Source organism: Hypanus sabinus, chromosome 4 (assembly GCF_030144855.1).
Source record: "Hypanus sabinus isolate sHypSab1 chromosome 4, sHypSab1.hap1, whole genome shotgun sequence".
Lineage (NCBI taxonomy): Eukaryota > Metazoa > Chordata > Chondrichthyes > Myliobatiformes > Dasyatidae > Hypanus > Hypanus sabinus.
Window position 1 is genome coordinate 80,504,493 of NC_082709.1, and position 69,891 is coordinate 80,574,383.

Consider the following 69,891-nt stretch of genomic DNA (forward strand, 5'->3'; position numbering starts at 1 on the left):
TTCCTTCCACATCACTTGCCAAATGAAAATGTGTGATTCATATAGTTATATAATAAATAGTAAAAACAGAAAATACTGCAAACATGCACAGCTCAGACATCTGCTGAGAGGAGTGAACAACAGTTAGCGTTTCAAGTTTATGAGCATTGACTCGAGGAATTAACTCAGGTTTCTTCTGCACATGCACTGATTATTTGCACCAGTTGGCGTTTCCATTAACATTTCTAGCATTTAGTTTAATTTATTTTTGAATGTAATATCAGTCTGTTCAGATATACTTTTCCTTGAAATTTATTTTAAATAAATAGTCATAAATCTTGATCCCTCATGAAATTGACTCTGGAAAATCTTCAGTGATCTCTGCTGATTTTTGCCATAATGAGAAGGAGCTGTTTCAAATGCGTCATGGTCTCAGTGTGGGTTATCTCCCAGGCACAGTTGCTGAATCCCTAAAAGGGAGGAAAAAAAGGCAAATGTACTCAATAGTGAAAAATTAGATAATGAACAAGTATCAAGTAGATAAATCAGTGTATTGGCAGGCACATGTTTAAATATCAATGTACCTTCTGTTTCAGAAACTCTCTCAATTTCTGAAAGTATTTAAGAATTGCGGCATTCTTCCTTGGTCTGGTCTCTGAGCCTGGTTTCCGGACACACACATCCAGCTCTCTGAGCTGCCGATCCAACAGAAGCCGGAGGAGTTCCACTGAGCTCTGGACCCAGCTGACTGAGCTCAGGTTCATACTGTAGATCCTGCAGAGGTGATGCAGGGTCTGATGGACAATCTGGATCCTTTCCTGGGCCTGTGCAAAACACACATGGGGACATTAGTAGGGCCGTGGTCTCACAAACGTTTAGAATTAGAACAGAGTGTTTATGAGTCTTAGTACAAGACAAAATCAAACATCAACTTAAAATATACAGACCGCAAATGGAGGGCTACTAACAACTGTGAATTGAAGGCCACATCATTGGCAGTTTCCGTCTACAGCTAGAGATTTCAACAGGGAATGAGCAATGAACCACACGGATGAAGAACAAGACGCTTGACTGAATGAGGGAATGGCATCGATGCCACAGGATGCTACTTACACAGAGACTAGAGTCTGCTCTCCTTTCACCAGAAATAGCGAGGGGGAGATTTTATAGAAATCGACAATCTCACAAAGAGGGGAATCAAGGAGGCGAAACAGACAGTCGTCTGAATGGGTTGTTAAAAAGATTAAACAGTAACTTATAAAGACAGTGGCATAAACAGTTGCATGTTAACTTTGCAAACACGAGGAAAGCTGCAGATGCTGGAAATTCAAGCAACACACAAAAAATGCTGGTGGAACGTAAAATGCCCAGGCAGCATCTATAGGGAGAAGCACCGGCGACGTTTTGGGCCGAGACCCTCGTCAGGACTAACTGAAAGAAGGGATAGTAAGAGATTTGAAAGTGAGAGTGGGAGGGGGAGATCCAAATTGATAGGAGAAGTCCAGAGGGGGTGAGGTGAAGCTAAGAGCTGGAAAGGTGATTGGCAAAAGGGATACAGGGCTGGAGAAGGGAAAGGATCATGGGTCGGGAGGCCTAGGGAGAAAGAAAGGGGGAGGGGAACACCAGAGGGAGATGGAGAACAGGCAAAGAGTGATGGGCAGAGACAGAAACAAAGAGGGGGGAATAAATAAATCAAGGATGGGATAAGAAAGGGAGGAGGGGCATTAACAGAAGTCAGAGAAATCAATGTTCATGCCATCAGGATGGAGGCTACCCAGCCGGTAAATAAGGTGTTGTCCCTCCAACCTGAGTGTGGCTTCATTTTGACAATAGACAAGGCCATGGGTAGACGTATCAGAATGGGAATGGGACATGGAATTAAAATGTGTAGCCCCACAGGGAGATGCTGCTTACTCTGCACCTACACACCTATGCTCTGTCCACCAGGTAGGCTATAACACATAGGAGCATAATTAGACCATTTGGCCCATCTAGTCTGCTAGTAGCCAGGCAGCAGCTAACGAATGGACTTAGGAGAGCTAGAACTGGACATGAAAAGGCCATCACACATTGAATTAAGGAAATCCTCAAGGCAGAACAGTGGATGTAGTCTTATGGATTTTAGTAAGGCATTTGACATGTTCCTCATGGTAAGCTCATTCAAAAAGTAAAGAGGCATTGAATTCAGGGAAACGTGTCTACGTGGATTCAGAGTTGGCTAGCCCACAGAAGGCAGAAGGTGGTAGCACACGGAACACATTCTGACTTGAAGTCTTCTCGCTCGTGGTGTTTGCAAAAATCTGTCCTGAAACTCTTCTCTTTGTAATATTTTTTAAATGACTTAGATCAGGAAGCGGAAGGGAGAGTTAGTAAGTTTGCAGATAACACAAAGATTGATGCTGTTATCCATAGAATAGAGGATTGATTTCGGTTAAAATGGGACATTCATGAAATGCAGAGCTGGGCTGGAAAATGGCAGATGGTGTTCAATTTAGAAAAGTATCAAGTTTTTCTCTTTGGAAGGTCAAAATTGAAGGCAGAATATACAGAGTTAATGGCAGGGATCTTAAGTGGAGGAAAAGAGGGATCTTGAAGTCCATGTCCATGGATCCCTTAAATTTGCTGAGGAAGTTGACAGGATGATTAAGAAGACATCTGGAGTTACTCATAGGATTGAGTGTAAGAGCTGTTAGGTAATGTTGCAGTTCTATGTTCTATGTTTCTATAACTCTTCTATAAAACTCAGGTTAGACCACACTTGGAGTATTGTGTTCAGTTTTGTTCACTTCAATATAGGAAGTACATGGCTTTACAGAGGGTGCAGAGGAGACTTACCATGATGCTGATCAGATTAGAGGACATGTGTCATGAGGATAAATTGGGTTTTTCTCTTTGGAGAGAAGGAAAATGAGAGGTGACTTGATTGAGGTGTACAAGATGATAACAGGCAAAGGTAGAGTGGGCAACAGAGACTTTTTCCCAGGATGAAAATGGCTAATACAAGGAGCATAACTTTCAGGCGTTTGGAGGAATGTATGGGCAGGCAGTGTCAGAGGTAGGTCTTTTACACAGAGAACAGTGGATGCATAGAACGTCTTGCCAGGGTGGTGGTCGAGGCAAATACATTTGGGACATTATTGGGACTCTGAGATAGACATATGCAAGAAAGGAACACGGAGGACTATGAGGGAGGGATGGGTTAGAATGATATTAGAATAGACATTGTGCATGTACTGTGCTGCATTGTTCTCATGCTCATTCACCATTAGCTGCTCAGTATCTTTGGCAATTGAAGCAATCATATACTCCTTAAATGTTGTGAAAATTTTTGCCCTCAATATCTTCACAGACGCTGGGTTCCAAATTTCAAGCATACCCTGGAGGAAAATTTTTCTAATGTCCCATCCAAACCTTTTACTTTTTTGACTTAAATCAATGTAGACACCTCAGCTGTGGGGAAAAATAATGCAATACATTCTAATTCCACCACACATAATTTGATGCACCTCTAATCCCCCCCCCCCCCACACACACACACACACACACACACAGAACCTTCGTCTCCTTGATCCCAGTGGGCCAACTAAGCTGAACAATCATTTAACCAGGTTGGAGGGGGCACTTAATCTTGGGTGTCAGATTATTAGGATGGTGCAGTTGATTTCATCACCCGTGGTGGACACAGTTTGTCTGTTGATTCGAGGAGATTTTGAGGGGATAAGAAGATTTACAGCAGATGGTCAGAAGGGATAAATGCAGTGGGTAGTTGAAACGATCAGGCAGCCTGATCAGGGGGCGCAGGGAGAAGGAGTGAGAGTAACAAGCAGAAGGTCGCAGAGAGCGGCATGTTTAGTGTTAGAGCATGTGAGATGAGGAGAGGGTGTTAGATACACAGTGTGGGCCACCAGTGAGTGGGACACAGGAGGAGATCGACAGGGTGTGAAGGCTGCAGTCAGATATATTCCCTTTGAATGTTTTCCTTAGGATCCGAGCTGGAGTGACAGAAAATGCCAATGACATGGAGAGAAAGCATTGACATTCTGTAATAGTTTATTCACCTGTTCAATTTCAGGTCAGATTCTTAGCATCACACAAATGCCTCGAATAAATTACGTTAAAGTAAAATGCAGAGATTACTCACAGGAACCTCCGCCGAAAGTTTCACCAGCTCCAAGGGCTTGGTTTTCAACGACAGCCTCTCAGTCACACAGTGTCGAGGGAGGCGGCGACCCTGAGACAGAAGATATCAACGTTACTGACAATCCCCACACACAGAAACACCGGACAACAGACTCTTTGAAATCACCTGATTGGTAACAGCAAACAGCCGGGGACTGTCAGGACCGGTCTCTGGGAGCGGGTTCAACTCACCATTTCATTCAGCTCGCCCAGAGTCTCTCTGTTGAGAACTTGCAGTAACTGTAACCTCTCACAGCCCAGGGTCACGGTCACGGTCAACAACAGCCACACACTGCAAACTCTCCAAACACGGCCCAATGCCATCTTCACCCGACACTGAATACAGCACCGATCTGAGAGCAGAATCAGCTCCGAAAACGGGTCTTGTTCGCCGAATGGAACTCTCGATATGGAAATGCCACGGCTTGTGATCCGGGAGCGGACGCCGGTGCTGCCGAGACCCGTGTCTGGGGATCCTGTTCTGAGCTCTCTCTGCCATGCTGCCGGATTTTATATGTGAAAATCCGAAAATAGGTGTCATTCGAAAAGTGAAATGACCGGGATATTTGGGAGCCTGTCGGGAGAGAGCGGTCTCCGCTCTGAAGTAAGGAATCTGAAAGCTGGAGAGTCCAGCTGCAGCGACGGGAAAATCCGCCAGCGGGGAGAGCAACAGCGCTCAGGCTCTTGGTGCGTTCGTTCAGTTCGGGGGTCCAAGGTGTTGTGGAGGGTGGGTCGAGTTTGGCAAGGGACGTGCTTGGGTGAGGACGAGACTGTGTCGGTGCATCCGTCGGGGCTGCATGTTATCAGGGTTACCGTAACACTGCATCTGTCAGCGCTGATCTTCTCTGTTACATCCAACTGCAGTGGTGCCATATCGCAGGGTGGTCAGTGCAGAGCGCCCGGGCCACGTCCTTCTGCTGGCGACTGTGCTCGCTATGAAGATGGTATGGTGTCTGGGTTCTTTACAGAAGACACTTCGGCGTTTCTTTCGTCTCCGGATCGCAAGGCGATTCCGATGCCTGCTCTCTCTGCGGGATAGTCTCCAGCTCAGCTTGCCGCTGGGAAGTGGCTGCGCGGCAAATTCACCCGAAACGAAAGCGTCCCAGGGTAAAAGTGACGGTTCGTCCTTTCCGAAAGTGGGCGTGTTTATCAACAGGAGTGGAACGCCAATAAAACTGCAGAAGCCATGACATCTACTTCCTGATTAAGTGCTGGAGTCCTCGGAGCAGGGGGTTCTCTCTCATTCCTATGGTTTTCGTCACTATCTAGCGCGGGAGTTCTCTGATATTACACTGGTTGAAGTATACATTCCCACCCCAGGCAGATGTCAAATTAACACCGGAGGGATTGAGCTCCGTGATTAACTGGCCTCCCCAATGCCCTCCTCAGTATCGAAGGGCACTTCAACCAGTTTAGCGTGAAGGAGCCTCTACCGAACTACTGCCAGCATGCACCGGGAACATCCAAGGACTCAACACACTCGACCACTGCGGGATGCAACAGTAAAGACACGCAGCAGACCAGCATCCCTATTTTCTTAGTTGAAGGCGATTCAAAATGTCATCGAATACTCTGCCAAACTTCTGCAGATGTACAGTAGAAAGCGTTCTGGCGGGTTGCATCGTGGATTGGTGTGGAAACTCAATGCACAGGAATTCAAGAGGCTGCAGAGTGTAGTACACTCGTCCAGTTTCCTCACTCTCCACACCATAAATGACATCGGCAGGAGACAGTGCCCCAGGAAAGCAACATCCATTATAAACGTTCCCACGAGGCAGAAACTAGAGGAGCCAGAAGACTCACATCTCAAAGCTCTTCAGCAGCTTCTTCCCCACCGTCTCGGGGTCCTGTTCCGACCTGAAATACCCTAACACGACCCTGGATCAACTTGCACAACTTACTTGTGTAGTTATGTCTACTTTTCTTATTTCGTAACTTGTGTATAATTTATGTTCCTGTAAGTTTACAGAACATAGAACAGTACAGCACAGGAACAGGCCCTTCGGCCCACAATGTTGTATCGAGGCAGCTTAAAAATAATTTAAAAACGAATCCCTCCTACCTCCATCTTCCTCATATCCACGTCCATGTGCTTATCTGAACGTCTCTTTAAAAGCCTCTACTACCAAACATTCCACATTCCAGGCATTTACCACTTCCTAAGTAAAAAAACTTACCTCTCGATTCCCCTTTGAACCTGCCCCGACCCACCTTCAATGCATGCCCTCTGGTATTAGATATTTCTACCCTGGGAGAAAAAAGATACTCCCTGTCTACTCTACCTATGCATCTCATCATCATATAACCATATAACAATCACAGCACGGAAACAGGCCATCCTGGCCCTTCTAGTCTGTGCCGAACGCTTACTCTCACCCAGTCCCACTGGCCCGCACTCAGCCCATTACCCTCCATTCCTTTCCTGTCCATATACCTATCCAATTTTACTTTAAATGACAATACCGAACCTGCCTCTACCACTTCTACTGGAAGCTCATTCCACACAGCTACCACTCTCTGAGTAAAGAATATAAAACCCAATCAGCTCTCTCTCCCACCCTATGCTGCTCCAAAGCAAGCAATCCAAATCTGTTCAGCCTCTCGTGATAGCACATGCCCTCTAAACCAGGCAACATCCTGGTAAACCTCTTCTGCACCCTCTCGAAAGCTTCAACATCCTTCCTATAGTGGAGCGACAAGAACTATATGCAAACCACCAGAGGTGGCCTAGCAAGAGTCTATAAAGTTGCAACATAACCTCTTGACCTTTGAACTCAATGCCACGACTGATAAAAACAAGTACTGTATCCCATAAGCCTTCTTAACCACCTTATCGACCTGTGTCCCATTCTTGCCTGCACTACCTTGGAGGTCCTTCTCCTCAGCCTCTTTCCTAACTCTATATACTCACTGTACAGGACTTTGTTTTTGTAAATTACGTTTGCTAACTTCTGTTAGTAATGTTTATAATATGCTGTGCTGTTCTTGCAAACAAAAAGCTAATTTTCATGGCATTTATAACCTGGGCACTGATGCTTCTGACAATAAACTTAAATTTAGAATTTATGATCCTCGTTTCTAAAAGCACGTCAGTTCTCAATCCCAGTCCCATTCTGACCTAACTGCAGCCTCCTCCACTGCCACAGTGAGCCCGATATTAGCAAGAAGAGCCGTACGTTACCCTCCCTGACAGTGCTACTGCATGTGGCTTCTGCTTTTACAAAATGGGCCTGTGTTACACGTTAACTTCGGATTCAACACTTCCTCATTCGAAGGGAGAATATGAGGATGAAAACCAAGAACGTAAATCCAAGTATCATACAGGGAAGATAAAAATCAAGTCAAATCACTGTGAAGTGTACTCATATGCTGAGTGTGACATTGCAGGGGATAGAATAAAGCGGGGGAAGTACCTTTAATAAGATGTGAGAAGACGAAATGTTATATTCTGTGAGGAGGATCAGCGTACACAAAATTTGTATTCCAAAAATGTGAAATATTCAGAATAATTAACATGTAGAAACATCTTCAATGATTTTTTTTATTAAATGTAGAAATATATTATCCATTGCAATTCTCACAATAATAATAAATTAAAACTTTTGAGATACATGTACATACTTTTAAAAATGATCAGAATAAATACAGTATAAATAAATTAAGTTAAATATATCTTCTAACCATTGGAAGAACAATCACATTATGCTCACTGAAGGTCAGTGATGAAATCAAGAGGAATGGTTTTGCAAACCACAACCTGTGCACTAAGTGTAGGTCAGAACATTCCCAATGCATATTCCCATTGCAAAAATGACAATTAGAGGAATAATTTTTGGGAAAACGAACGGAACTTTAAACAATTTTCCTTTGAAAAGGGGCTGAAACCTACAACTCTCAGATTAAACTGATAACACTAGAGGATGCTGGACAGAAGAAATTGCAAAATTTCATGTGCATGAACTTATGAGAAACAAAATTCCACCCAGGATTAATTTTAGGTAGGGAACTAAAATGATGTAAACCATAACAGAGATAAGATGCAGAATGGCAGATAGAGTACGAAGCTGTCCACTGTGCACCTTTTCCAGGAATGGATCATTGCATTACAGTAGCTGCCTGTCTTGATATGAATGGACAAGAATAGGATCATTCAGCAAATTCACATGTCATCACTGAGTAATACTACAAAAATAAATTAATTAATTAATTAATAATACAATAAATTAATACAACATTGATATGGAGAAAGACCCGGACATTATTCCTTCCACATCACTTGCCAAATGAAAATATGTGATTCATATAGTTATATAATAAATAGTAAAAACAGAAAATACTGCAAACATGCACAGCTCCGACAACTGCTGAGAGGAGTGAACAACAGTTAGCGTTTCAAGTTTATGAGCATTGACTCGAGGAATTAACTCAGGTTTCTTCTGCACATGCACTGATTATTTGCACCAGTTGGTGTTTCCATTAACATTTCTAGCATTTAGTTTAATTTATTTTTGAATGTAATATCAGTCTGTTCAGATATACTTTTCCTTGAAATTTATTTTAAATAAATAGTCATAAATCTTGATCCCTCATGAAATTGACTCTGGAAAATCTTCAGTGATCTCTGCTGATTTTTGCCATAATGAGAAGGAGCTGTTTCAAATGCGTCATGGTCTCAGTGCGGGTTATCTCCCAGGCACAGTTGCTGAATCCCTAAAAGGGAGGAAAAAAAGGCAAATGTACTCAATAGTGAAAAATTAGATAATGAACAAGTATCAAGTAGATAAATCAGTGTATTGGCAGGCACATGTTTAAATATCAATGTACCTTCTGTTTCAGAAACTCTCTCAATTTCTGAAAGTATTTAAGAATTGCGGCATTCTTCCTTGGTCTGGTCTCTGAGCCTGGTTTCCGGACACACACATCCAGCTCTCTGAGCTGCCGATCCAACAGAAGCCGAAGGAGTTCCACTGAGCTCTGGACCCAGCTGACTGAGCTCAGGTTCATACTGTAGATCCTGCGGAGGTGATGCAGGGTCTGATGGACAATCTGGATCCTTTCCTGGGCCTGTGCAAAACACACATGGGGACATTAGTAGGGCCGTGGTCTCACAAACGTTTAGAATTAGAACAGAGTGTTTATGAGTCTTAGTACAAGACAAAATCAAACATCAACTTAAAATATACAGACCGCAAATGGAGGGCAACTAACAACTGTGAATTGAAGGCCACATCATTGGCAGTTTCCGTCTACAGCTAGAGATTTCAACAGGGAATGAGCAATGAACCACACGGATGAAGAACAAGATGCTTGACTGAATGAGGGAATGGCATCGATGCCACAGGATGCTACTTACACAGAGACAAGAGTCTGCTCTCCGTTCACCAGAAATAGCGAGGGGGAGATTTTATAGAAATCGACAATCTCACAAAGAGGGGAATCAAGGAGGCGAAACAGACAGTCGTCCGAATGGGTTGTTACAAAGATTAAACAGTAATTTATAAAGACAGTGGCATAAACAGTTGCATGTTAACTTTGCAAACACGAGGAAAGCTGCAGATGCTGGAAATTCAAGCAATACACAAAAAATGCTGGTAGAACACAGCAGGCCAGGCAGCATCTATAGGGAGGAGCACTGTCGACGTTTCGGGCCGAGACCCTTTGTCAGGACCAACTGAAAGGAAAGATAGTAAGAGATTTGAAAGTGGGAGGGGGAGGGGGAGATCCGAAATGAGTAGAAGTCCAGAGGGGGTGGGGTGAAGCTAAGAGCTGGAAAGGTGATTGGCAAAAGGGATACAGGGCTGGAGAAGGGAAAGGATCATGGGACGGGAGGCCCAGGCAGAAAGAAAGGGGGAGGGGGGGAGCACCAGAGGGAGATGGTGAACAGGCAAAGAGTGATGGGCAGAGCCAGAAAGAAAGAGGGGGGAATAAATAAATCAAGGATGGTGTAAGAAAGGGAGGAGGGGCATTAACGGAAGTTAGAGAAATCAATGTTCATGCCATCAGGTTGGAGGCTACCCAGCTGGTATATAATGTGTTGTTCCTCCAACCTGAGTTTGGCTTCATTTTGACAATAGACGAGGTCATGGGTAGATTTATCAGAATGGGAATGGGACATGGAATTAAAATGTGTGGCCACAGGGAGATGCTGCTTACTCTGCACCTACACACCTATGCTCTGTCCACCAGAGAAAGCAGGATCTCCCAGTAGCCACACATTTTAGGTGAACTGGTTAGGGGAATCGATGACAGGTGACTATGGGAATGGGAACTTTTTAGGGGTGTCTTGTAATGTGAGCTGAGGTGTCCTATGTCTGCACCCTGTGGTACCTGATGCCCAATGGCCATCACACATTTTTAAGATAAGCAGATCATAGGCATCTTCTACACTTCAAAACTTGAGTAGAGGCAAATAAAAGTCACAGAAAAAAAGGTGCTGGGGTCCTCTCAGTCCATACCACCCATCAAGCAGCCACCTAAAGAAATCTCTTTCAGAGTGATTGGGGCAGTGGTAGTAGAAGGGAGATGCAGCCTGGAGAGAAACTGTGAGGAAGGAGAGGCAGTGGAACAGCATAAAGGCAGTCAGTTATATGGTGTGAAATATGCCTATTTTAGTACAAGTAATGTCAGGAACAAGGGTGATGAAGTTAGAGCATAGGTCAGTACATGGAAGTTCAATGTTGTGGCCATTACAGAGACTTGCCTGTCAGAAGGGCAAGAATTTTCTGTTGCATTTTCTGGGGTTTAGATTTTTCAAAAGGGACAGGGAGAGAGGGGAAATGGTGGGGGAGTGGGATTGCTAATCTGGGATGGTATCGCAAGGCATCCTTGAGGGATCGTCTACTGAGTCAGTGTTGATGGAAGTCAGAAACAGCAAGGGAGCAGTCACTCTATTGAATGTTTTCTGTCCATCCCCCTACAGTATCCGAGACACTGAGCTGCAGATTGGGAGGCAGATTTTGGAAAGATACAGGGTTGTGGTCATGGGTGACTTCAAGTTCTCTAATATTGATTGTCAGCTCCTCAGTGCAAAAAGTTTAGATGGGACAGAACACGTTAGGTGTGTACTGGAAGGATTCCTGACACAGTGTGCAGACAGGCCAACTAGAGGAGAGGTCACATTAAGACTGGTTCTAGCCAATGAATGTGGTCAGGTGACATATCTTTTTTAGATGAGCATTTTGGAGACAGTGACTACAACTCCCACATCTTTACCATAGCCTTTTAGAAGGATAGGAGCAAACAGTATGATAAATTATTTAATTGGAGGCAGGTGAATTATGATGCTATTAGATAGGAACGAGAGCATAAATTGGGAACAGATGCACTCAGAGAAATGCACCATGGAAATGTGAAGGCTGTAGTACTTGCATGTGATTCTGGATAGGTTTACCCTATAAAGGCAAGGAAAGGATGGTAGGGTGAAGGAATCACGGTTGACAAGAGAAGTGGAACACCTAGTTTAGAGGAAGAAAGAAACATACCTAACATTTAGTAAGACAAGATCAGACTCTTGAGAGTTACAAGGTAGGCTATAACACATAGGAGCATAATTAGACCATTTGGCCCATCTAGTGTAGCAGACGGAACATATTCTGTCTTGAAGTCTTCTCGCTCGTGGTGTTTGCAAAATTCTGTCCTGAGACCCTTCTCTTTGTAATATTTTTTAAAATGACTTAGGTCAGGAAGCGGAAATGAGAGTTAGTAAATTTGCAGATAACACAAAGTTTGATGGTGTTTAGTAGAATAGAGAATTGATTTGGGTTACAATTGAACATTCATGGAATGCAGAGCTGGGCTGGAAAATGGCAGATGGTGTTCAATTTAGAAAAGTATCAAGTTTTTCTCTTTGGAAGGTCAAAATTGAAGGCAGAATATACAGAGTTAATGGCAGGGATCTTAAGTGGAGGAAAAGAGGGATCTTGAAGTCCATGTCCATGGATCCCTTAAAGTTGCTGTGGAAGTTGACAGGATGATTAAGAAGACATATGGAGTTACTCATAGGATTGAGTGTAAGAGCTGTTAGGTAATGTTGCAGTTCTATGTTCTATGTTTCTATAACTCTTCTATAAAACTCTGGTTAGACCACACTTGGAGTATTGTGCTCAGTTTTGTTCACTTCAATATAGGAAGTACATGGCTTTACAGAGGGTGCAGAGGAGACTTACCATGATGCTGATCAGATTAGAGGACATGTGTCATGAGGATAAATTGGGTTTTTCTCTTTGGAGAGAAGGAAAATGAGAGGTGACTTGATTGAGGTGTACAAGATGATAACAGGCAAAGGTAGAGTGGGCAACAGAGACTTTTTCCCAGGATGAAAATGGCTAATACAAGGAGCATAACTTTCAGGCGTTTGGAGGAATGTATGGGCAGGCAGTGTCAGAGGTAGGTCTTTTACACAGAGAACAGTGGATGCATAGAACGTCTTGCCAGGGTGGTGGTCGAGGCAAATACATTTGGGACATTATTGGGACTCTTAGATAGACATATGCAAGAAAGGAACACGGAGGACTATGAGGGAGGGATGGGTTAGAATGATATTAGAATAGACATTGTGCATGTACTGTGCTGCATTGTTCTCATGCTCATTCACCATTAGCTGCTCAGTATCTTTGGCAATTGAAGCAATCATATACTCCTTAAATGTTGTGAAAATTTTTGCCCTCAATATCTTCACAGACGCTGGGTTCCAAATTTCAAGCATACCCTGGAGGAACATTTTTCTAATGTCCCATCCAAACCTCTTACTTTTTTGACTTAAATCAATGTAGACACCTCAGCTGTGGGGAAAAATAATGCAATACATTCTAATTCCACCACACATAATTTGATGCACCTCTATTCCCCCCCCCCCCCACACACACACACACACAGAACCTTCGTCTCCTTGATCCCAGTGGGCCAACTAAGCTGAACAATCATTTAACCAGGTTGGAGGGGGCACTTAATCTTGGGTGTCAGATTATTAGGATGGTGCAGTTGATTTCATCACCCGTGGTGGACACCGTTTTTCTGTTGATTCGAGGAGATTTTGAGGGGATAAGAAGATTTACAGCAGATGGTCAGAAGGAATAAATGCAGTGGGTAGTTGAAACGATCAGACAGCCTGATCAGGGGGCGCAGGGAGAAGGAGTGAGAGTAACAAGCAGAAGGTCGCAGAGAGCGGCATGTTTAGTGTTAGAGCATGTGAGATGAGGAGAGGGTGTTAGATACACAGTGTGGGCCACCAGTGAGTGGGACACAGGAGGAGATCGACAGGGTGTGAAGGCTGCAGTCAGATATATTCCCTTTGAATGTTTTCCTTAGGATCCGAGCTGGAGTGACAGAAAATGCCAATGACATGGAGAGAAAGCATTGACATTCTGTAATAGTTTATTCACCTGTTCAATTTCAAGTCAGATTCTTAGCATCACACAAATATCTCGAATAATTTACGTTAAAGTAAAATGCAGAGATTACTCACAGGAACCTCCGCCGAAAGTTTCACCAGCTCCAAGGGCTTGGTTTTCAACGACAGCCTCTCAGTCACACAGTGTCGAGGGAGGCGGCCACCCTGAGACAGAAGATATCAACGTTACTGACAATCCCCACACACAGAAACACCGGACAACAGACTCTTTGAAATCACCTGATTGGTAACAGCAAACAGCCGGGGACTGTCAGGACCGGTCTCTGGGAGCGGGTTCAACTCACCATTTCATTCAGCTCGCCCAGAGTCTCTCTGTTGAGAACTTGCAGTAACTGTAACCTCTCACAGCCCAGGGTCAGGGTCACGGTCAACAACAGCCACACACTGCAAACTCTCCAAACACGGCCCAATGCCATCTTCACCCGACACTGAATACAGCACCGATCTGAGACCAGAATCAGCTCCGAAAACGGGTCTTGTTCGCCGAATGGAACTCTCGATATGGAAATGCCACGGCTTGTGATCCGGGAGCGAACGCTGGTGCTGCCGAGACCCGTGTCTGGGGATCCTGTTCTGAGCTCTCTCTGCCATGCTGCCGGATTTTATAGGTGAAAATCCGAAAATAGGTTTCATTCGAAAAGTGAAATGACCGGGATATTTGGGAGCCTGTCGGGAGAGAGCGGTCTCCGCTCTGAAGTAAGGAATCTGAAAGCTGGAGAGTCCAGCTGCAGCGACGGGAAAATCCGCCAGCGGGGAGAGCAACAGCGCTCAGGCTCTTGGTGCGTTCGTTCAGTTCGGGGGTCCAAGGTGTTGTGGAGGGTGGGTCGAGTTTGGCAAGGGACGTGCTGGGGTGAGGACGAGACTGTGTCGGTGCATCCGTCGGGGCTGCATGTTATCAGGGTTACCGTAACACTGCATCTTTCAGCGCTGATCTTCTCTGTTACATCCAACTGCAGTGGTGCCATATCGCAGGGTGGTCAGTGCAGAGCGCCCGGGCCACGTCCTTCTGCTGGCGACTGTGCTCGCTATGAAGATGGTATGGTGTCTGGGTTCTTTACAGAAGACACTTCGGCGTTTCTTTCGTCTCCGGATCGCAAGGCGATTCCGATGCCTGCTCTCTCTGCGGGATAGTCTCCAGCTCAGCTTGCCGCTGGGAAGTGGCTGCGCGGCAAATTCACCCGAAACGAAAGCGTCCCAGGGTAAAAGTGACGGTTCGTCCTTTCCGAAAGTGGGCGTGTTTATCAACAGGAGTGGAACGCCAATAAAACTGCAGAAGCCATGACATCTACTTCCTGATTAAGTGCTGGAGTCCTCGGAGCAGGGGGTTCTCTCTCATTCCTATGGTTTTCGTCACTATCTAGCGCGGGAGTTCTCTGATATTACACTGGTTGAAGTATACATTCCCACCCCAGGCAGATGTCAAATTAACACCGGAGGGATTCAGCTCCGTGATTAACTGGCCTCCCCAATGCCCTCCTCAGTATCGAAGGGCACTTCAACCAGTTTAGCGTGAAGGAGCCTCTACCGAACTACTGCCAGCATGCACCGGGAACATCCAAGGACTCAACACACTCGACCACTGCGGGATGCAACAGTAAAGACACGCGCCAGACCAGCATCCCTATTTTCTTAGTTGAAGGCGATTCAAAATGTCATCGAATACTCTGCCAAACTTCTGCAGATGTACAGTAGAAAGCGTTCTGGCGGGTTGCATCGTGGATTGGTGTGGAAACTCAATGCACAGGAATTCAAGAGGCTGCAGAGTGTAGTACACTCGTCCAGTTTCCTCACTCTCCACACCATAAATGACATCGGCAGGAGACAGTGCCCCAGGAAAGCAACATCCATTATAAACGTTCCCACGAGGCAGAAACTAGAGGGGCCAGAAGACTCACATCTCAAAGCTCTTCAGCAGCTTCTTCCCCACCGTCTCGGGGTCCTGTTCCGACCTGAAATACCCTAACACGACCCTGGATTAACTTGCACAACTTACTTGTGTAGTTATGTCTACTTTTCTTATTTCGTAACTTGTGTATAATTTATGTTCCTGTAAGTTTACAGAACATAGAACAGTACAGCACAGGAACAGGCCCTTCGGCCCACAATGTTGTATCGAGGCAGCTTAAAAATAATTTAAAAACGAATCCCTCCTACCTCCATCTTCCTCATATCCACGTCCATGTGCTTATCTAAACATCTCTTTAAAAGCCTCTTCTACCATACAGGCAGCACATTCCAGGCATCTACCACTTCCTAAGTAAAAAAACTTACCTCTCGATTCCCCTTTGAACCTGCCCCGACCCACCTTCAATGCATGCCCTCTGGTATTAGATATTTCTACCCTGGGAGAAAAAAGATACTCCCTGTCTACTCTACCTATGCATCTCATCATCATATAACCATATAACAATCACAGCACGGAAACAGGCCATCCTGGCCCTTCTAGTCTGTGCCGAACGCTTACTCTCACCCAGTCCCACTGGCCCGCACTCAGCCCATTACCCTCCATTCCTTTCCTGTCCATATACCTATCCAACTTTACTTTAAATGACAATACCGAACCTGCCTCTACCACTTCTACTGGAAGCTCATTCCACACAGTTACCACTCTCTGAGTAAAGAATATAAACCACTATCAGCTCTCCCTCCCAGCCTATGCTGCTCCAAAGCAAACAACCCAAGTTTGTTCAGCCTCTCGTGACAGCACATGCCCTCTAAACCAGGCAACATCCTGGTAAACCTCTTCTGCACCCTCTCGAAATCTTCAACATCCTTCCTATAGTGGAGCGACAAGAACTATATGCAAACCACCAGAGGTGGCCTAACAAGAGTCGATAAAGTTGCAACGTAACCTCTTGACCTTTGAACTCAATGCCACGACTGATAAAAACAAGTACTGTATCCCATAAGCCTTCTTAACCACCTTATCGACCTGTGTCCCATTCTTGCCTGCACTACCTTGGAGGTCCTTCTCCTCAGCCTCTTTCCTAACTCTATATACTCACTGTACAGGACTTTGTTTTTGTAAATTACGTTTGCTAACTTCTGTTAGTAATGTTTATAATATGCTGTGCTGTTCTTGCAAACAAAAAGCTAATTTTCATGGCATTTATAACGTGAGCACTGATGCTTCTGACAATAAACTTAAATTTAGAATTTATGATCCTGGATTCTAAAAGCACGTCTGTTCTCAATCCCAGTCCCATTCTGACCTAACTGCAGCCTCCTCCACTGCCACAGTGAGCCCGATATTAGCAAGAAGAGCCGTACGTTACCCTCCCTGACAGTGCTACTGCATGTGGCTTCTGCTTTTACAAAATGGGCCTGTGTTACACGTTCACTTCGGATTCAACACTTCCTCATTCGAAGGGAGAATATGAGGATGAAAACCAAGAACGTAAATCCAAGTATCATACAGGGAAGATAAAAATCAAGTCAAATCACTGTGAAGTGTACTCATATGCTGAGTGTGACATTGCAGGGGATAGAATAAAGCGGGGGAAGTACCTTTAACAAGATGTGAGAAGACGAAATGTTATATTCTGTGAGGAGGATCAGCGTGCACAAAATTTGTATTCCAAAAATGTGAAATATTCAGAATAATTAACATGTAGAAACATCTTCAATGATTTTTTTATTAAATGTAGAAATATATTATCCATTGCAATTCTCACAATAATAATAAATTAAAAGTTTTGAGATACATGTACATACTTTTAAAAATGATCAGAATAAATACAGTATAAATAAATTAAGTTAAATATATCTTCTAACCATTGGAAGAACAATCACATTATGCTCACTGAAGGTCAGTGATGAAATCAAGAGGAATGGTTTTGCAAACCACAACCTGTGCACTAAGTGTAGGTCAGAACATTCCCAATGCATATTCCCATTGCAAAAATGACAATTAGAGGAATAATTTTTGGGAAAACGAACGGAACTTTAAACAATTTTCCTTTGAAAAGGGGCTGAAACCTACAACTCTCAGATTAAACTGATAACACTAGAGGATGCTGGACAGAAGAAATTGCAAAATTTCATGTGCATGAACTTATGAGAAACAAAATTCCACCCAGGATTAATTTTAGGTAGGGAACTAAAATGATGTAAACCATAACAGAGATAAGATGCAGAATGGCAGATAGAGTACGAAGCTGTCCACTGTGCACCTTTTCCAGGAATGGATCATTGCATTACAGTAGCTGCCTGTCTTGATATGAATGGACAAGAATAGGATCATTCGGCAAATTCACATGTCATCACTGAGTAATACTACAAAAATAAATTAATAAATAAATAATACAATAAATTAATACAACACTGGATATGGAGAAAGACCCGGACATTATTCCTTCCACATCACTTGCCAAATGAAAATGTGTGATTCATATAGTTATATAATAAATAGTAAAAACAGAAAATACTGCAAACATGCACAGCTCAGACAACTGCTGAGAGGAGTGAACAACAGTTAGTGTTTCAAGTTTATGAGCATTGACTCGAGGAATTAACTCAGGTTTCTTCTGCACATGCACTGATTATTTGCACCAGTTGGCGTTTCCATTAACATTTCTAGCATTTAGTTTAATTTATTTTTGAATGTAATATCAGTCTGTTCAGATATACTTTTCCTTGAAATTTATTTTAAATAAATAGTCATAAATCTTGATCCCTCATGAAATTGACTCTGGAAAATCTTCAGTGATCTCTGTTGATTTTTGCCATAATGAGAAGGAGCTGTTTCAAATGCGTCATGGTCTCAGTGCGGGTTATCTCCCAGGCACAGTTGCTGAATCCCTAAAAGGGAGGAAAAAAAGGCAAATGTACTCAATAGTGAAAAATTAGATAATGAACAAGTATCAAGTAGATAAATCAGTGTATTGGCAGGCACATGTTTAAATATCAATGTACCTTCTGTTTCAGAAACTCTCTCAATTTCTGAAAGTATTTAAGAATTGCGGCATTCTTCCTTGGTCTGGTCTCTGAGCCTGGTTTCCGGACACACACATCCAGCTCTCTGAGCTGCCGATCCAACAGAAGCCGAAGGAGTTCCACTGAGCTCTGGACCCAGCTGACTGAGCTCAGGTTCATACTGTAGATCCTGCGGAGGTGATGCAGGGTCTGATGGACAATCTGGATCCTTTCCTGGGCCTGTGCAAAACACACATGGGGACATTAGTAGGGCCGTGGTCTCACAAACGTTTAGAATTAGAACAGAGTGTTTATGAGTCTTAGTACAAGACAAAATCAAACATCAACTTAAAATATACAGACCGCAAATGGAGGGCTACTAACAACTGTGAATTGAAGGCCACATCATTGGCAGTTTCCGTCTACAGCTAGAGATTTCAACAGGGAATGAGCAATGAACCACCCGGATGAAGAACAAGACGCTTGACTGAATGAGGGAATGGCATCGATGCCACAGGATGCTACTTACACAGAGACAAGAGTCTGCTCTCCTTTCACCAGAAATAGCGAGGGGGAGATTTTATAGACATCGACAATCTCACAAAGAGGGGAATCAAGGAGGCGAAACAGACAGTCTTCCGAATGGGTTGTTAAAAAGATTAAACAGTAATTTATAAAGACAGTGGCATAAACAGTTGCATGTTAACTTTGCAAACACGAGGAAAGCTGCAGATGCTGGAAATTCAAGCAACACACAAAAAATGCTGGTAGAACACAGCAGGCCAGGCAGCATCTATAGGGAGGAGCACTGTCGACGTTTCGGGCCGAGACCCTTTGTCAGGACTAACTGAAAGGAAAGATAGTAAGAGATTTGAAAGTGGGAGGGGGAGGGGGAGATCCGAAATGATAGTAGAAGTCCAGAGGGGGTGGGGTGAAGCTAAGAGCTGGAAAGGTGATTGGCAAAAGGGATACAGGGCTGGAGAAGGGAAAGGATCATGGGACGGGAGGCCTAGGCAGAAAGAAAGGGGGAGGGGGGGAGCACCAGAGGGAGATGGTGAACAGGCAAAGAGTGATGGGCAGAGCCAGAAAGAAAGAGGGGGGAATAAATAAATCAAGGATGGTGTAAGAAAGGGAGGAGGGGCATTAACGGAAGTTAGAGAAATCAATGTTCATGCCATCAGGTTGGAGGCTACCCAGCTGGTATATAATGTGTTGTTCCTCCAACCTGAGTTTGGCTTCATTTTGACAATAGACGAGGTCATGGGTAGATTTATCAGAATGGGAATGGGACATGGAATTAAAATGTGTGGCCACAGGGAGATGCTGCTTACTCTGCACCTACACACCTATGCTCTGTCCACCAGAGAAAGCAGGATCTCCCAGTAGCCACACATTTTAGGTGAACTGGTTAGGGGAATCGATGACAGGTGACTATGGGAATGGGAACTTTTTAGGGGTGTCTTGTAATGTGAGCTGAGGTGTCCCATGTCTGCACCCTGTGGTACCTGATGCCCAATGGCCATCACACATTTTTAAGATAAGCAGATCATAGGCATCTTCTACACTTCAAAACTTGAGTAGAGGCAAATAAAAGTCACAGAAAAAAAGGTGCTGGGGTCTTCTCAGTCCATACCACCCATCAAGCAGCCACCTAAAGAAATCTCTTTCAGAGTGATTGGGGCAGTGGTAGTAGAAGCGAGATGCAGCCTGGAGAGAAACTGCGAGGAAGGAGAGGCAGTGGAACAGCATAAAGGCAGTCAGTTATATGGTGTGAAATATGTCTATTTTAGTACAAGTAATGTCAGGAACAAGGGTGATGAAGTTAGAGCATAGGTCAGTACATGGAAGTTCAATGTTGTGGCCATTACAGAGACTTGCCTGTCAGAAGGGCAAGAATTTTCTGTTGCATTTTCTGGGGTTTAGATTTTTCAAAAGGGACAGGGAGAGAGGGGAAATGGTGGGGGAGTGGGATTGCTAATCTGGGATGGTATCGCAGGGCATCCTTGAGGGATCGTCTACTGAGTCAGTGTTGATGGAAGTCAGAAACAGCAAGGGAGCAGTCACTCTATTGAATGTTTTCTGTCCATCCCCCTACAGTATCCGAGATACTGAGCTGCAGATTGGGAGGCAGATTTTGGAAAGATACAGGGTTGTGGTCATGGGTGACTTCAAGTTCTCTAATATTGATTGTCAGCTCCTCAGTGCAAAAAGTTTAGATGGGACAGAACACGTTAGGTGTGTACTGGAAGGATTCCTGACACAGTGTGCAGACAGGCCAACTAGAGGAGAGGTCACATTAAGACTGGTTCTAGCCAATGAACGTGGTCAGGTGACATATCTTTTTTAGATGAGCATTTTGGAGACAGTGACTACAACTCCCACATCTTTACCATAGCCTTTTAGAAGGATAGGAGCAAACAGTATGATAAATTATTTAATTGGAGGCAGGTGAATTATGATGCTATTAGATAGGAACGAGAGCATAAATTGGGAACAGATGCACTCAGAGAAATGCACCATGGAAATGTGAAGGCTGTAGTACTTGCATGTGATTCTGGATAGGTTTACCCTATAAAGGCAAGGAAAGGATGGTAGGGTGAAGGAATCACGGTTGACAAGAGAAGTGGAACACCTAGTTTAGAGGAAGAAAGAAACATACCTAACATTTAGTAAGACAAGATCAGACTCTTGAGAGTTACAAGGTAGGCTATAACACATAGGAGCATAATTAGACCATTTGGCCCATCTAGTCTGCTAGTAGCCAGGCAGCAGCTAACAAATGGACTTAGGAGAGCTAGAACTGGACATGAAAAGGCCATCACACATCGAATTAAGGAAATCCCCAAGGCAGAACAGTGGATGTAGTCTTATGGATTTTAGTAACGCATTTGACATGTTCCTCATGGTAAGCTCATTCAAAAAGTAAAGAGGCATTGAATTCAGGGAAACGTGTCTACGTGGATTCAGAGTTGGCTAGCCCACAGAAGGCAGAAGGTGGTAGCACACGGAACACATTCTGACTTGAAGTCTTCTCGCTCGTGGTGTTTGCAAAAATCTGTCCTGAAACTCTTCTCTTTGTAATATTTTTTAAATGACTTAGATCAGGAAGCGGAAGGGAGAGTTAGTAAGTTTGCAGATAACACAAAGATTGATGCTGTTATCCATAGAATAGAGGATTGATTTCGGTTAAAATGGGACATTCATGAAATGCAGAGCTGGGCTGGAAAATGGCAGGTGGTGTTCAATTTAGAAAAGTATCAAGTTTTTCTCTTTGGAAGGTCAAAATTGAAGGCAGAATATACAGAGTTAATGGCAGGGATCTTAAGTGGAGGAAAAGAGGGATCTTGAAGTCCATGTCCATGGATCCCTTAAATTTGCTGAGGAAGTTGACAGGATGATTAAGAAGACATCTGGAGTTACTCATAGGATTGAGTGTAAGAGCTGTTAGGTAATGTTGCAGTTCTATGTTCTATGTTTCTATAACTCTTCTATAAAACTCAGGTTAGACCACACTTGGAGTATTGTGTTCAGTTTTGTTCACTTCAATATAGGAAGTACATGGCTTTACAGAGGGTGCAGAGGAGACTTACCATGATGCTGATCAGATTAGAGGACATGTGTCATGAGGATAAATTGGGTTTTTCTCTTTGGAGAGAAGGAAAATGAGAGGTGACTTGATTGAGGTGTACAAGATGATAACAGGCAAAGGTAGAGTGGGCAACAGAGACTTTTTCCCAGGATGAAAATGGCTAATAAAAGGAGCATAACTTTCAGGCGTTTGGAGGAATGTATGGGCAGGCAGTGTCAGAGGTAGGTCTTTTACACAGAGAACAGTGGATGCATAGAACGTCTTGCCAGGGTGGTGGTCGAGGCAAATACATTTGGGACATTATTGGGACTCTGAGATAGACATATGCAAGAAAGGAACACGGAGGACTATGAGGGAGGGATGGGTTAGAATGATATTAGAATAGACATTGTGCATGTACTGTGCTGCATTGTTCTCATGCTCATTCACCATTAGCTGCTCAGTATCTTTGGCAATTGAAGCAATCATATACTCCTTAAATGTTGTGAAAATTTCTGCCCTCAATATCTTCACAGACACTGGGTTCCAAATTTCAAGCATACCCTGGAGGAACATTTTTATCATGTCCCATCCAAACCTCTTACTTTTTTGTCTTAAATCCATGTAGACACCTCAGCTGTGGGGAAAAATAATGCAATACATTCTAATTCCACCACACATAATTTGATGCACCTCTATTCCCCCCCCCCCCCACACACACACACACACAGAACCTTCGTCTCCTTGATCCCAGTGGGCCAACTAAGCTGAACAATCATTTAACCAGGTTGGAGGGGGCACTTAATCTTGGGTGTCAGATTATTAGGATGGTGCAGTTGATTTCATCACCCGTGGTGGACACGGTTTTTCTGTTGATTCGAGGAGATTTTGAGGGGATAAGAAGATTTACAGCAGATGGTCAGAAGGGATAAATGCAGTGGGTAGTTGAAACGATCAGACAGCCTGATCAGGGGGCGCAGGGAGAAGGAGTGAGAGTAACAAGCAGAAGGTCGCAGAGAGCGGCATGTTTAGTGTTAGAGCATGTGAGATGAGGAGAGGGTGTTAGATACACAGTGTGGGCCACCAGTGAGTGGGACACAGGAGGAGATCGACAGGGTGTGAAGGCTGCAGTCAGATATATTCCCTTTGAATGTTTTCCTTAGGATCCGAGCTGGAGTGACAGAAAATGCCAATGACATGGAGAGAAAGCATTGACATTCTGTAATAGTTTATTCACCTGTTCAATTTCAAGTCAGATTCTTAGCATCACAAAAATATCTCGAATAATTTACGTTAAAGTAAAATGCAGAGATTACTCACAGGAACCTCCGCCGAAAGTTTCACCAGCTCCAAGGGCTTGGTTTTCAACGACAGCCTCTCAGTCACACAGTGTCGAGGGAGGCGGCCACCCTGAGACAGAAGATATCAACGTTACTGACAATCCCCACACACAGAAACACCGGACAACAGACTCTTTGAAATCACCTGATTGGTAACAGCAAACAGCCGGGGACTGTCAGGACCGGTCTCTGGGAGCGGGTTCAACTCACCATTTCATTTAGCTCGCCCAGAGTCTCTCTGTTGAGAACTTGCAGTAACTGTAACCTCTCACAGCCCAGGGTCAGGGTCACGGTCAACAACAGCCACACACTGCAAACTCTCCAAACACGGCCCAATGCCATCTTCACCCGACACTGAATACAGCACCGATCTGAGACCAGAATCAGCTCCGAAAACGGGTCTTGTTCGCCGAATGGAACTCTCGATATGGAAATGCCACGGCTTGTGATCCGGGAGCGAACGCTGGTGCTGCCGAGACCCGTGTCTGGGGATCCTGTTCTGAGCTCTCTCTGCCATGCTGCCGGATTTTATATGTGAAAATCCGAAAATAGGTTTCATTCGAAAAGTGAAATGACCGGGATATTTGGGAGCCTGTCGGGAGAGAGCGGTCTCCGCTCTGAAGTAAGGAATCTGAAAGCTGGAGAGTCCAGCTGCAGCGACGGGAAAATCCGCCAGCGGGGAGAGCAACAGCGCTCAGGCTCTTGGTGCGTTCGTTCAGTTCGGGGGTCCAAGGTGTTGTGGAGGGTGGGTCGAGTTTGGCAAGGGACGTGCTGGGGTGAGGACGTGACTGTGTCGGTGCATCCGTCGGGGCTGCATGTTATCAGGGTTACCGTAACACTGCATCTGTCAGCGCTGATCTTCTCTGTTACATCCAACTGCAGTGGTGCCATATCGCAGGGTGGTCAGTGCAGAGCGCCCGGGCCACGTCCTTCTGCTGGCGACTGTGCTCGCTATGAAGATGGTATGGTGTCTGGGTTCTTTACAGAAGACACTTCGGCGTTTCTTTCGTCTCCGGATCGCAAGGCGATTCCGATGCCTGCTCTCTCTGCGGGATAGTCTCCAGCTCAGCTTGCCGCTGGGAAGTGGCTGCGCGGCAAATTCACCCGAAACGAAAGCGTCCCAGGGTAAAAGTGACGGTTCGTCCTTTCCGAAAGTGGGCGTGTTTATCAACAGGAGTGGAACGCCAATAAAACTGCAGAAGCCATGACATCTACTTCCTGATTAAGTGCTGGAGTCCTCGGAGCAGGGGGTTCTCTCTCATTCCTATGGTTTTCGTCACTATCTAGCGCGGGAGTTCTCTGATATTACACTGGTTGAAGTATACATTCCCAGTGCCCCAGGAAAGCAACATCCATTATAAACGTTCCCACGAGGCAGAAACTAGAGGGGCCAGAAGACTCACATCTCAAAGCTCTTCAGCAGCTTCTTCCCCACCGTCTCGGGGTCCTGTTCCGACCTGAAATACCCTAACACGACCCTGGATCAACTTGCACAACTTACTTGTGTAGTTATGTCTACTTTTCTTATTTCGTAACTTGTGTATAATTTATGTTCCTGTAAGTTTACAGAACATAGAACAGTACAGCACAGGAACAGGCCCTTCGGCCCACAATGTTGTATCGAGGCAGCTTAAAAATAATTTAAAAACGAATCCCTCCTACCTCCATCTTCCTCATATCCACGTCCATGTGCTTATCTGAACGTCTCTTTAAAAGCCTCTACTACCAAACATTCCACATTCCAGGCATTTACCACTTCCTAAGTAAAAAAACTTACCTCTCGATTCCCCTTTGAACTTGCCCCGACCCACCTTCAATGCATGCCCTCTGGTATTAGATATTTCTACCCTGGGAGAAAAAAGATACTCCCTGTCTACTCTACCTATGCATCTCATCATCATATAACCATATAACAATCACAGCACGGAAACAGGCCATCCTGGCCCTTCTAGTCTGTGCCGAACGCTTACTCTCACCCAGTCCCACTGGCCCGCACTCAGCCCATTACCCTCCATTCCTTTCCTGTCCATATACCTATCCAATTTTACTTTAAATGACAATACCGAACCTGCCTCTACCACTTCTACTGGAAGCTCATTCCACACAGCTACCACTCTCTGAGTAAAGAATATAAAACCCAATCAGCTCTCTCTCCCACCCTATGCTGCTCCAAAGCAAGCAATCCAAATCTGTTCAGCCTCTCGTGATAGCACATGCCCTCTAAACCAGGCAACATCCTGGTAAACCTCTTCTGCACCCTCTCGAAAGCTTCAACATCCTTCCTATAGTGGAGCGACAAGAACTATATGCAAACCACCAGAGGTGGCCTAGCAAGAGTCTATAAAGTTGCAACATAACCTCTTGACCTTTGAACTCAATGCCACGACTGATAAAAACAAGTACTGTATCCCATAAGCCTTCTTAACCACCTTATCGACCTGTGTCCCATTCTTGCCTGCACTACCTTGGAGGTCCTTCTCCTCAGCCTCTTTCCTAACTCTATATACTCACTGTACAGGACTTTGTTTTTGTAAATTACGTTTGCTAACTTCTGTTAGTAATGTTTATAATATGCTGTGCTGTTCTTGCAAACAAAAAGCTAATTTTCATGGCATTTATAACCTGGGCACTGATGCTTCTGACAATAAACTTAAATTTAGAATTTATGATCCTGGATTCTAAAAGTTCTCAATCCCAGTCCCATTCTGACCTGACTGCAGCCTCCTCCACTGCCACAGTGAGCCCGATATTAGCAAGAAGAGCCGTACGTTACCCTCCCTGACAGTGCTACTGCATGTGGCTTCTGCTTTTACAAAATAGGCCTGTGTTACACGTTCACTTCGGATTCAACACTTCCTCATTCGAAGGGAGAATATGAAGATGAAAACCAAGAACGTAAATCCAAGTATCATACAGGGAAGATAAAAATCAAGTCAAATCACTGTGAAGTGTACTCATATGCTGAGTGTGACATTGCAAGGGATAGAATAAAGCGGGGGAAGTACCTTTAACAAGATGTGAGAAGACGAAATGTTATATTCTGTGAGGAGGATCAGCGTGCACAAAATTTGTATTCCAAAAATGTGAAATATTCAGAATAATTAACATGTAGAAACATCTTCAATGATTTTTTTATTAAATGTAGAAATATATTATCCATTGCAATTCTCACAATAATAATAAATTAAAACTTTTGAGATACATGTACATACTTTTAAAAATGATCAGAATAAATACAGTATAAATAAATTAAGTTAAATATATCTTCTAACCATTGGAAGAACAATCACATTATGCTCACTGAAGGTCAGTGATGAAATCAAGAGGAATGGTTTTGCAAACCACAACCTGTGCACTAAGTGTAGGTCAGAACATTCCCAATGCATATTCCCATTGCAAAAATGACAATTAGAGGAATAATTTTTGGGAAAACGAACGGAACTTTAAACAATTTTCCTTTGAAAAGGGGCTGAAACCTACAACTCTCAGATTAAACTGATAACACTAGAGGATGCTGGACAGAAGAAATTGCAAAATTTCATTTGCATGAACTTATGAGAAACAAAATTCCACCCAGGATTAATTTTAGGTAGGGAACTAAAATGATGTAAACCATAACAGAGATAAGATGCAGAATGGCAGATAGAGTACGAAGCTGTCCACTGTGCACCTTTTCCAGGAATGGATCATTGTGTTACAGTAGCTGCCTGTCTTGATATGAATGGACAAGAATAGGATCATTCAGCAAATTCACATGTCATCACTGAGTAATACTACAAAAATAAATTAATTAATAAATAATACAATAAATTAATACAACACTGGATATGGAGAAAGACCCAGACATTATTCCTTCCACATCACTTGCCAAATGAAAATGTGTGATTCATATAGTTATATAATAAATAGTAAAAACAGAAAATACTGCAAACATGCACAGCTCAGACAACTGCTGAGAGGAGTGAACAACAGTTAGTGTTTCAAGTTTATGAGCATTGACTCGAGGAATTAACTCAGGTTTCTTCTGCACATGCACTGATTATTTGCACCAGTTGGCGTTTCCATTAACATTTCTAGCATTTAGTTTAATTTATTTTTGAATGTAATATCAGTCTGTTCAGATATACTTTTCCTTGAAATTTATTTTAAATAAATAGTCATAAATCTTGATCCCTCATGAAATTGACTCTGGAAAATCTTCAGTGATCTCTGTTGATTTTTGCCATAATGAGAAGGAGCTGTTTCAAATGCGTCATGGTCTCAGTGCGGGTTATCTCCCAGGCACAGTTGCTGAATCCCTAAAAGGGAGGAAAAAAAGGCAAATGTACTCAATAGTGAAAAATTAGATAATGAACAAGTATCAAGTAGATAAATCAGTGTATTGGCAGGCACATGTTTAAATATCAATGTACCTTCTGTTTCAGAAACTCTCTCAATTTCTGAAAGTATTTAAGAATTGCGGCATTCTTCCTTGGTCTGGTCTCTGAGCCTGGTTTCCGGACACACACATCCAGCTCTCTGAGCTGCCGATCCAACAGAAGCCGAAGGAGTTCCACTGAGCTCTGGACCCAGCTGACTGAGCTCAGGTTCATACTGTAGATCCTGCGGAGGTGATGCAGGGTCTGATGGACAATCTGGATCCTTTCCTGGGCCTGTGCAAAACACACATGGGGACATTAGTAGGGCCGTGGTCTCACAAACGTTTAGAATTAGAACAGAGTGTTTATGAGTCTTAGTACAAGACAAAATCAAACATCAACTTAAAATATACAGACCGCAAATGGAGGGCTACTAACAACTGTGAATTGAAGGCCACATCATTGGCAGTTTCCGTCTACAGCTAGAGATTTCAACAGGGAATGAGCAATGAACCACCCGGATGAAGAACAAGACGCTTGACTGAATGAGGGAATGGCATCGATGCCACAGGATGCTACTTACACAGAGACAAGAGTCTGCTCTCCTTTCACCAGAAATAGCGAGGGGGAGATTTTATAGACATCGACAATCTCACAAAGAGGGGAATCAAGGAGGCGAAACAGACAGTCTTCCGAATGGGTTGTTAAAAAGATTAAACAGTAATTTATAAAGACAGTGGCATAAACAGTTGCATGTTAACTTTGCAAACACGAGGAAAGCTGCAGATGCTGGAAATTCAAGCAACACACAAAAAATGCTGGTAGAACACAGCAGGCCAGGCAGCATCTATAGGGAGGAGCACTGTCGACGTTTCGGGCCGAGACCCTTTGTCAGGACTAACTGAAAGGAAAGATAGTAAGAGATTTGAAAGTGGGAGGGGGAGGGGGAGATCCGAAATGATAGTAGAAGTCCAGAGGGGGTGGGGTGAAGCTAAGAGCTGGAAAGGTGATTGGCAAAAGGGATACAGGGCTGGAGAAGGGAAAGGATCATGGGACGGGAGGCCTAGGCAGAAAGAAAGGGGGAGGGGGGGAGCACCAGAGGGAGATGGTGAACAGGCAAAGAGTGATGGGCAGAGCCAGAAAGAAAGAGGGGGGAATAAATAAATCAAGGATGGTGTAAGAAAGGGAGGAGGGGCATTAACGGAAGTTAGAGAAATCAATGTTCATGCCATCAGGTTGGAGGCTACCCAGCTGGTATATAATGTGTTGTTCCTCCAACCTGAGTTTGGCTTCATTTTGACAATAGACGAGGTCATGGGTAGATTTATCAGAATGGGAATGGGACATGGAATTAAAATGTGTGGCCACAGGGAGATGCTGCTTACTCTGCACCTACACACCTATGCTCTGTCCACCAGAGAAAGCAGGATCTCCCAGTAGCCACACATTTTAGGTGAACTGGTTAGGGGAATCGATGACAGGTGACTATGGGAATGGGAACTTTTTAGGGGTGTCTTGTAATGTGAGCTGAGGTGTCCCATGTCTGCACCCTGTGGTACCTGATGCCCAATGGCCATCACACATTTTTAAGATAAGCAGATCATAGGCATCTTCTACACTTCAAAACTTGAGTAGAGGCAAATAAAAGTCACAGAAAAAAAGGTGCTGGGGTCTTCTCAGTCCATACCACCCATCAAGCAGCCACCTAAAGAAATCTCTTTCAGAGTGATTGGGGCAGTGGTAGTAGAAGCGAGATGCAGCCTGGAGAGAAACTGCGAGGAAGGAGAGGCAGTGGAACAGCATAAAGGCAGTCAGTTATATGGTGTGAAATATGTCTATTTTAGTACAAGTAATGTCAGGAACAAGGGTGATGAAGTTAGAGCATAGGTCAGTACATGGAAGTTCAATGTTGTGGCCATTACAGAGACTTGCCTGTCAGAAGGGCAAGAATTTTCTGTTGCATTTTCTGGGGTTTAGATTTTTCAAAAGGGACAGGGAGAGAGGGGAAATGGTGGGGGAGTGGGATTGCTAATCTGGGATGGTATCGCAGGGCATCCTTGAGGGATCGTCTACTGAGTCAGTGTTGATGGAAGTCAGAAACAGCAAGGGAGCAGTCACTCTATTGAATGTTTTCTGTCCATCCCCCTACAGTATCCGAGATACTGAGCTGCAGATTGGGAGGCAGATTTTGGAAAGATACAGGGTTGTGGTCATGGGTGACTTCAAGTTCTCTAATATTGATTGTCAGCTCCTCAGTGCAAAAAGTTTAGATGGGACAGAACACGTTAGGTGTGTACTGGAAGGATTCCTGACACAGTGTGCAGACAGGCCAACTAGAGGAGAGGTCACATTAAGACTGGTTCTAGCCAATGAACGTGGTCAGGTGACATATCTTTTTTAGATGAGCATTTTGGAGACAGTGACTACAACTCCCACATCTTTACCATAGCCTTTTAGAAGGATAGGAGCAAACAGTATGATAAATTATTTAATTGGAGGCAGGTGAATTATGATGCTATTAGATAGGAACGAGAGCATAAATTGGGAACAGATGCACTCAGAGAAATGCACCATGGAAATGTGAAGGCTGTAGTACTTGCATGTGATTCTGGATAGGTTTACCCTATAAAGGCAAGGAAAGGATGGTAGGGTGAAGGAATCACGGTTGACAAGAGAAGTGGAACACCTAGTTTAGAGGAAGAAAGAAACATACCTAACATTTAGTAAGACAAGATCAGACTCTTGAGAGTTACAAGGTAGGCTATAACACATAGGAGCATAATTAGACCATTTGGCCCATCTAGTCTGCTAGTAGCCAGGCAGCAGCTAACAAATGGACTTAGGAGAGCTAGAACTGGACATGAAAAGGCCATCACACATCGAATTAAGGAAATCCCCAAGGCAGAACAGTGGATGTAGTCTTATGGATTTTAGTAACGCATTTGACATGTTCCTCATGGTAAGCTCATTCAAAAAGTAAAGAGGCATTGAATTCAGGGAAACGTGTCTACGTGGATTCAGAGTTGGCTAGCCCACAGAAGGCAGAAGGTGGTAGCACACGGAACACATTCTGACTTGAAGTCTTCTCGCTCGTGGTGTTTGCAAAAATCTGTCCTGAAACTCTTCTCTTTGTAATATTTTTTAAATGACTTAGATCAGGAAGCGGAAGGGAGAGTTAGTAAGTTTGCAGATAACACAAAGATTGATGCTGTTATCCATAGAATAGAGGATTGATTTCGGTTAAAATGGGACATTCATGAAATGCAGAGCTGGGCTGGAAAATGGCAGATGGTGTTCAATTTAGAAAAGTATCAAGTTTTTCTCTTTGGAAGGTCAAAATTGAAGGCAGAATATACAGAGTTAATGGCAGGGATCTTAAGTGGAGGAAAAGAGGGATCTTGAAGTCCATGTCCATGGATCCCTTAAATTTGCTGAGGAAGTTGACAGGATGATTAAGAAGACATCTGGAGTTACTCATAGGATTGAGTGTAAGAGCTGTTAGGTAATGTTGCAGTTCTATGTTCTATGTTTCTATAACTCTTCTATAAAACTCAGGTTAGACCACACTTGGAGTATTGTGTTCAGTTTTGTTCACTTCAATATAGGAAGTACATGGCTTTACAGAGGGTGCAGAGGAGACTTACCATGATGCTGATCAGATTAGAGGACATGTGTCATGAGGATAAATTGGGTTTTTCTCTTTGGAGAGAAGGAAAATGAGAGGTGACTTGATTGAGGTGTACAAGATGATAACAGGCAAAGGTAGAGTGGGCAACAGAGACTTTTTCCCAGGATGAAAATGGCTAATAAAAGGAGCATAACTTTCAGGCGTTTGGAGGAATGTATGGGCAGGCAGTGTCAGAGGTAGGTCTTTTACACAGAGAACAGTGGATGCATAGAACGTCTTGCCAGGGTGGTGGTCGAGGCAAATACATTTGGGACATTATTGGGACTCTTAGATAGACATATGCAAGAAAGGAACAGGGAGGACTATGAGGGAGGGATGGGTTAGAATGATATTAGAATAGACATTGTGCATGTACTGTGCTGCATTGTTCTCATGCTCATTCACCATTAGCTGCTCAGTGGTGTTGGCAATCGAAGCAATCATATACTCCTTAAATGTTGTGAAAATTTCTGCCCTCAATATCTTCACAGACGCTGGGTTCCAAATTTCAAGCATACGCTGGAGGAACATTTTTCTAATGTCCCATCCAAACCTCTTACTTTTTTGACTTAAATCAATGTAGACACCTCAGCTGTGGGGAAAAATAATGCAATACATTCTAATTCCACCACACATAATTTGATGCATCTCTATTCCCCCCCCCCCCCACACACACACACACACACACACACAGAACCTTCGTCTCCTTGATCCCAGTGGGCCAACTAAGCTGAACAATCATTTAACCAGGTTGGAGGGGGCACTTAATCTTGGGTGTCAGACTATTAGGATGGTGCAGTTGATTTCATCACCCGTGGTGGACACCGTTTTTCTGTTGATTCGAGGAGATTTTGAGGGGATAAGAAGATTTACAGCAGATGGTCAGAAGGGATAAATGCAGTGGGTAGTTGAAACGATCAGACAGCCTGATCAGGGGGCGCAGGGAGAAGGAGTGAGAGTAACAAGCAGAAGGTCGCAGAGAGCGGCATGTTTAGTGTTAGAGCATGTGAGATGAGGAGAGGGTGTTAGATACACAGTGTGGGCCACCAGTGAGTGGGGCACAGGAGGAGATCGACAGGGTGTTAAGGCTGCAGTCAGATATATTCCCTTTGAATGTTTTCCTTAGGATCCGAGCTGGAGTGACAGAAAATGCCAATGACATGGAAAGAAAGCATTGACATTCTGTAATAGTTTATTAACCTGTTCAATTTCAAGTCAGATTCTTAAAATCACAAAAATATCTCGAATAATTTACGTTAAAGTAAAATGCAGGGATTACTCACAGGAACCTCCGCCGAAAGTTTCACCAGCTCCAAGGGCTTGGTTTTCAACGACAGCCTCTCAGTCACACAGTGTCGAGGGAGGCGGCCACCCTGAGACAGAAGATATCAACGTTACTGACAATCCCCACACACAGAAACACCGGACAACAGACTCTTTGAAATCACCTGATTGGTAACAGCAAACAGCCGGGGACTGTCAGGACCGGTCTCTGGGAGCGGGTTCAACTCACCATTTCATTCAGCTCGCCCAGAGTCTCTCTGTTGAGAACTTGCAGTAACTGTAACCTCTCACAGCCCAGGGTCAGGGTCACGGTCAACAACAGCCACACACTGCAAACTCTCCAAACACGGCCCAATGCCATCTTCACCCGACACTGAATACAGCACCGATCTGAGACCAGAATCAGCTCCGAAAACGGGTCTTGTTCGCCGAATGGAACTCTCGATATGGAAATGCCACGGCTTGTGATCCGGGAGCGAACGCTGGTGCTGCCGAGACCCGTGTATGGGGATCCTGTTCTGAGCTCTCTCTGCCATGCTGCCGGATTTTATAGGTGAAAATCCGAAAATAGGTTTCATTCGAAAAGTGAAATGACCGGGATATTTGGGAGCCTGTCGGGAGAGAGCGGTCTCCGCTCTGAAGTAAGGAATCTGAAAGCTGGAGAGTCCAGCTGCAGCGACGGGAAAATCCGCCAGCGGGGAGAGCAACAGCGCTCAGGCTCTTGGTGCGTTCGTTCAGTTCGGGGGTCCAAGGTGTTGTGGAGGGTGGGTCGAGTTTGGCAAGGGACGTGCTTGGGTGAGGACGAGACTGTGTCGGTGCATCCGATGGGGCTGCATGTTATCAGGGTTACCGTAACACTGCATCTGTCAGCGCTGATCTTCTCTGTTACATCCAACTGCAGTGGTGCCATATCGCAGGGTGGTCAGTGCAGAGCGCCCGGGCCACGTCCTTCTGCTGGCGACTGTGCTCGCTATGAAGATGGTATGGTGTCTGGGTTCTTTACAGAAGACACTTCGGCGTTTCTTTCGTCTCCGGATCGCAAGACGATTCCGATGCCTGCTCTCTCTGCGGGATAGTCTCCAGCTCAGCTTGCCGCTGGGAAGTGGCTGCGCGGCAAATTCACCCGAAACGAAAGCGTCCCAGGGTAAAAGTGACGGTTCGTCCTTTCCGAAAGTGGGCGTGTTTATCAACAGGAGTGGAACGCCAATAAAACTGCAGAAGCCATGACATCTACTTCCTGATTAAGTGCTGGAGTCCTCGGAGCAGGGGGTTCTCTCTCATTCCTATGGTTTTCGTCACTATCTAGCGCGGGAGTTCTCTGATATTACACTGGTTGAAGTATACATTCCCACCCCAGGCAGATGTCAAATTAACACCGGAGGGATTGAGCTCCGTGATTAACTGGCCTCCCCAATGCCCTCCTCAGTATCGAAGGGCACTTCAACCAGTTTAGCGTGAAGGAGCCTCTACCGAACTACTGCCAGCATGCACCGGGAACATCCAAGGACTCAACACACTCGACCACTGCGGGATGAAACAGTAAAGACACGCAGCAGACCAGCATCCCTATTTTCTTAGTTGAAGGCGATTCAAAATGTCATCGAATACTCTGCCAAACTTCTGCAGATGTACAGTAGAAAGCGTTCTGGCGGGTTACATCGTGGCTTGGTGTGGAAACTCAATGCACAGGAATTCAAGAGGCTGCAGAGTGTAGTACACTCGTCCAGTTTCCTCACTCTCCACACCATAAATGACATCGGCAGGAGACAGTGCCCCAGGAAAGCAACATCCATTATAAACGTTCCCACGAGGCAGAAACTAGAGGAGCCAGAAGACTCACATCTCAAAGCTCTTCAGCAGCTTCTTCCCCACCGTCTCGGGGTCCTGTTCCGACCTGAAATACCCTAACACGACCCTGGATCAACTTGCACAACTTACTTGTGTAGTTATGTCTACTTTTCTTATTTCGTAACTTGTGTATAATTTATGTTCCTGTAAGTTTACAGAACATAGAACAGTACAGCACAGGAACAGGCCCTTCGGCCCACAATGTTGTATCGAGGCAGCTTAAAAATAATTTAAAAACGAATCCCTCTTACCTCCATCTTCCTCATATCCACGTCCATGTGCTTATCTGAACGTCTCTTTAAAAGCCTCTACTACCAAACATTCCACATTCCAGGCATTTACCACTTCCTAAGTAAAAAAACTTACCTCTCGATTCCCCTTTGAACCTGCCCCGACCCACCTTCAATGCATGCCCTCTGGTATTAGATATTTCTACCCTGGGAGAAAAAAGATACTCCCTGTCTACTCTACCTATGCATCTCATCATCATATAACCATATAACAATCACAGCACGGAAACAGGCCATCCTGGCCCTTCTAGTCTGTGCCGAACGCTTACTCTCACCCAGTCCCACTGGCCCGCACTCAGCCCATTACCCTCCATTCCTTTCCTGTCCATATACCTATCCAATTTTACTTTAAATGACAATACCGAACCTGCCTCTACCACTTCTACTGGAAGCTCATTCCACACAGCTACCACTCTCTGAGTAAAGAATATAAAACCCAATCAGCTCTCTCTCCCACCCTATGCTGCTCCAAAGCAAGCAATCCAAATCTGTTCAGCCTCTCGTGATAGCACATGCCCTCTAAACCAGGCAACATCCTGGTAAACCTCTTCTGCACCCTCTCGAAAGCTTCAACATCCTTCCTATAGTGGAGCGACAAGAACTATATGCAAACCACCAGAGGTGGCCTAGCAAGAGTCTATAAAGTTGCAACATAACCTCTTGACCTTTGAACTCAATGCCACGACTGATAAAAACAAGTACTGTATCCCATAAGCCTTCTTAACCACCTTATCGACCTGTGTCCCATTCTTGCCTGCACTACCTTGGAGGTCCTTCTCCTCAGCCTCTTTCCTAACTCTATATACTCACTGTACAGGACTTTGTTTTTGTAAATTACGTTTGCTAACTTCTGTTAGTAATGTTTATAATATGCTGTGCTGTTCTTGCAAACAAAAAGCTAATTTTCATGGCATTTATAACCTGGGCACTGATGCTTCTGACAATAAACTTAAATTTAGAATTTATGATCCTCGTTTCTAAAAGCACGTCAGTTCTCAATCCCAGTCCCATTCTGACCTAACTGCAGCCTCCTCCACTGCCACAGTGAGCCCGATATTAGCAAGAAGAGCCGTACGTTACCCTCCCTGACAGTGCTACTGCATGTGGCTTCTGCTTTTACAAAATGGGCCTGTGTTACACGTTAACTTCGGATTCAACACTTCCTCATTCGAAGGGAGAATATGAGGATGAAAACCAAGAACGTAAATCCAAGTATCATACAGGGAAGATAAAAATCAAGTCAAATCACTGTGAAGTGTACTCATATGCTGAGTGTGACATTGCAGGGGATAGAATAAAGCGGGGGATGTACCTTTAATAAGATGTGAGAAGACGAAATGTTATATTCTGTGAGGAGGATCAGCGTGCACAAAATTTGTATTCCAAAAATGTGAAATATTCAGAATAATTAACATGTAGAAACATCTTCAATGATTTTTTTTATTAAATGTAGAAATATATTATCCATTGCAATTCTCACAATAATAATAAATTAAAAGTTTTGAGATACATGTACATACTTTTAAAAATGATCAGAATAAATACAGTATAAATAAATTAAGTTAAATATATCTTCTAACCATTGGAAGAACAATCACATTATGCTCACTGAAGGTCAGTGATGAAATCAAGAGGAATGGTTTTGCAAACCACAACCTGTGCACTAAGTGTAGGTCAGAACATTCCCAATGCATATTCCCATTGCAAAAATGACAATTAGAGGAATAATTTTTGGGAAAACGAACGGAACTTTAAACAATTTTCCTTTGAAAAGGGGCTGAAACCTACAACTCTCAGATTAAACTGATAACACTAGAGGATGCTGGACAGAAGAAATTGCAAAATTTCATGTGCATGAACTTATGAGAAAGAAAATTCCACCCAGGATTAATTTTAGGTAGGGAACTAAAATGATGTAAACCATAACAGAGATAAGATGCAGAATGGCAGATAGAGTACGAAGCTGTCCACTGTGCACCTTTTCCAGGAATGGATCATTGCATTACAGTAGCTGCCTGTCTTGATATGAATGGACAAGAATAGGATCATTCAGCAAATTCACATGTCATCACTGAGTAATACTACAAAAATAAATTAATTAATTAATTAATTATACAATAAATTAATACAACACTGGATATGGAGAAAGACCCGGACATTATTCCTTCCACATCACTTGCCAAATGAAAATATGTGATTCATATAGTTATATAATAAATAGTAAAAACAGAAAATACTGCAAACATGCACAGCTCCGACAACTGCTGAGAGGAGTGAACAACAGTTAGCGTTTCAAGTTTATGAGCATTGACTCGAGGAGTTAACTCAGGTTTCTTCTGCACATGCACTGATTATTTGCACCAGTTGGTGTTTCCATTAACATTTCTAGCATTTAGTTTAATTTATCTTTGAATGTAATATCAGTCTGTTCAGATATACTTTTCCTTGAAATTTATTTTAAATAAATAGTCATAAATCTTGATCCCTCATGAAATTGACTCTGGAAAATCTTCAGTGATCTCTGCTGATTTTTGCCATAATGAGAAGGAGCTGTTTCAAATGCGTCATGGTCTCAGTGCGGGTTATCTCCCAGGCACAGTTGCTGAATCCCTAAAAGGGAGGAAAAAAAGGCAAATGTACTCAATAGTGAAAAATTAGATAATGAACAAGTATCAAGTAGATAAATCAGTGTATTGGCAGGCACATGTTTAAATATCAATGTACCTTCTGTTTCAGAAACTCTCTCAATTTCTGAAAGTATTTAAGAATTGCGGCATTCTTCCTTGGTCTGGTCTCTGAGCCTGGTTTCCGGACACACACATCCAGCTCTCTGAGCTGCCGATCCAACAGAAGCCGAAGGAGTTCCACTGAGCTCTGGACCCAGCTGACTGAGCTCAGGTTCATACTGTAGATCCTGCGGAGGTGATGCAGGGTCTGATGGACAATCTGGATCCTTTCCTGGGCCTGTGCAAAACACACATGGGGACATTAGTAGGGCCGTGGTCTCACAAACGTTTAGAATTAGAACAGAGTGTTTATGAGTCTTAGTACAAGACAAAATCAAACATCAACTTAAAATATACAGACCGCAAATGGAGGGCAACTAACAACTGTGAATTGAAGGCCACATCATTGGCAGTTTCCGTCTACAGCTAGAGATTTCAACAGGGAATGAGCAATGAACCACACGGATGAAGAACAAGACGCTTGACTGAATGAGGGAATGGCATCGATGCCACAGGATGCTACTTACACAGAGACAAGAGTCTGCTCTCCGTTCACCAGAAATAGCGAGGGGGAGATTTTATAGAAATCGACAATCTCACAAAGAGGGGAATCAAGGAGGCGAAACAGACAGTCGTCCGAATGGGTTGTTACAAAGATTAAACAGTAATTTATAAAGACAGTGGCATAAACAGTTGCATGTTAACTTTGCAAACACGAGGAAAGCTGCAGATGCTGGAAATTCAAGCAATACACAAAAAATGCTGGTAGAACACAGCAGGCCAGGCAGCATCTATAGGGAGGAGCACTGTCGACGTTTCGGGCCGAGACCCTTTGTCAGGACCAACTGAAAGGAAAGATAGTAAGAGATTTGAAAGTGGGAGGGGGAGGGGGAGATCCGAAATGATAGTAGAAGTCCAGAGGGGGTGGGGTGAAGCTAAGAGCTGGAAAGGTGATTGGCAAAAGGGATACAGGGCTGGAGAAGGGAAAGGATCATGGGACGGGAGGCCCAGGCAGAAAGAAAGGGGGAGGGGGGGAGCACCAGAGGGAGATGGTGAACAGGCAAAGAGTGATGGGCAGAGCCAGAAAGAAAGAGGGGGGAATAAATAAATCAAGGATGGTGTAAGAAAGGGAGGAGGGGCATTAACGGAAGTTAGAGAAATCAATGTTCATGCCATCAGGTTGGAGGCTACCCAGCTGGTATATAATGTGTTGTTCCTCCAACCTGAGTTTGGCTTCATTTTGACAATAGACGAGGTCATGGGTAGATTTATCAGAATGGGAATGGGACATGGAATTAAAATGTGTGGCCACAGGGAGATGCTGCTTACTCTGCACCTACACACCTATGCTCTGTCCACCAGAGAAAGCAGGATCTCCCAGTAGCCACACATTTTAGGTGAACTGGTTAGGGGAATCGATGACAGGTGACTATGGGAATGGGAACTTTTTAGGGGTGTCTTGTAATGTGAGCTGAGGTGTCCTATGTCTGCACCCTGTGGTACCTGATGCCCAATGGCCATCACACATTTTTAAGATAAGCAGATCATAGGCATCTTCTACACTTCAGAACTTGAGTAGAGGCAAATAAAAGTCACAGAAAAAAAGGTGCTGGGATCCTCTCAGTCCATACCACCCATCAAGCAGCCACCTAAAGAAATCTCTTTCAGAGTGATTGGGGCAGTGGTAGTAGAAGCGAGATGCAGCCTGGAGAGAAACTGCGAGGAAGGAGAGGCAGTGGAACAGCATAAAGGCAGTCAGTTATATGGTGTGAAATATGTCTATTTTAGTACAAGTAATGTCAGGAACAAGGGTGATGAAGTTAGAGCATAGGTCAGTACATGGAAGTTCAATGTTGTGGCCATTACAGAGACTTGCCTGTCAGAAGGGCAAGAATTTTCTGTTGCATTTTCTGGGGTTTAGATTTTTCAAAAGGGACAGGGAGAGAGGGGAAATGGTGGGGGAGTGGGATTGCTAATCTGGGATGGTATCGCAGGGCATCCTTGAGGGATCGTCAACTGAGTCAGTGTTGTTGGAAGTCAGAAACAGCAAGGGAGCAGTCACTCCATTGAAAGTTTTCTGTCCATCCCCCTACAGTATCAGAGATACTGAGCTGCAGATTGGGAGGCAGATTTTGGAAAGATACAGGGTTGTGGTCATGGGTGACTTCAAGTTCTCTAATATTGATTGTCAGCTCCTCCGTGCAAAAAGTTTAGATGGGACAGAACACGTTAGGTGTGTCCTGGAAGGATTCCTGACAGTGTGCAGACAGGCCAACTAGAGGAGAGGTCACATTAAGACTGGTTCTAGCCAATGAACATGGTCAGGTGACATATCTTTTTTAGATGCGCATTTTGGAGACATTGACTACAACTCCCACAACTTTACCATAGCCTTTTAGAAGGATAGGAGCAAACAGTGTGATAAATTATTTAATTGGAGGCAGGTGAATTATGATGCTATTAGATAGGAACGAGAGCATAAATTGGGAACAGATGCACTCAGAGAAATGCACAATGGAAATGTGAAGGCTGTAGTACTTGCATGTGTTTCTGGATAGGTTTACCCTATAAAGGCAAGGAAAGGATGGTAGGGTGAAGGAATCACGGTTCACAAGAGAAGTGGAACACCTAGTTTAGAGGAAGAAAGAAACATACCTAACATTTAGTAAGACAAGATCAGACTCTTGAGAGTTACAAGGTAGGCTATAACACATAGGAGCATAATTAGACCATTTGGCCCATCTAGTGTAGCAGACGGAACATATTCTGTCTTGAAGTCTTCTCGCTTGTGGTGTTTGCAAAATTCTGTCCTGAGACCCTTCTCTTTGTAATATTTTTTAAAATGACTTAGGTCAGGAAGCGGAAATGAGAGTTAGTAAATTTGCAGATAACACAAAGTTTGATGGTGTTTAGTAGAATAGAGAATTGATTTGGGTTACAATTGAACATTCATGGAATGCAGAGCTGGGCTGGAAAATGGCAGATGGTGTTCAATTTAGAAAAGTATCAAGTTTTTCTCTTTGGAAGGTCAAAATTGAAGGCAGAATATACAGAGTTAATGGCAGGGATCTTAAGTGGAGGAAAAGAGGGATCTTGAAGTCCATGTCCATGGATCCCTTAAAGTTGCTGTGGAAGTTGACAGGATGATTAAGAAGACATATGGAGTTACTCATAGGATTGAGTGTAAGAGCTGTTAGGTAATGTTGCAGTTCTATGTTCTATGTTTCTATAACTCTTCTATAAAACTCTGGTTAGACCACACTTGGAGTATTGTGCTCAGTTTTGTTCACTTCAATATAGGAAGTACATGGCTTTACAGAGGGTGCAGAGGAGACTTACCATGATGCTGATCAGATTAGAGGACATGTGTCACGAGGATAAATTGGGTTTTTCTCTTTGGAGAGAAGGAAAATGAGAGGTGACTTGATTGAGGTGTACAAGATGATAACAGGCAAAGGTAGAGTGGGCAACAGAGACTTTTTCCCAGGATGAAAATGGCTAATACAAGGAGCATAACTTTCAGGCGTTTGGAGGAATGTATGGGCAGGCAGTGTCAGAGGTAGGTCTTTTACACAGAGAACAGTGGATGCATAGAACGTCTTGCCAGGGTGGTGGTCGAGGCAAATACATTTGGGACATTATTGGGACTCTGAGATAGACATATGCAAGAAAGGAACACGGAGGACTATGAGGGAGGGATGGGTTAGAATGATATTAGAATAGACATTGTGCATGTACTGTGCTGCATTGTTCTCATGCTCATTCACCATTAGCTGCTCAGTATCTTTGGCAATTGAAGCAATCATATACTCCTTAAATGTTGTGAAAATTTCTGCCCTCAATATCTTCACAGACACTGGGTTCCAAATTTCAAGCATACCCTGGAGGAACATTTTTCTAATGTCCCATCCAAACCTCTTACTTTTTTGTCTTAAATCAATGTAGACACCTCAGCTGTGGGGAAAAATAATGCAATACATTCTAATTCCACCACACATAATTTGATGCACCTCTATTCCCCCCCCCCCCCCCCACACACACACACACACACACAGTGCCTTCGTCTCCTTGATCCCAGTGGGCCAATTAAGCTGAACAATCATTTAACCAGGTTGGAGGGGGCACTTAATCTTGGGTGTCAGATTATTAGGATGGTGCAGTTGATTTTATCACCCATGGTGGACACCGTTTGTCTGTTGATTCGAGGAGATTTTGAGGGGATAAGAAGATTTACAGCAGATGGTCAGAAGGGATAAATGCAGTGGGTAGTTGAAACGATCAGACAGCCTGATCAGGGGGCGCAGGGAGAAGGAGTGAGAGTAACAAGCAGAAGGTCGCAGAGAGCGGCATGTTTAGTGTTAGAGCATGTGAGATGAGGAGAGGGTGTTAGATACACAGTGTGGGCCACCAGTGAGTGGGACACAGGAGGAGATCGACAGGGTGTGAAGGCTGCAGTCAGATATATTCCCTTTGAATGTTTTCCTTAGGATCCGAGCTGGAGTGACAGAAAATGCCAATGACATGGAGAGAAAGCATTGACATTCTGTAATAGTTTATTCACCTGTTCAATTTCAAGTCAGATTCTTAGCATCACACAAATATCTCGAATAATTTACGTTAAAGTAAAATGCAGAGATTACTCACAGGAACCTCCGCCGAAAGTTTCACCAGCTCCAAGGGCTTGGTTTTCAACGACAGCCTCTCAGTCACACAGTGTCGAGGGAGGCGGCCACCCTGAGACAGAAGATATCAACGTTACTGACAATCCCCACACACAGAAACACCGGACAACAGACTCTTTGAAATCACCTGATTGGTAACAGCAAACAGTCGGGGACTGTCAGGACGTTAGACATTGTGCAACGTGAAACATGAAACGTTTAAGATAATTAAAGGATTTGATAGGATTGAGGCAGGAAATATGTTCCAGATGTTGGGAGAGTCCAGTACCAGAGGGCATGGATTGAGAATAAGAGGTCAGTTATTTAAAACAGAGTTGAGGAAGAGCTTCTTCTCCCAGAGAGTTGTGGAGGTGTGGAATGCACTGCCTCGGAAGACGGTGGAGGCCAATTCTCTGGATGCTTTCAAGAAGGAGCTGGATAGATATCTGATGGATATGGGAATCAAGGGATATGGGGACAAGGCAGGGACTGGGTATTGATAGTGAATGATCAGCCATGATCTCAGAATGGCGGTGCAGACTCGAGGGGCCGAATGGTCTACTTCTGCACCTATTGTCTATTGTCTATATTGTCTATTGACCGGTCTCTGGGAGCGGGTTCAACTCACCATTTCATTCAGCTCGCCCAGAGTCTCTCTGTTGAGAACTTGCAGTAACTGTAACCTCTCACAGCCCAGGGTCAGGGTCACGGTCAACAACAGCCACACACTGCAAACTCTCCAAACACGGCCCAATGCCATCTTCACCCGACACTGAATAAAGCACCGATCTGAGACCAGAATCAGCTCCGAAAACGGGTCTTGTTCGCCGAATGGAACTCTCGATATGGAAATGCCACGGCTTGTGATCCGGGAGCGGACGCCGGTTCTGCCGAGACCCGTGTCTGGGGATCGTGTTCTGAGCTCTCTCTGCCATGCTGCCGGATTTTATATGTGAAAATCCGAAAATAGGTTTCATTCGAAAAGTGAAATGACCGGGATATTTGGGAGCCTGTCGGGAGAGAGCGGTCTCCGCTCTGAAGTAAGGAATCTTAAAGCGGGAGAGTCCAGCTGCAGCGACGGGAAAATCCGCCACCGGGGAGAGCAACAGCGCTCAGGATATTGGTGCGTTCGTTCAGTTCGGGTTCAAAGGGCAGTGGAGGGTGGGTCAGCTTTAGCAGGGAACGACGGACGTGACTGTTTCCGTGCCTCGGTGAGGGTTTCATTTTTATCAGGGTTACATTTACTCTGCCCCTTTCAGCGCTGATCTTTTAACCATAACAATTACAGCACGGAAACAGGCCATCTCGGCCCTTCTATTCCTTCGGAGACACAAACAGATTTATGTTGAATTCGCACCTTGGACTCACCCAGTTCCAGTGAAACCACATGGCAGGGTGGTCAGTGCAGAAAGCCAAGGCCATAGCGATGGGTACTCCAGTCCGTGACTGTGCCCTCTAGGCAAAGAGCGTCTTTGCAGTTGTTGCTGTAGTCTGTGTTTAAATAAGACATTTCGATTTCTCCTTTAAATCGAACCGCTGGGACACCGAGTCGGATGGCTCTTCTTTCCCCAGGAAAGACTCCGGCTCTGTTTGCAACTGCAAGAAAAGCGAAAGTAACCCCAGACAGGAAAAGGGTTTCGTCACTTCCGAAGTTGTACGTGTTTGTAAATGACCGAATAAAACTGCAGTTTGCAGGTTTTGAAACCGGGGTAATTCTCAACCCCACTCTCATTCGTGCGGCGGGGGACCTCCTCCACTGCCAGAGTGAGGTACAACGTAAACTGGAAGAACAAAGCTTGCCATCCCTCTCGTTACGATTGCAAGAGGCATCTGCTGTTCAACGGTCGCTTACTAAATGCTGGAGTAACCCAGCAGGACGTCCCTGGGAAAGAGTGAACTGTCAGGACTGGAGAAGGGGCTCGCCCCGAAATGTTAACTCTTTTCCATAGACGCTGCCTGGCCTGCTGAGTTCCTTCAGCATTTTGCACGATTTGCTTGGATTTCCAGCACCTGCAGATTTTCTCATCTTCGAGACATCTGCTGAGTACATCTTAGTCTTTGCGGCGTCTTCACTTCGGATTCAACTCTTTCTCGTTTCAAAAGAAATATAAAGAAATAAAACCAACAGATTAGATCCGTGTAAGAACATTGGAATATAAAACTGGGACAACTCACAACAAAATGTAGGCCCTTGGCTTATTCCGGCGAGTGAAAACTACAGCGTTAAGGTACTAAAAGCGAAGTGCTCACAACGCGGAAAATGCAGAAAATCTTTAGAATCTATATTCCATGGGGAAGAGGGTTGCATCACTTTCTGAGTCGGAATTGAAGCGTTTAAATAACAAAAAAGAACAGAAATGTATTTTAAAAGAACGCAGACATCAGAGGCACTCCGTACTTAGCGAGCACCGTCCCGGGGAAGTGTACCCCCGTACAGCGAATCTCCACAGGTTGGCTGTGACCCGGGCTCTCTGCACTGTCCCACCCTGCGCTGTGGTGTCAGCGGAGCTGGCTGAGTGCGAGAACGGAATTAATAGGAATTCTCTCTGCGGATCCGAATATCAGCGCTGAAAGACACGGTGCTACTCTAACCCTGATAAAATACAGCCTCCACCGAGGCACCGGCACTGTCACTTCCTCATCCCACCCTCGTCCTCTGCCAAGCCTGACCCTCCCTCCGCAACACCTTGGAATCCTCAAGCTGACCGCATTAACTCCGGGGCCTGAGCGCTGCTGGAATCGCGGATTTTCCCGTCGCTGCTGCGGGACTCTCCCGCTTTCAGATTCCTTACTTCAGAGCGGAGACCGCTCTCTCCCGACAGGCTCCCAAATATCCCGGTCATTTCACTTTTCGAATGTCACCCGTTTTCGGATTTTCACATATAAAATCCGGCAGCATGGCAGAGAGAGCTCAGAACACGATCCCCAGACACGGGTCTCGGCAGCACCGGCGTCCGCTCCCGGATCACAAGCCGTGGCATTTCCATATCGAGAGTTCCATTCGGCGAACAAGACCCGTTTTCGGAGCTGATTCTGGTCTCAGATCGGTGCTTTATTCAGTGTCGGGTGAAGATGGCATTGGGCCGTGTTTGGAGAGTTTGCAGTGTGTGGCTGTTGTTGACCGTGACCCCGACCCTGGGCTGTGAGAGGTTACAGTTACTGCAAGTTCTCAACAGAGAGACTCTGGGCGAGCTGAATGAAATGGTGAGTTGAACCCGCTCCCAGAGACCGGTCCTGACAGTCCCCGGCTGTTTGCTGTTACCAATCAGGTGATTTCAAAGAGTCTGTTGTCCGGTGTTTCTGTGTGTGGGGATTGTCAGTAACGTTGATATCTTCTGTCTCAGGGTGGCCGCCTCCCTCGACACTGTGCGACTGAGAGGCTGTCGTTGAAAACCAAGCCCTTGGAGCTGGTGAAACTTTCGGCGGAGGTTCCTGTGAGTAATCTCTGCATTTTACTTTAATATTATTTATTCAAAACATTAATGTAAATATTGTGAAAAATCTGATCTGAACTCTAACCGGAGAATGGGCAACAGCAGAATATTGTTTCATTAGCTCTGTGCGCGTCACCTACTTAGAATCACTATCACTGACTCCGAAGAGCCCATGCATACCGAAAAGATCTCACTTTAGTGATCACCCTCCTCTCATCTCTCTCTCTATCCCACTCAGGAGTAGCTCACTCTCTTGTATCTAATTCTCTTCAGTCATTTCACTTGATCTACTGGGTTTCCACGTCTAAACATATCACTGTCCATGACTCACGCTCCCTCTTTCTTGTTTCACTCTCTCGTTATCTCAACCACCCACTGAATTTATATTTTCTGTCTCTATCCCGGAAACCCTCTCATCCCTTCAATCATGCTACCTGTGTCCAGCACAGCTGACTGCTCTTCTTGATACCTATGCTGCAGTGACAGGTTGTGAGTTTTCCCCTTTCGGAATAGTTACGTTACTCCACATCACTGCTGGTCCATTGAATCATGGAGAAGCGGCTGAGGGCAAAAGTGATAGAGGTGTGCAATATTATACGTGGTTCTGTAAATGTAAATATAGGTAGCTGTAAACCTTTCCCCATCGCTTTGTATATAAAGCCAGCGCTCTAGGTTGAAGGCAGGGATTAACAGGTTTGAATGGAATCCAAGGAAAAAAAAACAATTCCCCTAGTTTGTAGTCAGAATTTGAAATACAATGCCTATTAGAGTGGCAGGGGCAAAAACTCTCAGAATTTTTGAAGAGTTACTTGGTATTATATAATGTGCCGAGGTAAGTTAAGCTAGTGACCAAGTTACTACTTGATGGTGCCATGGACGGAGAATGTTGAAGATTGTGTAGATGTAAAGCTGGCTTTATGACTTGCCTCCATTCAAGTTTTGAATGAGGGCCTTTGCGGGTTAATTGTCATATAGTGCACCCTTGTCAAAGGGCAGCTCTCCCCTTTATATCTCTCCCTTCCCTTAACCTAGCATCTACATTTTCTGTTGTAGCCTTGTTCTCTCTTTCGTTATGTAGCCTTGTGCCGACTTATTATGCATACTACCGTTTATACTGCTGTCTGAATATATTACGGTTCAAGCTTTTTACACGACCCATGTTTCATCAACATTCTTTTCCTCTTCATTTGATTGCACATCTATTGAACATTTATCTTTCCCTCACCATCTCTGTCTTGAGGAGATCTGACCAAAATTCCCTGCGCTGACTGAATGGCCTTGTATCTTTGACGCTATTCTTGCAGATCAGTTCCACACTCCGTCAATGATTTTGACATTCTGTCGTACATCTGAGGTTTTACCAATAATAAGTTGACCATTCTTTGTTTAACCTGCAAACTGTGGACTGCAATTCATATAGCCATAAGTCATAGGAACATAACTAGGCCATTCAGCCCATCTAGTCTGCATCATGATTGACCCCGAATCTCACTCAACCCCATATACCTGCCTTCTCGCCATATCCTTTGATGCCCTGACCAAGCAGGAAACTACCAATTTCTGCTTTAAATATACCCACGGACTTGGCCTCCTCCACAGTCTCTGGCAGAGCATTCCACAGAATCACTACTGTCTGGCTAAAAAATTCCCCTTACATCTGTTCTAAAAGGTCGCCCCTCAATATTAAGGCTGTACCCTCTAGTTCTGGACACCCCCGCCTTAGGATACATCCTCTCCACATCCATCTTATATAATCCTTCCAACATTCAGTAGGTTTTGATAAGATCCCCATGCATTCTTCTAAATTCCAGTGAATACAGGCCCAAAGCTGCCAAACGTTCCTCACATGTTAACCCCTTCATTCCCAGAATTCTCGTGAACCTTCTCTGGACTCTGTCCAATGACAACCATCCTTTCTAAGATATGGAGCCCCAAACTGTTGACAATACTCGAAGTACAGCCTGATTCGTGTCTTATAAAGCCTCAACATTATCTCCTTGATTTTATATTCTATTCCCCTTGAAATAAGTGCCAACATTGCATTTGCCTTCTTAACCTGCAAATTAACCTTCTGGGAGTCTTACACAAGGACACCTAAATCCCTTTGCTCCTTTGATGTTTGAATTTTTTCCCCATTTAGATAATAGTCTGCACTTTTACAAAGCTGCATCATCATACATTTCCCAACACTGTATTCCATCTGTCACATATTTGCCCATTCTTCCAATCTGTCTAAGTCCTGCTGCAATCACGTTGCTTCCTCAGCAGTACCGACCCCTCCACTTATCTTCATATCGTCCGCAAACCTTGCCACAATGCCATCAATTCCATTATCTAAATCATTGACAAACAATGTGAAAAGCAGCGGTCCCAATACTGACCCCTAAGGAACACCACTGGCAGCCATCCAGAAAATGCCCCCCTGATTCCCACTCGCTGCTTCCTGCTTGTCAACCATGCCTGTCTCTTTCCTGTAACACTATTGTATCTTATCTTGTTAGGCAGACTCATGTGTGGCATCTTATTAAATGCCTTCTGAAAAATCCAAGTAAATTGCATCCACGGCCACTCCCTTGTCCACCCAGCTGGTTACTTCCTCGAAAAACTTTAACAGATCTGTCAGGCAAAATTTCCCTTTACAGAAGGGAGACTTATTTTATCATTAGTTGCCAAGTACCCTGAAGCCTCATCCTTATTAATTTAGTCCAACACGTTCCCAACCACAGAGGTTAGGCTAATTGACCTTTACTTTCCTTTCTTTTGCCATGCTCAACATCTCTCTGATGGCTTATTGCTTGGGGTTGATGTTAGATAAGCATTCTGTTCTAAATCTCAACTTCACTGGAACCACGGTCCTTCTAATGTCCCCACGTGTGTTTTGCACAGGCCCAGGACTGGATCTGGATCATCCATCAGACCCTGCATCACCTTCGCAGGATCTACAGTATGAACCTGAGCTCAGACAGACGGGTGGAAGACTTCAAGATTCACTTGGATCGGCAGCTCAAAGCACTGGACGTTTGTGTCCGGAAACCAGGCTCAGAGTCCAGATCAAGGAAGAATGCTGCAATTCTTAAATATTTTCACGTACTGAGAGAGTTTCTGAAACAGAAGGTGAGTTGGCCAAGATTATTCTCTGTGATTATGAACAGGTCCATGCAGCTAATTAATATCTGTTCATTAGCTAATATATTGCTTTATTGCTTTTCCTCTTTTAGCGATTCAGTGACTGTGCCTGGGAAAAAACCCACGATGAGACCAGGAGACATTTACAACAACTCCGTTTCGTTATGGCAAAAGTCGGTAAAGTTCACCGAAGACTTTCCAGAGATAATATCAAAGAAGGCGAAGATTGGTGACTATTTAATTAAAACATTTTATGTGTAAAAGGATATCCAAATGGACTAATATTACATTTTGGAAGGAAAATAAAACAAATTCCAGGGCTATTTATGAAAACAGAAGATGATGGAAATACTGAATCTGCGTGCAGAGGAAACCTGAGTTTATGTATCGGACCAAATAAAATACTGTCTTAAATGCTCATCAATATGAGCATTTCTTTACGCTAAAGATAACCGTTATTTGTCAAACATAACATCGAAACGTACTTTGAAACGCGTTGTTTGCATCAGCGAAAAACGCTGGGGGAGTCCGGAGGTGTCGCCGGCGGCAAAATAGCATTCTCACCACTTACTACTCGTTTGTCTTCGGAACGTATATGGAAGGAAACAGGAGTACTCAGAGAAAATCCACACGATCATGGGGCGAACATACAAACTCCTTAGAGAGAGCGGTGGAAACGGAACCCCAATCGCTGGTGCTAAATGCTAAGCCTATGCAACCTTAACTATTGTTCACGCCCATTCGCCACTACGTGATATGTAGAATACGGTCAGTAATTTTCTATTCTCCTCTGCCCTTGTGTGTTATGTTGAATGTTAAGGCAATTTTCATCTGGTGAGTGATGGAGAATAGAGAATGTCTGGATCTATCTTGATATTTATGCACTGATATATTTATTGATGTATTTATTTGATCTACTGTGATGAGATTTGAATTTGGTGAATGGCCCTGTTTCTGTTCCCAGTGTAACCGATTGACAGTTACTGCAATGCAAGGTTCCATTTCCGGAGAAGCTGCTCTGCGGGCAGCATTTCACTCTCACTGCCTTTCTTGAGCTTGTTTCGTTGCGGTTGCCAGTAATTACTTCGGTTCCAGTTATTTTTGAACTAATCCAATATAGTTCTCATATAAAATGAACTCCGCAGCAATTCATTTTCCATAGTTTTGCATAAAATAAGAATCATAATTTTTTGAGCTTGCTTTTGTAGTATCACTGAGCTCTGTTAACTTTGTTTTAAAGCAATAGGGTTCAGTATTACCACAAAAAGAATTTTCTTGCCGTGTGTGCTAGCAGGCTAATGATGCTCGACCTCTTTCCTGATCATCAATCATGATTACTTACTTCTGTAGCTGATCAACAGCTAGCTGATCAATTCAACTCGACAATCCTGTTGTCATGTTAATGTGAAGATACTTAAATGCGGGAACAGAGCCCCAAAACGTTGCTAATTTATTGTCTATTTATTGAGAGATATATAATGAAAACTATTTCTAAAAGTGGTAAAATTTATACTGAAGATGTTGATGTAAATAAAAGTATTATTTTGAACACTTTTGTCGTGTGATACATCATTATGCCTGCTATTCCTCCTTACCTAGGATCATTTCAAAATTCAAATTTCAAAGTAGATTTATGATCAAAGTACATATACAACCCCAAGATTCATTTTCTTGCGGGCATAGACAGTAAATTCAGAAAACATAATAGAACCAGTGAAGGACTCCGTCTACATGAGGAAATCTGCAGATGCTGGAAATTCAAACAACACACACAAAATGCTGATGGAGCACAGCAGGCCAGGCAGCATCTATAGGGAGAAGCACTGTCGACGTTTCAGGCCGAGACCCTTCGTCAGGACTAACCGAAAGATAGCAAGAGATTTGAAAGTGGGAGGGGGAGGGGGAGATCCGAAATGATAGGAGAAAACCGGAGGGGATGGGGTGAAGCTAAGAATTGGAAAGGCAATAGGGATACACAGCTGGAGAAGGAAGAGGATCATGGGACAGGAGGCCTAGGGAGAAAGAAAGGGGCAGGGGAACACCAGAGGGAGATGGAGAGCAGGCAAGGAGGGATTGTAAGAGGGGCAGAGAGAGAGAAAAAAGAGAGAAAAGTAAAAGGGGATAATAAGTACGTAGATAGATAGATAGATAGATAGATAGATAGATAGATACACACATACATAAATAAGGGTATGGGTAAGAAGGGGAGGAGGGGCATTAACGGAAGTTAGAGAAATCAATGTTCATGCCATCAGGTTGTAGGCTACCCAGCCGGTTTATAAGGTGTTGTTCCTCCAACCTGAGTGTGGCTTTATCTTGACAGTAGAGGAGGCCATGGATAGACATATCAGAATGGGAATGGGACATGGAATTAAAATGTGTGGCCACTGGGAGATCCTGCTTTCTCTGGTGGACCGAGCGTAGGTGCTCAGCGAAACGGTTTCCCAGCCTGCGTCGGGTCTCACCGATATATAAAAGGCCACACAGGGAGCACCAGGCGCAGTATACCACACCAGCCGACTCACAGGTGAAGTGTCACCTCATCTGGAAGGACTGTCTGGGGCACTGAATGGTGGCGAGGGAGGAAGTGCAAGGGCAGGTGTAGCACTTGTTCCGCTTACAAAGACTGCGTCCAACAAAATGAACAAACAAGCAATGTGCAAAATACAACAAACTGTGCGAATATAATAATAATAATAACAATAACAATAACAACAACAACAATCATCATCATCATCATCATCATCATCATCTGAGAGAGGTTTGCAGTCCCCCATCCGGCCCGATGTGGCGGATTTGGGAAAGTTCTGCGGATATGCAGGGCAAATGAAAAATAAAATACCACCTGCGGACCAAAGCAGAAACTAATCTAGCTACGTCTGTACCCAGACTGGGCCGTGCTTTGGTCAGCCTCTGCACCCCATGTTAGGGGCGGCTGAAGCCATAAGTATAAAATGCAGTCCCCTTTCATTTTAGAAAGTAGAGCTATCTACGAAATAGAGTGATACGGCCACTGACTGGGGATCGTCAGGGCATGCCTGGAGCATGATAGTGCGCAAACCGCTAACGATGCACGGCTGAATAGGTGGGTAGGCACCGGGACATCCGAAAAAGATACTGGCAGCATTCAAAGTAGCCCAGGAAAACCCCAGGCTGAGACTGTTGCGAATGTTTCTCAGGGGAGCTGTCCACTTACAACTGAGACCAGTCAGGCAGTTAAGAAAGACACGGATGAAATAGTCATTAGAAGTAAACACATTCAGAATGCGTGTATATGACCGAGTTTGCCACGCTGTATGGGTCCTAATGCCCTTCCCTTGGACAACATCGGTGGCGTGGAGAGGGGAGACTTGCAACTTGAGCAACTGCCTTTAAAAAACACCTTGCCCAGGCTTGTGCCCTGGAAACTTTCCAAGGCGCAAATCCATGGTCTATCGAGACTAACGGAGGCCTGCATACTACATATTACCGAGTAATGGAACTTGAAACTGAAATGACAGCATGCAGGGACAGATTTCATCAACAGTTATAGCGCAATAACCCTTCTTGCGGGTAAATGCACAACGAATAGTAGATCAACGTAGAGCGATAGTAAAAAAAAAATGACTTCATCCCAATCGATACGTTAAACCAAATAGAACATGAAGTTACCGAAGAGCTGGAAAGAAACCAACCTAAAGTTCTGACGAAGGGTCTCGGCCCGAATAATCGACTGTTTACTCGTTTCCATAAATGCTGCTTAGCCTAATGAGTTCCTCCAGCATTTGGTCTGTGTTGCAACCGAAAGACCAAAATAATGAAAATGCAAAGCACCTGTGACTCTTGCTCCGGCTAGCGACTTAATATAGGGGATGGTCCGAAACCAATCTGCAAAATTTGCAAAGAAAAATAAGAATTGAAATGTTAAATTTCAGAAAACTCTGTGTACACTCAAATGCTTAGAACAGAATGAGGAAGAGGAGTTACAAGCATTTAAAAATTACACAACAGTCAGATAAAATTTCTAAGGATATATTTTCATCAACGAAAACACGATTGAACACTCCAGGCGAGCGTGTGCAATTCTGGTAAGGAGTACCCACCACTAAACTTAAACGAAAGCACAACCCAGGAAAAATGAAGTAACTATCACTATTGAAGAAAACGTTAACCAAAGGAAGAGTATGACCCGGATGGAAGACCTTCCCTCGATCTGAGCATACAGGATGTTGACAAGGAAGTGTCGTAGGAGATACCTCTTCCCAGAAACAGAAGGGTACCATGTGATAATACAGGACCAGGTGGTTAACACTAAAAATAATCGAAAATACGTAATAAAAGTCTAACAAAAGACCCAACAAACTCAAGGCGATATATCAGAAAATGCCAGTAGAAACCAGAAATAATCCAAGACATTACAAGATCCTGCAACAGTTTAACTCAATCTGATGATTTACACAGGCACAATCAGGAGGGAAATATCATTCCATCAAAATCTTGCTTTAAAATACGAACTTATAAAAAGAAACCATGCCTTAATATAAATACGAGCCAGATCCAGCTTTAGAGTCAGAGTCCCATAAATTATATTCCACTGAACGGTTATTGCAGATAGAATTATCCATAATAAGCGTCCAGATATAATAATCTGCAAGAACAACTCACTTAATAGATGCAGTCATTCTAAGCACTCATAACATACAGAGATCAGTAAGTGAAAAGTGAATTAAAAGAGGAAATTGGGAGACTTTGGAATATGAACAGATTGGACATCGTCCTGATAGTAATATCTACAACTGGCATCATCCCAAAATTACTATGGCCTACACAGTGATAGTTATGTAAGTCTCCAAAAGCCACATACTAAGCACCTCTAGAACAGTACGAAAGTTACTAGCAATTGAGAAATGAGTGTGTTTACCTATGCCCATAGCTTGAGTTTTACCAGCCTAAGCTGAGAAGAAAAGCTTAAAAATGAATAATAATAATAACTTTACCCGAATAGCCTCTACAAATAGTGGCCATGGATTCAGAGCATAGGTCTGAAGTGCACCAGAACTTGAGGTTTTTCAAATACTCATACGGTGGCGGGGCCGGGTTACAATTTTTTTTACATTCGAATTATACAAAGACCACTGACTCCTCCAGGCCATAGACATTTAGGTAAGAGGTGGTGTTTTGAAAGGAGATATGTGGAAACAATGTAAACCCAGAACTTCCTACCCAGCCTCAGAAATGACCCAGATCCGCCCCAGTTTATTTAATGCCTCAACGGGCCAACATCAGGTGTGGTCACTCTACTGTGGACCATCGGCACAACATGGACACATACTCCAGGCTGCCGTTTATCAATTAAAACTTGGGATTTCAACACAAAAACCCCGCCATGGCATGGACGGCCCCAAGCCCAACTGTGAAAGGACGGGTTTGAGGCATGAGGCAGCAACTCTATCCCTCAAAAACCCAGTGCTACAGAAACGCCAACAGAAGCTCTAAAGGCCTCATCTGTGGGAGAGGATGGGCTACACTCGGAGACAACGTGAATGGCTGACTCGGAACAGAGGACTCTGGCGAGCTACTGTCGGTGGCCTATTCCCTCGTAGGAATGATGGGGTTAAGCATAATCTATATCATCCCATCGAAACTCATCATCAGACTTGAGGACATGGGCCTTCCTGGTCCGTAACTGCCTCCGGAATTAAATACTCGCCTTCTTCATTGTAAACTTCAATCAGTGAGGATTAGCAATAGCATCTCTCTTCGCCGATCATCAACGCAGTTACACTCGCAGGCTGCTCTATTGTCTATACACATTCACTGTGTGGCTAAGCACAGCTTCAACACTAACTTCACATGCACCGACAACGTCACTGTTGCTGGATGAATAACAGATAGAGCTGAGTCAACTTACTGGAGAAAGTTCATCGCCCGTTTGAGTGGTATCTCAAGATCAACCATTCGCTCAACGTCAGCAAATATAAAGAGCTGTTTATTGCCTTCAGCAAGATTGAGGAGGGCAAACCTATACCACTGTACATTGGGGGATCTACAGTGAAATTTCGTGGACGTTAACATATCGGATAACTTGCCATAGCCCAACACACGTAAAACCGGAATTTTACCGGCGTCTCTAGAGACGCGGCTCGTTAGCCCCTCGCTAACAGCCGCTGGACGCAGCGGTGAGAAAACCACTTTTCTCGAACTCCGTATGTCTAGGGTCAATATGACTTGGGTCCCAGCAAAATCGGGAGGTTGCGATATGTCGACATCCGAACCCCGATCTGTGCGAATACTGGGTAAATACCGCTCCTGTGCAATTTGCCGTGGGCAAGAAACAACAGATGGGACATTGCATACAGTGATAAAGAAATTACATTTACAAATTGAAGCTTTATCGAACGGTTAGTAGGGGAAAGAGAAAAGGAAAAATAAAAAGGATCCATTGCATTTAACACATTCCAAATGCGCGCAGAAGTTGGAGCTCATCTTGAAGTTGTCTTTAACTCGCGGTCAGAATGAAAGCACGCACCACGCAAATGTGGCTCGAATTCCATCTCGAACAAACGGGGTCCCCCACGGGTCCATTCTCCTTTCATCTGCACAAAGTACCTTGTGCCAGCGGCATCCGTAGCCTGGTTGGCTGACGGAACGTTCCTGGGTTGAACAACGTCTCCTCTTCTTTACCTCATACGCAAACATGCCGAAAGCAGAACAGATTGCTCTTACAGAACAGCTAACATGAAATACCTACAACAGAGCAGCAGCAATCTTCATCAGGGCTTTACATGTCGACGTAACCGCAAGGAAGGCACGCTAGCATCTTCATTTTCTTACCAGTTTAAGAAGGTTCGGCTTGTCACCGAACAGTCTAACAGACGTGTGCGCATGTGCTGTTGAAAGCTTTCCGCTTCTTGCACCATAATGTGGTTCGGCAGAATTCGGGCGTGCAGGAGTGTAAGAATCTGTCGGGAGCAGTACCAATGCACCACGGGCACCTTCCTCCACCGCCACCACCATCGAAAATATCTACCTGAGGCATTGGTTCAAGAAGGCAGCATCAATCGTTAATGCTGATAAGTGTGAGGTGCTACCCTTTGGTAGGACTAATCAAAATAGGGCATACATGGTAAATGGTAGGGCATTGAGGAATGCAGTAGAACACAGTGATCTAGGAATAATGGTGCATAGTTCCCTGAAGGTGGAATCTCATGTGGATAGGGTGGTGAAGAAAACTTTTGTTATGCTGGCCTTTATAAATCAGAGCATTGAGTATAGGAGTTGGGATGTAATGTTAAAATTGTACAAGGCATTGGTAAGGCTGAATTTGGAGTATTGTGTACAGTTCTGGTCACCGAATTATAGGAAAGATGTCAACAAAATAGAGAGAGTACAGAGAAGATTTACTAAAATGTTACCTGGGTATCAGCACCGAAGTTACAGGGAAAGGTGGAACAAGTTAGGTCTTTATTCTTTAGAGCGTAGAAGGCCAAGGTGGGGGGGGGGGACTCGATAGAGGCATTCAAAATTATGAGGGATTATGAGTGTTGACGTGGATAGGCTTTTTCCATTAGTGGGAGAGATTCAAACAAGAGGACATGAGTTGAGAGTTAAGGGGCAAAAGTTTAGGGGTAGCACGAGGGGGAACTTCTTTACTCAGAGAGTGGTAGCTGTGTGGAACGAGCTTCCAGTAGAAGTGGTGGAGGCAGGTTCGATTTTGTCATTTGAAAAAAAAAATGGATAGGTATATGGACAGGAAAGGAATGGAGGGTTATGGGCTGAGTGCAGGCAGGTGGGACTAGATGAGAGTAAGGGTTCAGCACGGACTAGAAGGGCCGAGATGGCCTGTTTCCATGCTGTAATTGTTATATGGTTATAATCGTACAAGGTTGTCACCATCTAGACCATGATATAATTCTACACCTACTATCCAGGAAGAGGTACATAAGCTTGAAGTCCCACGCAACTAGGTTCCAGGGCAGTTGCATCCCTTCAACTATTCCGTTCCTGAATCAACATGCACAACCATAATCACTCCGGGTTAGTAACACTATAACATCAATATGTTGCAATAAAATGAATATTTTGCCTAATTTTATTCGTTCTTGTAAAAGCTCTGCATAATTTAAGGTTGGTTAAGTTATTGTTTTGTGAATTACTTTACTTTATTGTCACCAAACAATTGATACTAGAGCTTACAATCATCACAGTGATATTTGTTTCCGCGCTTCGCGCTCCCTGGAGTACAAATCGAAATAAATATAATAAAAATTTAAATTATAAATCATAATTGGAAAATAGTAAAGGGAAAGTAAGGTAGTGCAAGTCAGGTCCGGATATTTGGAAGGTACGGCCCAGATCCGGGTCAGGATCTGCTCAGCAGTCTTATCAAAGTTGGAAAGATGCTGTTCCCAATCTGGCAATGCAGGTAACATGAAGCTGTGCGCTTACGATGCCGCGGCAAACATGCTTTTCATCGTGCCGCAGCATATACATACTTAACATATGACTATAACGAGACTTTGGCCGTGACCCGAGTTGTTTGCAAACCCGCCCACTTTCGGATGTGACGAACAGTTACGTTCACCGGATGCTTTCGGTTTGGGTGAAAATACCGGAGAAGCGGCAGGAAAGCAAAGAGATTGGGGTAGGGTTCGTCTTCCGATCCAGCGTGGAAGAGGCTTAATTTAAAATAAAGAAAACAGAAATGTGGTCTGTGAAAAGAAACACGTACAACAAACTTTCTCTACTCAGAGAACACAGAGACTGGCAGGTGTATCCGTGCAGAGGGTCGCCACCGATCGCTATGACCCGGGGCCTCTGCACTGACCACCCTGCAGCGTGGCTTCGCCGGAGTTGGGGGTGAGTGCAAAAGGAGATTTTAACAAAATCTGTCTGTGGATCCGAAGGTCAGCGCTGAAAGGCGCAGAGTTACTGTAAACCTGATAAAATGCAGTCCCCACCAATGCACGGCCACCGTCACGTCCGCAAAACTACTCTCGGCCCCTGGTAAACCTGACCCTCTCTTCACAACCCCGTTGATCCCCCGATCTGAACGCACCAAGATCCTGAGCGCTGTTGCTCTCCCCGCTGGCGGATTTTCCCGTCGCTGCAGCTGGACTCTCCCGCTTTCGGATTCCTTACTTCAGAGCGGAGAGCGCTCTCTCCCGACAGGCTCCCAAATATTCCGGTCATTTCACTTTTCGAATGTCACCTATTTTCGGATTTTAACATATAAAATCCGGCAGCATGGCAGAGAGAGCTCAGAACACGATCCCCAGACACGGGTCTCGGCAGCACCAGCGTTCGCTCCCGGATCACAAGCCGTGGCATTTCCATATCGAGAGTTCCATTCGGCGAACAAGACCCGTTTTCGGAGCTGATTCTGGTCTCAGATCGGTGCTTTATTCAGTGTCGGGTGAAGATGGCATTGGGCCGTGCTTGGAGAGTTTGCAGTGTGTGGCTGTTGTTGACCGTGACCCTGACCCTGGGCTGTGAGAGGTTACAGTTACTGCAAGTTCTCAACAGAGAGACTCTGGTCAAACTGAATGAAATGGTGAGTTGAACCCGCTCCCAGAGACCGGTCCTGACAGTCCCCGGCTGTTTGCTGTTACCAATCAGGTGATTTCAAAGAGTCTGTTGTCCGGTGTTTCTGTGTGTGGGGATTGTCAGTAACGTTGATATCTTCTGTCTCAGGGTGGCCGCCTCCCTCGACACTGTGTGACTGAGAGGCTGTCGTTGAAAACCAAGCCCTTGGAGCTGGTGAAACTTTCGGCGGAGGTTCCTGTGAGTAATCCCTGCATTTTATTTCTATGTTAATCATTCGAGATATTCTTGCAGAGTAATGTTGAGAATCGTATCTGAACTTTATACAGAGAACAAAACGATGATAGAATGTCGACATTTTCTCTCCAAGTCGCTCTCTTCCTCTGTCGTTGTCGCTGATTCTAAGGAAACCATTCACAATTAATATATCTCACTTCTGTCATCACACGTCTTGGGTTCTCTATGGTGACCCGTAAAGCGCTGGGTTTCTTGGTTTTTCGAGCACCGGTACTTACTCATTGTAACTTTACCCAGGGTCGTTAAACACGTGTGCTTTCTGTTTAATCTTGTCAAATTAATTGTGACTGTCACGGGTTTCCCTCATTCTAAAATACTTTAAAGAGGACATTTAGCGCCGATCCCAGGGCTCTGTTGGTACTCCTCTGTATCACTGGTGCCTGGCCTCCACGTGGGAGTCCGCCATTCTTCTGCACCTGGGTTCAGTCAGCGTCAGCGCTCACCGTGACAACTTCATTCACGTTTCCTCTCGCCCATTCACTGGTAGTTCACTCTCTGTACCTAACACCCACTGGCTTGCTCTACTCCCACTGAACTTGCCAATATCTATGAACTTGTATTTTCTACTCTCACGACCTCTTGTTACCTCAACTCCCCATTGAATTTATCTCCTCTGTTAATCTGGAAATCCATTCATCCGTCTATCGTTACACAAAATGGGTTCACTCTAGGTGATTTCACCATCTACTCCGGTCTAACGATTTGACACCTCATTGTAATATTTTTCACAGGCCCAGGAAAGGATCCAGATTGTCCATCAGACCCTGCATCACCTCCGCAGGATCTACCGTATGAACCTGAGCTCAGTCAGCTGGGTCCAGAGCTCAGTGGAACACTTCCGGCTTCTGTTGGATCGGCAGCTCAAAGAGCTGGATGTCTGTGTCCGGAAACCAGGCTCAGGATCCAGACCAAGGAAGAATGCCACAATTCTTAAATACTTCCGGAAGTTGAGAAAGTTTCTGAAAAGGAAGGTGAGTTGATATGAAAACGTGTAATTGCCAACACATTTCTTCAGTCCTTTTATAACCACATAACCAAACAATTACAACATGGAAACAGGCCACCTCAGCCCTTCTAGTCCATGCCAAACGCTTACTCTCACCTAGTCCCACTGACTTGCACTCAGCCCATAACCCTCCATTCCTTTCCTGTCCATATACCTATACAATTGTTTTAAATGACAATATCGAACCTGCCTCTACCACCTCTACTGGAAGCTCGTTCCACACAGCTACCACTCTCTGAGTAAAGAAATTTCCCCTCGTGTTACCCTTAAACTTTTGCCCCCTAACTCTCAACTCATGTCCTCTTGTTTGAATCTCCCCTTCTCTCAATGGAAAAAGCCTATCCACATCAACTCTAACTACCCTCTCATAATTTTAAATACCTCTATCAAGTCCCCCCACAACCTTCTCCGCTCCAAAGAATAAAGACCTAACTTGTTCAATCTTTCTCTGTAACTTAGGTGCTGAAACCCAGGTAACATTCTAGTAAATCTCCTCTGATTTTGTTGACATCTTTCCTATAATTCAGTGACCAGAACTGTGCACAATACTCCAAATTTGGCCTCGCCAATGCCTTGTCCAATTTTAACATTACATCCCAACTCCTATACTCAATGCTCTGATTTATAGCTAGCATACCAAAAGCTTTCTTCACCACCCTATCCACATGAGATTCCACCTTCAGAGAACTATGCACCATTATTCCTAGATCACTCTGTTCTACTGACCACATATTTTATATGTTTTCATTATCTAATGCATTGATCTGTCATTTTCACTTCTTCAGGGATTCAGTGAATGTGCCTGGGAGATAACCCGCGTTGAGACCAGGGCACATTTACAACAACTCTTCCTCATTATGGCAAAAATTAGCAAAAATATGTGAAGATTCTGCAGAGACAACCACATGTGTGACTGACATTAATGGCTATTTACCTAAAGTGCGTTTTATTTATGGAAAAAGATTGCAAAAGAAAAAAAGAAATTTGAACGAAAACAGAAGTTGAAGGAAATTTTACACGTGGAGGAGAAAACTGGGTTAATGACTTCGGTCAACAAAAAAGTTACATCATGAATCCCCATCAACAAGCGAACATTTTCAGTATTTTCTGACTTTACAATATATTGTGTTGTTACATTGCTGTGATTTTCAGTTGGCAAGTAAGGGAGAACAGAAGATGTCTAGATGTTTATTCACATGCCAGTGTTGACTTAATTTATTGATATTGATTTTTGTATGACTATCCTGGATTGAGATCTAAATTTGGTGAATGATCCTGAATCCGTTCCCGTTTTAAAGACAGTCAGATCCTGCAGTGCAAAATTTCATTACTGGAGAAGATGCGTGGTGCTTCGAATTATGTTAACTACAACACTAAAGTGAGATGGATAATCACTCATTTTCCACAACATCATGTCCAAGACATGTTGCAATTTTTGCCCAGCTTCCTTTAGTGTTAGCAATTTCAGTTGGCGAGTTGTAGGGCGTTCCTCCTTTCCGAGGCTTATCTGTTTATTGCCATTCAATTTTCTGCAAATTCTCCCTGTACTTGTTGCTCTTGCGATAGGAGTACGATCGTGAATTTCTAAGCCTGCATTACGCTCTGGTAGGTGATGGTCTCTAGGACCATTGATCTTGAATTTATCCCGAACTGACAGTATTCAACATGTACTTGTTAACCCTATAGTCTTAAGATAAATTTATATTAATTTATTTATATTTATTGTGATATTAATGTGCAATTGTGACTCATTAATTTTAATTTATTACTATTCCGAGATAAGCAATGGAAATATTTTTTCTAAATTAAAAACTTTTTGTAAAGATGTGGATGTTAAGTGTTTTCAGTAATATACAATGCTAGAGGTATACTATATATATGATCTTCCTCAAGGAATATAACTTTTGAAGTTTCTTGACACTCCCTCCACGACCCCTTGGACCCCCGATCTGAACGAACGCACCAAGAGCCTGAGCGCTGCCGCTCTCCCCGCTGGCGGATTTTCTGCTGGACTCTCCCGCTTTCAGATTCCTTACTTCAGAGCGGAGACCGCTCTCTCCCGACAGGCTCCCAAATATCCCGCAATCATTTCGCTTTTCGAATGTCACCTATTTTCGGACTTGAACATATAAAATCCGGCAGCATGGCAGAGAGAGCTCACAACACGATCCCCAGACACGGGTCTCGGCAGCATGGCAGAGAGAGCTCACAACACGATCCCCAGACACGGGTCTCGGCAGCACCGGCGTCCGCTCTCGGATCACAAGCCGCTGCCTTCCCATGTCCAGAGTACTAGACGACAAACAGGACCCGTTTTCGGAGTTGATTCTGGTCTCAGGTACATCATGTTTAAAGATTTGAGGAGCAGAATTAAGCCGATCGGCTATCGAGTTTAGTCCCCATTCGATCATGGCCGATTTATTTTCCCTCTCAAGCGCATTCTCATGTCTTCTTCCCACTAACTTTGACGCCCTTGCTAATTAAGCATCTATCAACATCCACCTTCAGTATAACCCATGACTTGGCCTCTATAGCAGTCTGTGGGAGTTCATCTTAAAGACTTACACCTTCTGGTTTAAGAAATTCTACATAAACCCTGCTCTAAAAGGACACCCTTCTCGAGTCAAGTCGTCACTTTTATTGTCATTTCGACCATAGCTGCTGGTACAGTGCATAGTAAAAATGAGACAACGTTTTTCAGGACCATGGTGCTACATGAAACAGTACAAAAACTAGACTGAACTACGTAAAAAAACACAGAGAGAGAGAGAGAAAAAAAACTACACTAGACTACAGACCTACACTGGACTGCACAAAGTGCACAAAACATTGCAGGCATCACAATAAATAATAAACAAGACGATAGGGCAGTAAGTTGTGTCAGTCCAGGCTCTGGGTGTTGAGGAGTCTGATAGCTTGGGGGAAGAAACTGTTACATAGTCTGGTCGTGAGAGACTGAATGCTTCGGAGCCTTTTCCCAGATGGCAGGAGGGAGAAGAGATTGTATGAGGGGTGCGTGGGGTCCTTCATAATGCTGTTTCCTTTGCGGATACAGTGTGTAGTATAAATGTCCGTAATGGCGTGAGGAGAGACCCCGATGATCTTCTCAGCTGACCTCACTATCCACTGCAGGGTCTTGCTATCCGAGATGGTGCAATTTCCAAACCAGGCAGTGATGCAGCTGCTCAGGATGGTCTCAATACAACCCCTGTAGAATGTGATGAGGATGGGGGGGTGGGAGATGGACTTTCCTCAGCCTTCGCAGAAAGTAGAGACGCTGCTGGGCTTTCTTTGCTATGGAGCTGGTGTTGAGGGACCAGGTGAGATTCTCCGCCAGGTGAACACCAAGAAATTTGGTGCTCTTAACGATCTGTACCGAGCAGCCGTCGATGTTCAGCAGGGAGTGGTTGCTCCGTGCCCTCCTGAAGTCAACAACCATCTCTTTTGTTTTGTTCACATTCAGAGACAGGTTGTTGGCTCTGCACCAGTCCGTTAGCCGCTGCACCTCCTCTCTGTAAGCTGACTCGTCGTTCTTGCTGATGAGACCCACAACGGTCGTGTCATCGGTGAACTTGATGATATGGTTCGAGCTGTGTGTTGCAGCACAGTCGTGGGTCAGCAGAGTGACCAGCAGTGGACTGAGCACACAACCCTCGAGAGCCCCTTTGCTCAGTGTGATGGTGCTGGAGATGCTGCTCCCGATCCGGACTGACTGAGGTCTCCCAGTCAGGAAGTCTAGGATCCAGTTGCAGAGGGAGGAGTTCAGGCCCAATAGGCTCAGCTTTCCAATCAGTTTCTGAGGGATGATTGTGTTGAATACTGAACCGAAGTCTATGAACAGCATTCGAACGTATGTGTCTTTGCTGCAGGAAGAAGCGAGACTGCAGGACTTCAATTCTGTAGGTACGCCTTCAGGTCCCTAGACTCCCCTACGATAGGAAATAACCTGTCCACATCCACTCTTTCTAGGCCTTTCAACATTCAGTCAGTTTCAAATAAAATACTCCCTCTTTTTTCTAAACTCCAGAGAGCACAGAACCAGAGCCATCAAACACCCCTCATATGTTAATCTTTTCATTCCCGGATCATCCTCACAAGACCCCTCTGAACGCACCCCTATACCAGTGCATCCTTTCTTAGATATGGGGCTGGAAAATGTTCATAATACTCAACTGCGGTGTGAGCAATGCCTTATAAATCCTCGGCATCACGTGCTTGCTTTAATACTCTCGTCCCCTCGAAATGTATTTGTCTTCCTTACGACAGACTCAACCTGCAAGTTAACCTTTAGGGAACCTTGTACTGGGCATCCCAAGACTCCTTTCACTTCTGATTGCAGAATTTGCCCCCTTTAGAAAATAGCCTTTATTCTTTCTACCAAGGTGTATTACCATACACTACCCTTCACTGCATTCCATCTACCACGTCTTTGCCCATTCACCTAACCTGTCTAAGTCCTTCTGCAGCCTCGCTTCTTCCTCAGCATTACCTGCCCCTCCACTTACCTTTGTATCACCCACAAACATGTCCTCAAAGTCATCAATTCTGTCATCCAGATCATTAACATATAATGTGAAAATTAGCAGACCCATCAATAACCTTGCGGACCATCACTCGTCACCGGCAGTAAACCAGTAAAGGCTTCCTTTAATCCAACCATTTGCCTTCTGCCAGTCAGCCAATCTTAGAACGTAGAACATAGAATAGGACAGCACAGCAATAGGCCATTCGGCCCTCAGTATTGTTCTGAAGCAGCTAGGAAGCAACTCAAAAACACCCAAACACTAATCCTTCCTAGCTGCACAGTGGTGATATCCCTTCATCACCCTGACATCCATGTGCCCATCCAAACATCTGTTAAAAGCTTCTAATGTATTTCCCTCTACCACCACACAGAGAGTGCATTTCAGGCATCCATAACTCTCCAAGTTAAAAAACCTACCCCTCATAACCTCCTTGAGCCTACCCCCTCTGACTTTCATGCCATAAGGAAACCATGCTGCCTTTGGCCTATTCTATTGTGTGCTCCAAGTACCCCATAACCTCATCCTTAATAATAGAGACTAACATTTTGCCTACCACTGAAGTCAGGTTATCGGGCCTATGATTTCCTGTCTTTTGCCTTCCTCCCTTCTTAAAGGGTGGAGTGACATTTGCAATTTTCCAGTCCTCTGAAAGCATTCCTGACTCTAGTAATTTTTGAAAGCTCACTTCTAGTGCCCCACAATCTCTTTAACTGCGCAAATAATATCACAACCAGCATCCACCACAGATGATTGAATGATGTAATCTACTCTAAGGAACTGACTGCAGATTACAAGGATTCCGTTTCCAAAGGGCTCTTGAGGGATCTAGACAGAGGTGTACCAAATTCTGGGTGGCATAATTAGCATGAATAGCAATAAAATTTTCCCCAAAGCAAATTACACAGATTTATGTCAAAATGTAAAAGGTGTGGATGGGATATAAGGAAAATGAAACTATTTTCTGCGAGTGTATAGTTGGAATTTGAACATGCTGTCTGAGAGGGTGGTGGAGGAAGAATCCCTCAGAACATTTAAGAAGTATCTATATGAGCTCCTCAGTTGCCAAGGCTACTGACCAGCTATCGGTAAGTGGGATTTCTTTCAGTGGCATATTGTTGGGAGGGATGAACCAAAAAGACTTCAGGGCCTTTTTCTGTGACGTAATGGCCCCGTGGCCCTACGACTCTGTGACTTGCATTTTCTCAAGTTCTGAAGTGTAGATGTTCGTGTTCTATTGCTTTTTTTTCCAAAATATGTATTGGCCATTGTACATTGGATACCACAAGTTACTGACATAGGGAGTCTGGGCTCACATTGCAAGACTCTGCTTTTCAGTTCCTATTCCCTGAATCATGTTTCACTAACCACTTCACTTAAATTCTATTTCCTTGTGCCAACGTAGCTGATAAATAATTGTCTATGCTGTTCTTTTTATAAGTTGCTGCTGATTCTTTTAAACATTCCATTCAGACAATTCCTTCCACCAGCGTGCTTGATCTCCCCTTCATGAGATTGCATAGGTCTATAAAATCTCCCCCTCACCATCTCTAGCTAAAACAGAACAGCCTACATTCCCTGAGTCTCTCCATATTACTGATATCCTGCTATGGATACTATGCATTCTGTCGAGTCCTGTCACTCTGTCTTTCACCTGATGCCTTACTCACAGCTATCAGCTCACACCCAGCTTGGTTACCAATTGCAGATCACATAGCTCTGAACTTCTTTCAGATCACAGAAGTCTGCAGTCCTTCTTCTGGGTGCTGATAGCTTGATAGGGATGTTTAAGGTGCTATTCTATTCAGATACATAGCATTCTAATTTAATTCTAAAGCTTATTAGCATCATAGCCTATCTAATGCCACCATGTGTGTTTTGCACAGGCACAGGACTGGATCTGGATCATCCATCAGACCCTGCATCACCTCCGCAGGACCTACAGTATGAACCTGAGCTCAGACTGGTGGGTCCAGAGCTCAGTGGAACACTTGCAGCTTCTCTTGGATCGGCAGCTCAGAGAGCTGGATGTCTGTGTCCGGAAACCAGGCCCAGAGAAGGAAGAATGCCGCAATTCTTAAATACTTTCAACTACTGAGAGAGTTTCTGAAACAGAAGGTGAATTAACATGAAACCTTGTGATCACCAAAACATTTATTCAAACACTTTATATTGGGTTATTATATAATGTATTTCCTTTTCTCTCTTTCAGGAATTCACTGCCTGTGCCTGGGAAGTAACCTGTGCTGAGACCAGGGCACATCTACAACAGCTCCTTCGCATTATGGCAAAGATAAACTCAGGACTCTGAAAGTTTTCCAGTTATGTGGAGACATGCCATTATTTATTTTAAAAAGCTGTTTTCTGTGTTAATGGTGTCCCAAAATTTTGTTAACTTATTGTTATTTATTGAAGAATATACACTTCTAGCTGCTTTTTTATACTGTTCTTTTTAATGAAGATGAGAGTTTAAATAAATTGTATCTAAAATCACACTGTTTACTTATGTTGGCTGATTTCCCTTACTTAGATGACGGAATTGATGGCTTTGTGGCCAAGTTTGCAGATGATATGAAGGCAAGTAGAGGGGCAGGAAGTTTTGAGGAAGTAGAGAGGCTACAGCAGGATGTAGACAGATTAGGAGAAATCTAGGCAAAGAAATGGCAGATGGAGTACAGTGCAGGAAAGTGTATGTTCATGCAATTTGGTAGAAGAAATGAAAGGGTTGATTATTTTCTAAATGGAGAGAAAATACAAAAATTTGAGATGCAAAGGGACTTGTGCAGGATTCCCTAAATGTAAACTTGCAGGTTGAGTTGGTGATGAGGAAGGAAAATGCAATGTTAGCATTGATTTTGAGAGGACTAGAACATAAAAGCAAGGATGTGATGTTAAGGCTTTATAAAGCATCAGTGAAGCCTCATTTGGAGTATTGTGAGCAGGTTTGTGCCCCTTATCTTAGAAAGAGTGTGCTGAAATTGGAGAGGGTTCAAAAGAGGTTCGCGGAAATGATTCCAGGTTTGAACGGCTTGTCATATGAAGAGATTTTGATGGCTCTGGGCCTATATTCACTGGAATTCACATGAATGAGATGTGACCTCAGTGAAACCTATAGAGTGGTGCAAGGCCTTGATAGAGTTGATGTGGAGAGGATGTTACCTATGATGGGGGAGTCCAAGACCTGAGGGCACCACCTCAGAATTCTCCTTTTAGAATGGAGATGAGGCAGAATTTCCTTAGCCAAAGAGTGGTGAATCTGTGGCATTCGTTGCCATAAATGGTTGTGGAGACCAAGTCTTTGGGTATATTCAAGGCAGAGGTTGATGGATTCTTGATTGGTCAGGGCATGAGGGGATATGGGGAGAAGGCAGGAGATTAGGGCTGAGAGGAAAATTGGGTCAGCCATAATAAAATGATGGAGCAGGTCTAATTCTGCTCCTATGTCTTATGGTCTAAGATGTAAATTTCAGAGTAAATTTTCACATATTGATATTTATCTTTGTACTATTCCCTATGATGAAATGTAAAAGGCTGGATTGAAGGAATTTGGTGAATGATCTCATTACTGCCATGTCCTCTATAGAGCAGCCGCTGCTGCAATGTAAAATTTTATGTTGGGATAAGGGGGTCTGTGGTCACCTCATGCTTCACTGTTTCACTGTGAGTAATAAGCTGTGTTACTTTACTTAATCCTTTAAAGTGAACTCAGTGACGGTTAGCCTCTCATGACTTCACACAAATGTAGCATTGCCATTTTTGTACAATATGCAAAGTCAAAGATTTCAGAAAGGAAAAGGCATCTTCAAAAATAATTGAAATTTAAGGTAGGGAGTTTTAAGGCTATTATATGTATATCAACTTTCTGTTAATCTTACAATGTATCTGTCTTGGTTTAGTCTTGACAATTTGAACTGGAGAGGTGGAGATGATTATTCCTTTTCAAAGTCTTCATTTTCCATTTAGTTTTCTGAAGCTTCTTATTTGTATTGCTGATATTCCCACAGGATTATGCTTCAGGAATGTCCCAACCAACACTCAGCCTGTTGTTTATTTTTAGAACACTGTAGACACTTGGAACTTAAATTTATTGACTCAGGATGTTTAACTTCATCTTTGACACACAGTAATGCTTACACATTTATTCTTTCGCTGATCAGATGTCAAATGGCCCAATTCTGTTCCTGTGCCCTAAGGTTTAGTTAATCTCTGTTTATCTTACTTCATTTTAATTCATCGCTATTATGTCTTTGGCTGTCTTGACAGAGTTAAAAGATTTTTCTTCATTTATTTTTACTTACTGAGTATTATACAATTGGGTTTGAAATGTTGATCGTAGATTATAATTTTACATTGTTGCATAGAGAGTCAGAAGCAGGTTTAATATCACCTGCATATGTTGTGAAATCTGTTGCCTTAGTGGCAGCAGTGCAACTCAATGCATAATAATAGTGAAAAAACTGGAGTTTTAAAATCAGTCATTTCGATGGGCTCGTTAGCCGTGGTTGGCAGCTCATCAAGGAGAAGGAAAACTCTGATCTCAAACCTCTGCTGCCTTGTGGCTATACCCACACATAGGAATGGCTTCAGGAGTAAACCACGAGAGAAAAATCCAGAGCTGGAGTTCCTGAGGCAGTCTAACATTGAGTTCAATGCTGAATGGCAGCTGTTGCTGGTACCAAACTGTACCCAACTCTGCTGTTCCTTTGGGTTCATCATTGCATGGTGAGGGGGAGCTTGCTACATGGGCAACCACTTGTTCTCCATGTTGTACTGCCCAGGCTTGGGAATCAAGACAGCTAGGACACAAAACCCACGGTCAACTCTGACTGATGGTGGCCCTCGACTCTGCCTCAGAATTGTGCAAAAATAACTTCTTAAAAAAACTGTAATGAGGATGTGTCAATGGGTACATTGTCATTCAGAAATCTAAGGGCAGAGGGAGAGAAGCTGTTCCTGAATCACTGAGTGTGTGCCTTCAGGCTCCTGTAAGTTTTTTACTCAGAAAGTTGTGGATGCCTGGATCGTGCTGCTTGGTGTGGTGATAGAGACAAATACATTAGAAGCTTTTAGGAGACAATTGGATGGGCACATGGATGTAAGGCAGATGGAGGGATATGGACATGGTGTAGATAGGAAGGATTCGTATTTGGGTGCTTTTGATTTGCTTTTTAGCCGGTTCAGTGGAACGTTCTGTAGCCTCTCTACAGCTTGTTCTTGTGCTGTATTTTCTATGTTCTATGTTCATCTTTCTGACACTGGAAAAAGATTTTCCTTATTCAGTCAATAAACTCAATTCTCTCCTCTAAGTCATCCTAAATCTTCCACATTCCATGTCCGAGTGCAGCAAAGTTGCTCCCAATCCAGATGACCTTAAGAATTGGCTCATCTGGAGGATCTGCTGGCTCACAGTTCCGGCAAACCAGGTTCAATCCTGAACTCAGATGCCACTTGCGTGGAATTTTACTTGTTCCTCTGGTGACCATGTGGTCTTCCCTACCCCCTTCCCCATCCCAAAACCATGGTTAATCAGCTGAAAGTTTTCCCTAGTGCATGGGGAGGTGGTAGGATCTGGATGAAGCTGATGTGAATGAGGTGAGAATAAAACGGGATTGGTGCAGGCTTAGTGTAGATGAGCATTTCTGAAGGGCCTATTTCCATACTGAATCTTTTATTCAAATTCTGGTTTGCAATTTCAGAGGTCTGACAAGCAAAAGCCTGACACAGTTGTACATGTTTGCACATATAGAACCACTTGTAGGA

At 44.0% G+C, this 69,891-nt stretch overlaps 7 protein-coding genes and 1 pseudogene across 7 annotated transcripts; 3 read left to right on the plus strand and 5 right to left on the minus strand.

Moving 5' to 3' along the window:
- Positions 1-350: 350 nt before the first annotated feature.
- On the minus strand, positions 351-4,482 carry LOC132392136 (interferon tau-like). The gene is made up of 4 exons (XM_059965984.1): positions 4,351-4,482; positions 4,121-4,210; positions 564-803; positions 351-449 (listed from the first exon to the last, which is right to left on the minus strand). The coding sequence occupies exons 1-4, from the start codon at positions 4,480-4,482 to the stop codon at positions 351-353; spliced, it is 561 nt and encodes a 186-aa protein (XP_059821967.1).
- A 4,029-nt stretch (positions 4,483-8,511) lies between these two features.
- Positions 8,512-14,110, minus strand: LOC132392296 (interferon tau-like). Its single transcript, XM_059966119.1, has 4 exons — positions 13,852-14,110; positions 13,622-13,711; positions 8,983-9,222; positions 8,512-8,868 (listed from the first exon to the last, which is right to left on the minus strand). Exons 1-4 carry the CDS (start codon positions 13,981-13,983, stop codon positions 8,770-8,772), a joined length of 561 nt encoding a protein of 186 aa, XP_059822102.1. The 5' UTR covers positions 13,984-14,110; the 3' UTR covers positions 8,512-8,769.
- A 4,158-nt stretch (positions 14,111-18,268) lies between these two features.
- LOC132392297 (interferon tau-like) lies at positions 18,269-24,245 on the minus strand. Its single transcript, XM_059966120.1, has 4 exons — positions 23,600-24,245; positions 23,370-23,459; positions 18,482-18,721; positions 18,269-18,367 (listed from the first exon to the last, which is right to left on the minus strand). The coding sequence occupies exons 1-4, from the start codon at positions 23,729-23,731 to the stop codon at positions 18,269-18,271; spliced, it is 561 nt and encodes a 186-aa protein (XP_059822103.1). The 5' UTR covers positions 23,732-24,245.
- A 3,343-nt stretch (positions 24,246-27,588) lies between these two features.
- On the minus strand, positions 27,589-33,168 carry LOC132392299 (interferon tau-like). Its single transcript, XM_059966121.1, has 4 exons — positions 32,928-33,168; positions 32,698-32,787; positions 27,802-28,041; positions 27,589-27,687 (listed from the first exon to the last, which is right to left on the minus strand). Exons 1-4 carry the CDS (start codon positions 33,057-33,059, stop codon positions 27,589-27,591), a joined length of 561 nt encoding a protein of 186 aa, XP_059822104.1. The 5' UTR covers positions 33,060-33,168.
- A 4,104-nt stretch (positions 33,169-37,272) lies between these two features.
- Positions 37,273-44,444, minus strand: LOC132392301 (interferon omega-1-like). The gene is made up of 4 exons (XM_059966123.1): positions 43,592-44,444; positions 42,207-42,296; positions 37,561-37,800; positions 37,273-37,446 (listed from the first exon to the last, which is right to left on the minus strand). The coding sequence occupies exons 1-4, from the start codon at positions 43,643-43,645 to the stop codon at positions 37,348-37,350; spliced, it is 483 nt and encodes a 160-aa protein (XP_059822106.1). The 5' UTR covers positions 43,646-44,444; the 3' UTR covers positions 37,273-37,347.
- Positions 44,445-44,509: 65 nt separating this feature from the next.
- Positions 44,510-50,210, plus strand: LOC132392300 (interferon tau-like). Its single transcript, XM_059966122.1, has 4 exons — positions 44,510-45,427; positions 45,568-45,657; positions 48,544-48,771; positions 48,876-50,210. The coding sequence occupies exons 1-4, from the start codon at positions 45,296-45,298 to the stop codon at positions 49,014-49,016; spliced, it is 591 nt and encodes a 196-aa protein (XP_059822105.1). The 5' UTR covers positions 44,510-45,295; the 3' UTR covers positions 49,017-50,210.
- Positions 50,211-57,588: 7,378 nt separating this feature from the next.
- LOC132392137 (interferon tau-like) lies at positions 57,589-61,380 on the plus strand (the record flags this gene model as incomplete). The annotated part of the gene is made up of 4 exons (XM_059965986.1): positions 57,589-57,621; positions 58,456-58,545; positions 59,334-59,573; positions 60,394-61,380. Coding segments are annotated over 4 exons (462 nt in total), but the record flags the coding sequence as incomplete, so codon positions are not given.
- A 3,800-nt stretch (positions 61,381-65,180) lies between these two features.
- Positions 65,181-66,442, plus strand: LOC132392138 (interferon alpha-B-like; annotated as a pseudogene).
- The last annotated feature ends 3,449 nt before the right edge of the window (positions 66,443-69,891 follow it).

What these genes read in the sequence shown, in the direction of transcription:
- LOC132392136 (XM_059965984.1), bottom strand. Translation starts at nt 4,482, where the DNA reads ATGGCATTGGGCCGTGTTTGGAGAGTTTGCAGTGTGTGGCTGTTGTTG. An exon ending in TGGGCGAGCTGAATGAAATG is followed by an intron (nt 4,211 to 4,350) that starts GTGAGTTGAACC and finishes CTTCTGTCTCAG; the next exon opens with GGTCGCCGCCTCCCTCGACA. An exon ending in AACTTTCGGCGGAGGTTCCT is followed by an intron (nt 804 to 4,120) that starts GTGAGTAATCTC and finishes TGTTTTGCACAG; the next exon opens with GCCCAGGAAAGGATCCAGAT.
- LOC132392296 (XM_059966119.1), bottom strand. Translation starts at nt 13,983, where the DNA reads ATGGCATTGGGCCGTGTTTGGAGAGTTTGCAGTGTGTGGCTGTTGTTG. An exon ending in TGGGCGAGCTGAATGAAATG is followed by an intron (nt 13,712 to 13,851) that starts GTGAGTTGAACC and finishes CTTCTGTCTCAG; the next exon opens with GGTGGCCGCCTCCCTCGACA. An exon ending in AACTTTCGGCGGAGGTTCCT is followed by an intron (nt 9,223 to 13,621) that starts GTGAGTAATCTC and finishes TGTTTTGCACAG; the next exon opens with GCCCAGGAAAGGATCCAGAT.
- LOC132392297 (XM_059966120.1), bottom strand. Translation starts at nt 23,731, where the DNA reads ATGGCATTGGGCCGTGTTTGGAGAGTTTGCAGTGTGTGGCTGTTGTTG. An exon ending in TGGGCGAGCTAAATGAAATG is followed by an intron (nt 23,460 to 23,599) that starts GTGAGTTGAACC and finishes CTTCTGTCTCAG; the next exon opens with GGTGGCCGCCTCCCTCGACA. An exon ending in GAGAGTTTCTGAAACAGAAG is followed by an intron (nt 18,368 to 18,481) that starts GTACATTGATAT and finishes CCTCCCTTTTAG; the next exon opens with GGATTCAGCAACTGTGCCTG.
- LOC132392299 (XM_059966121.1), bottom strand. Translation starts at nt 33,059, where the DNA reads ATGGCATTGGGCCGTGTTTGGAGAGTTTGCAGTGTGTGGCTGTTGTTG. An exon ending in AACTTTCGGCGGAGGTTCCT is followed by an intron (nt 28,042 to 32,697) that starts GTGAGTAATCCC and finishes TGTTTTGCACAG; the next exon opens with GCCCAGGAAAGGATCCAGAT. An exon ending in GAGAGTTTCTGAAACAGAAG is followed by an intron (nt 27,688 to 27,801) that starts GTACATTGATAT and finishes CCTCCCTTTTAG; the next exon opens with GGATTCAGCAACTGTGCCTG.
- LOC132392301 (XM_059966123.1), bottom strand. Translation starts at nt 43,645, where the DNA reads ATGGCCTTGGCTTTCTGCACTGACCACCCTGCCATGTGGTTTCACTGG. An exon ending in TGTGGTTTCACTGGAACTGG is followed by an intron (nt 42,297 to 43,591) that starts GTGAGTCCAAGG and finishes CTTCTGTCTCAG; the next exon opens with GGTGGCCGCCTCCCTCGACA. An exon ending in AACTTTCGGCGGAGGTTCCT is followed by an intron (nt 37,801 to 42,206) that starts GTGAGTAATCTC and finishes TGTTTTGCACAG; the next exon opens with GCCCAGGAAAGGATCCAGAT.
- LOC132392300 (XM_059966122.1), top strand. Translation starts at nt 45,296, where the DNA reads ATGGCATTGGGCCGTGTTTGGAGAGTTTGCAGTGTGTGGCTGTTGTTG. An exon ending in AACTTTCGGCGGAGGTTCCT is followed by an intron (nt 45,658 to 48,543) that starts GTGAGTAATCTC and finishes TGTTTTGCACAG; the next exon opens with GCCCAGGACTGGATCTGGAT. An exon ending in GAGAGTTTCTGAAACAGAAG is followed by an intron (nt 48,772 to 48,875) that starts GTGAGTTGGCCA and finishes TTCCTCTTTTAG; the next exon opens with CGATTCAGTGACTGTGCCTG.